At 39.4% G+C, this 72,089-nt stretch overlaps 1 protein-coding gene and 3 long non-coding RNA genes across 4 annotated transcripts in view; 3 read left to right on the top strand and 1 right to left on the bottom strand.

The window, feature by feature from the left end:
* The window catches only part of LOC124286217, an 11,761-nt gene extending 2,678 nt beyond the window's left edge, over positions 1 to 9,083 (top strand). The window contains exons 2-3 of the long non-coding RNA XR_006900983.1: positions 6,141 to 6,148; positions 8,826 to 9,083. This is a non-coding gene — a long non-coding RNA (uncharacterized LOC124286217). The remainder of the gene's footprint in view (positions 1 to 6,140; positions 6,149 to 8,825) is intronic.
* An 18,225-nt stretch (positions 9,084 to 27,308) lies between these two features.
* On the top strand, positions 27,309 to 29,181 carry LOC124286208. Its single transcript, XM_046722554.1, has 2 exons — positions 27,309 to 28,645; positions 28,718 to 29,181. Exons 1-2 carry the CDS (start codon positions 27,466 to 27,468, stop codon positions 29,179 to 29,181), a joined length of 1,644 nt encoding a protein of 547 aa, XP_046578510.1. The 5' UTR covers positions 27,309 to 27,465.
* A 210-nt stretch (positions 29,182 to 29,391) lies between these two features.
* Positions 29,392 to 29,723, bottom strand: LOC124286211. The gene is made up of 3 exons (XR_006900979.1): positions 29,671 to 29,723; positions 29,494 to 29,604; positions 29,392 to 29,416 (listed from the first exon to the last, which is right to left on the bottom strand). It is a non-coding gene; the product is annotated as an uncharacterized LOC124286211 (long non-coding RNA).
* On the top strand, positions 29,602 to 31,060 carry LOC124286210. Its single transcript, XR_006900978.1, has 2 exons — positions 29,602 to 30,080; positions 30,252 to 31,060. It is a non-coding gene; the product is annotated as an uncharacterized LOC124286210 (long non-coding RNA).
* Positions 31,061 to 72,089: the final 41,029 nt, after the last annotated feature.

Here is a 72,089-nt window from a genome sequence, read left to right as displayed (position 1 = left end):
TTCCTCTGAGTACTTAAGGTATGTGGAGGATAACCATTGGCCCACCTCACCATGTTGAACATTAACCACCAGGTGTCCTTAGACCCGAAAACATTGGACGCAGACGCACCTGGAGGTGGGAATGAAAAATCACACCATGTTTCACACATGGAAATGGCAAAATGCACGTGCCGCGCGTTCAAGGATGGCTAAAGATGTCGGTCTAGGGCCATGGCAATCTATCATGTCACCTTTTTTTTGTCCATAATGCAAAGATTACGAGAAGACAAAGTATTGAGAGCCACAGGGATGCTCCAGGCTGGAAGAATACAAGCCCACACAGCAACACAACTGGGTGTCTCGCAGTCTCTGGTCAGCGGGCTGTGGGCACGTTACACTGCCACTGGAAGAGACCTCGCATGACCGGCGGATCATCACTGGAGCCCTCCGTGATCGTCGACAAAATGCGACACAGCTGCAGCAAGTACACGGACACACCATTGGGAGCCGTATCTCCAAACAGACTATACGGAACAGTTTCCATTCTGAACACCTCCGAGCAAGGCGACCTTCCATCCCGATGCCCCTAACAAACCGTCACAGGCAGGCCCGGAATGACTGGTGCCATCATCACCAGCAGTGGAACAATGCCTGGTGGTCCCGTGTGATGTTAGTGGTTATCAATATGGAAGGGGGTCTGTTATGGTGTGGGATCGGATCACGTGGAGTGCAGTACCGACATCTGCCAAGGGAGAGTCTCTGGAGTCTGCTACCGTGACCACATCATCACGCCACACGTCCTGCCGTTTGCACGCCGCCACGGACAAGGTTTCATTTTCCAGGATGAGAACGCCAGGGCTCACCATGCTCGCATTGTCCTTGATCATCTCTGGCAGCACCATCCATGGCCAGCGATGTGCCCCCCGCCTCTCCCCCATAAAGCGTGTGTGGGATATGCTCGGACGACGAATGCAGGAGCGGCAACCCCGATCTTCCAAATCAAAGCAACTGGATATATAACGAACCATTGCATGCAGAAGAAAAGAAAAATATATCACCTCGCCTTGGAGGTGTGTTAGATTTGGATCAATACATTTTTTCTATTTTGTTTTTTTCGCCAGCTATACATACAGGTTGACATGTGTAATAGTGTACAGTTCAATACGTACGTGTAAGGTTGATAATACTTCAGTATAATTCTACAGAGTCAATATCATTTTTACATGTACAATGAGATAATTTACTTACTCAACGGTTCTGAATAGCATGTGTAAACTGGACAATACTTTTAGGAAGTGGGGTTCCTCGTCAAGATTAATGTATACATGTTTTGTGGTATTATAATAGTGTATGATTTGTCTCTTGATGTATGAAGTATTTGGAATGAAATCTTTCTTACTACAATTGTATACAATATTCTTCACTAAAATAATTATCGAATTTAATGCATAGTTATACTATTCTTTAATCCCAAACATTACCTGTGAGTTAGTAAGACTCAATTCTACGTCTACAGTTCTAAGCCGTATTTTCATTTTACGCCATATGCTTTCCACCGTGTCACACTCCCCGAAGATATGATAAATTGTTTCGTCATGATCGTTGCAAAAGGTACATTTAGGGCTATCCACATAGTTGATTTTGTAGAGGAAGTGTCTGGCTGGCAATATTCTGTGAATCATCCTGTACTGCAACCATATAAACTCCGTTATTTGCTATCGAGTTGAACTATTTCTAGTGAAGGTCCGGGTAGTGTGAACCAGTGACGTGTTCCTTCTTATCATAGCAGGGGAGTTTAACAAAGGGTAAATCAACTAACATATATAATATGTATCATGTGCTTTCTGATGTCCCAGGCGACTGTTTGTACATTTTATTATAAACGGATACACAGGATTATATAATATACGTCCGGATAGAGTAATGCCTATTGAATTTGCATAACATAAAACGGCTTTTGGATCAATACTGACAAAGGTGTTCGTGTGAGGTTCAGTCCAAAAGATACATTGACATTTTGAACCCAATCAATATATAGTGTCCCCTCGGACTTCGCTTTATGTCAGTTTTATAGCAGTATAGATCTAGGGACCTTTTACTGTATGACATCCCCACGTAACAGGTGTATCCTGGTCTCGGACGGTGACAATAGCTTCCAGAATCTCACAGTGTGAAATCCAGTGTCACAGATTTGAACTGAAACTAATTTGTATGTATAAAAGGATAGAATATCATTTAACAACACATTGTTCAAAAGAGCTAGAAATCAGCATTAACTAAGTTGAACCATCACACTAGGGAGAATATGGACTTGCGATACTTCTACGACATGTGTGGTTCCCCATCAGGATTTAAACCATCGTTTACGTTTCTGGCGATTGTACCCAGTTTTAGCCATCAACTGAAATTGTCAGTTACACTGCGATGGCACAAATTATATTTATATAAGTAAAGGCCTTACGGTACCCACCAAGGGCGACAATACTTTTACAGTATTTCAACCTCCGCCTGGGACACAAACAAACTACATGTGGTTTGATTTTGGTACGCAGCCGTTATATATGAAGCTACTGTACTATGAACAAATTCAATTTCCTTAACAAAATAATATTTATATGAGAATTGATTCCAGTAAAAAATGGAGAATCTTCCTCTCTTAAGAAGTATTTGGGAGTATATTGAAAATGGAAAATACGACAAAATGACGTCTTCATATCTGGAATGCCAACCCAAGTAAGAGAAACTGACAGTCGGTGCGTTAGTGAGTTTATCGTTACGCAATATTCCACCAAACCAAATTGAAATGGTTACTGTAACACATGTTACTCCGATATAAGCAAACACAAAACTAAAAATGACGTTTTGGTACCGACATTTTGCTTAACATCTTAGTAAAGTATAGATTCGATTACCTTTCTTGGGTTGAGTCCCACCTTGGATTCGAACCGACACCCTCAGAGTAAGGCACTTAATCGCCAGCATGCAAAGTCAGCCGCCTAACCCGCACAGCCACCGCAACTTCCACATGTTTCATGCAGTGTCTTTGCCAATTCCTGCAAATTTTAATCAGGACTATCTCTAGCTTAAATCTGGCTTGCAAGATAATCCCAAGGATGGCAGACATTGTTTCATATCGACCCTTCTTGTGGGCTATGGTAATGTTTCGATTCCCTACAAATGGGTGATGACAGCGCCAAAAGGAATATTAATCGACTGACAAGAGGTTATCAAAATCTGACACGACGGTTGTGTAAAGTACATAGTGTTGATAACGTTTTGACTTTTTAGTGCCCCGGAATCGGTAATGAGATTAAACGTGCTCTCATGCGAAACGCAACCCCACACTGTCACTGAACCACGACCAAAGCGTTCAGCTGCATGGATCATCTTCAGATGACATGTCTCGTTATGATGCCAATACTTAAAGAACCACTAAACTTTGTTTTTTGTTACTCTTTTAACCATTACATATGAAAGATTTGTGGTTAGTCTTATGCGGAACACCAAATTTATTCTTTAAAAACTTGTGGTTAATTAATACCGAGCGATTAAAAGTGGCCAAAAAGTCGCCTGTCTCCCTCTCGCCCGCCAACGAAACCACAGACAGGTTACGTAACTCTGTCGCCAGAGCACTGCAGTGACGTCATATGAGGAACGATTTTCAGTTAGTTGTATAGAAAATGTGTAGCACGCTCATCATTTTGATGATTTCTCGACATCAACGACGACATGCCGAATCGTTGCTTTCTCGTGAATTGCTCCTAGGGGTCGGGCGATGGTGTCCCCATGCACAGATTTCCACAGGACCCCACAGTTCGTGCTAAATGGGTTATGTTTGTGAGTGCGAAGCGAGCGTCGTGGAAGCCTGAAACGATATCTTACTTGTGTTCAGATCGCTTCACGGAAGTTAAAGAATCAAAACTACTTACTAATTCTAGTAAAATATGCATATGATTGATGACCATAAAGATTTTCTATGACACAACTTGTAACATAACGATTATATTCACACCCACCTCGCTGCCACGAGAGAAATTGTTATGTTATACGCTATGTCATGCAAAATCCTATTGGCCATCAATAAAATACATATTTTACTACCAGTAGAAAGTAGTTTTGATTTTGTAACTCGGTGAAAACAAACCTAAATACCATTCATCCTCAGACTGGCGGATGTTCCCGACAGGGCGCCGCCATTTTTAAAAATAAAAAAAATCTGTTAGAATTAATGAGATTATAGTTTGTTTTCATCAAGTTAGAAAATCAAAACTACTTTCTACTCGTAGTTAAATATGTATTGGAATCATAACCAAACGGATTTTGCATGACACAACTTATAACATAACGATTTCTTCCACGGAAGCGAGGTGGGGGTCGAAGTCACAATACTGCGCGACAAATTCCTTCTACATTCCCATGGTTAATGTCCATCACCAGTATGTAGATACTAGTTAATGTGCGTCTGTATATTTGGTCTTATAATCCTAATAAGTTTATTATCATACTTGTATGCATTTTGAAACTAAATAAAAAGCAGACGATCTGCTGATACTTATAGTGAATTTATAACAGAACTGTAATATCTAGACATTTGATAGTTTGCCAATGTGAATCATAATTCGCACACACACCCTAGTGCATGTTATCTGTCTCATTACACTTCACGGCGAAAACAATGATTCTGTTGAATGCTACGACAAATGAATAAAAACAAAATGCAAATATTAAAATTAAAACAGATTAAAGTTATAGGAACAATATCAGGCCATTACCTTGTTCGAGGAATGTATCCATCAATATCCACAAAACTGTTCCAAATGATGTGTCTGTTAACAGTTTAATATACGATAAAGTGATAAATCTTTTCAGGTATTGGTGTATAGTCTCATTGGTCACCCAAGATAGCACACCTGGCAACTAATTGCATAATGTCCGCCTTTCATTAAAAACAGTAATTTAGTTAGCCAATAATTCGCAATCAATCAATGTATTGCCGGTTAATCCTTTGAAAGAAGGACGTTGTTTTTACGCAGACACCGACACGACAGAGTGTATTCAGTATAGATTAGTAAATCTACATACATAAACACTACCTTTTGACAATTCCGCTGTGTAAGATAAAAGTAATTAATCAATCAGCATGTTATCGGTTAATCCTTTGATCGATGTTTATAATGTTGAATATTTACTCCAGACACAAGAAATGCCAAATGGGAACCTTTGTCGGGTAATCTAAGTGTGTTACCAATAATTATACCTGTTATTAATTCATTCACTGACCATCAAGTGAATGATGACAAATAACATGTGTAGGTTTATACCACCTAACACAGGTAACAACAAGGGAGTATTAATTGATGTATTGCATGTGAAAACTTATGGGCCGACACTGTTTTGAGAATACAAACAGATTTTTACATGACATGATTAATTATGGAGGTAAAATGGGATCAATTTGGATCAGTCATTATACAAATAGGGCCTAACGACACCAATCGATTTTGACAGAATCGTCTATGAAAACAAGTTGTAACTCGGAAACTAGGCAAAGCAGGAGACAAAATTAAATGACAGTAGATTGTGAGAACATATACCGTATACCGGGAAATTTTCGAGGTATCTAATTTTCGAGGTTTTCGAGGTTAGAAACGCAACCTCGAAAATATTATATCCATGAATTTTTCCGAACTTCGTACCTTTGGGCTAGATTTCCTATCGATAAGCATCTCAACTGCTGGCAAACAATGACTTCCTGACATGCGCATTAACTCTGTAATGCCTGTCTACAACCACGCTATTAGACTCATTTTGTCTCGTCAAAAAGTAACGACATCGACTGAAACAAACTTTTATTCGTGCGATGGCACGTTTGAGTCAAGCTACTTACATGTATAAACTATCGTAAACAACAATTGTCACGATTTCAGGTTTATACAAGCCTGTAAACAAGATAATTTACCCCCTAAAATGTAGATGAATTCTGCATCGGCCCCCAAAGCTATTCCTCATATGACGTCAGAGATGCGCGCCGCTCTGATTGGTTGAAATTTCGTTCGCGGGTTAGAATTGTGCACTGTTGTCAAAAAGGTCGATTTAAGTCAATTAAAGGTCGAAATGAGTAGTTTTAATGACGGGGTTTCATTTATAACGATGCCAGTTAGTGATTTATGTATTTGTACCCCCTAGGGTTTATGTGACCTTTAAAAAGCTCCCGAGTCACTGTTGACACAATGGCGAATTGTGGAAGCGATGGACGATAGTTGGGACGTCAGTGCCCTTAGTTTCTCGAATCTCCGGCACACGAAAAAGTGCTGTTTCTCTGCTGCAGGAACAAGCGATCGAGTTTGCAGTGAGCCCCGATGTAAGCAGTGATAGAAATGGGACCCACTGACAAAATTGCCTCATTTAGTTGAAAACACTAGACAATAGGTCCAAATCTGCTCCTACTGACAAAACAGAAAGCGAAATGCAACATATTCCATTCAAACCAGGCAAATGCAATCTGTAAACAAGAGGTGCTGTAAAAGGTGTGCCCCTAGGCGGCAAATATTGGGTTAAGCAAGAGGCACACTGTGCTCTAATGGTGTTACACAAAGTTTACAGATGAATCAAGGTCTTCACCCCAGTTCCAATTGTATGTGTCGATATCACACATGACAGGCAAACAGATTATGTCCTTGTCAACGGATATTAGACTGGCGTGCGATATTTTAGGTGATATTCACTGGAAGTTAACTGCAGAAATTTTGAACTGCAAAAAAATAGGCGTCGTTTGTTTTTGTTAATGTTGAGCATTTAAGTAGAATTTGGAATACCTACAATCCACGATTGCCAATATGCATCAAGGGGAGCTTTAACCAGGAGTGAGTGAGTGAGTTAATATTTAATTCTTTCCATTCGAAGGACGAGATATCACGTCTGGGGGGTCACAACCCTTCAATACGAGACTATTTTTAGCAACATGACACTTACATACGAGGGACGCGATATCACGTCTGTTATGGTTGCAACGGTTGACATGGACCATTCATGACTAACATAACATCAAAATCCATATGAACTGAAACGTTTTCCAAACATCTTTATTCACTTTCATTAAACTATTTCAGACCAAAAGAGAAAAAAAAGGTCGTCTTTAACACAGAAACATTGGAAATGAAGTTGTTTTTCTAAAAGGAATAACAAAATTGAACTTACAAATCAGTCTGGTAATTGTGACAATTTCTTTCAATCCAGTGACTACACTATGGTGGAAGAACAACCACAATTTAGTAGACTTATGTCATCATTTATAGGGTCATGACATCCCAATCCAAGGAAACGAGTGTTACCTGTGGTAACAACTATAAGAACAATCAAAGTCAAAGAACATTGCTAATAATCAAACGTCAAACGTCGTAACAGCTACTCTCATCATCACTAATGGCAGATAGAACTTGGCTTGCAGTCTGATACGATGTTCAACGACCAGCCACTTAACGCTATATTGTGACAAAATGTCAAGATCATATAGCACGTGGTTTTGACCAAGGGAGAAAATCAGGAAAATCCTAAACATCACACTGTCACAAAGTACACGAATTGTATTCGAAGGACGAGGATACACGGCTAGAAAACAGTGAAATATGTTTAGTAGGAGTAGACGGGTTATCACGTCCCTCGTATGGAAACATTGTAAAAACTTCGACGTCATATCTCGTCCATCGAATTCAGAGACTACAGCTGGAAAATCTGGTCGTATGCAAGGGTTGTAGATGACTGGACGTATTATCACGTCCTTAGGATATACGTGCAGCTGTGAAATGTTTTCGTCGTATTGAAAGAGTTAACATCAGCACATACACCAGCAATGTTTCACCATATCATAACGAGAACAATTTTGACGTTTATAAAGAATATCTACATATTACAAAACATGTCGTCAAAGGACAATAAAACAACTCGATCTGCACAGTTAGAATTAAAACCAGCATGTAATAGTGAGTGAGTGAGTGAGTGAGTTTACGTCACGTCGGCAATATTTAGGGTACGTAAGTTCCAAAACATTCAAAGTAAATTTAAAACTTACCAGGTTTTTAAACGTATTTTTTTGTGTTGTTTTAATTATGGCTAGATTTGACTACAATCTCCAGCGACTGAAGGGATGATGAAAATACAGCTAGTGTCCATGCAGGTAGCAACGGTACTGTAAGTCCCCATGGTTCCTGTATGGTGATCTACCTTCAGCTGTTGGCAAGCTGTAGCCTGTTTTTTATATTGTGTTTTCCTCTATAGTTAAAATGTTTTAAATTTGATTACTAGTTTTATATTTATGTTTGTGATATCCTAGTTGTTTAACTGTACTTTGTTGACAGTTTTTTTTATTATTTACCTTTAATTATTATTGATCTATAACTTGATTTAGTCACGATATGCCTGAAATATTGGCAAAGTGACATTTTAACTCACTCACTCACATGTGCAGAACATAGCACTTATGGTCAATATGGGGATGTCGGGGAGGGGAGAGAGATACAATCTCACATTGTACATGATTATTCTCACTATGATATAATGCAAAGAATCATTGAGACTATCCATCCCGGTATCTAAATGAAGAGCGTGTTAGAGGGGATCGGAACGGGCGACAATAACAACAACTACAAACATCTCGCTTTATCTAATTTCTTTGGAATACATGTGTGTCTGGTGTCATAAAGTGAAAGCATCGTTCTTTGAGACAACGTTCAGACCTCACTGACAGATAACCTGAATTTTACATGGCACAAAATCAGTCACACCATAATATAAATTTGTCATGACTAACAATTCCACAATGTGGTATAAAGCCAAAAAATCAAATCAAGATCCATGTACTGGCAAACAAGGATAAGTTGAGCACCGACCTGACAATTGACCCGCATTAGCATGTATCAGTGCCGCCCACTGGTGCCTGCCATTGTGAGCGAAAGGGCCCAAGGGTGACAGCGATCAAGTGTAGTGTGATGGGTGAAGCGCGTGGCCTGTCTCAGCAAACTCCGGTTGCTGGTACGCGCGGAATCAATTTCATCGTCATGCGCTGCACGTGCACTAGACCACATCTGCTCTATCTTTCACAAACCAAATGGGTTTCGCCGTTGCCGTGCATCGCCTACTTCTCGGAAACGCATTCTCTGTGCCGGTCCAACTTATCCTTGTTTGCCAGTAATTGTATCACCTATACAGGTGATGCAAGTGGGGATTTTATTTCAAATAAGAGTAACTTATCTTTTGGCGTGAGAGTTTGGACGGCGGAGTAAACTTTAAGATATATGCTAGTGTCCCAGTTAGGACTGTTTAGGTGTTGGTTTTAGCGATCGAGTCAGTTAGAAAATGTCTATGTTACTGGCTAAGCTTTAGCAGTGTTCGAGGAATTTTACGTTGGGAGGCCCCAAAAATAGTCTTGCACGTTGTACCCATGTTTGCAATCAAACCCGGGTCTCCCGCACCATGAGCAAAGGTTTTAACCACAAGACTATCTCACCGGCCCCTTCCGAGTTAGAACTGTTTAGATTGTCTCAGATTATCAGGAGTAAGGATTGATTAAATGTTTGTTTTAGTGTTCGAGTCAGACCATTTAGAGAAGTGTCGTATTTCGTCTGACAAGCGGTTGGAGTAAGGATGGTCCTATTGGTCGAGGGGCCGAAAATTGCTGTGCATGAGCATGTATTAACTACATAATCAGCAGCTGAGTAGCAACAAACCAAACTCGCACATTCGGACAGGCTACATGGCTTCGTTTCTGACATGTGTAGTTCAAGACTGTTGTAAACAATGGTTGAAAACAATGGTTATATTTCTTCCTTCTTATGGGGATTATTGTTTGGAGCTTTTGACCATTTACGTGCATGCTTTTGGTGGGAGTTAAACTGAGGGCACATATATGCGTAAGTGAGAGAGTTTTGGGCCTGGGGCGATATATTGGCCATAAATGCATAGTTTTGTCAACTTAGATATTATGTTCTTCATATAAAAGTATATACATAGTTATGAGTTGACAAATGGAACTCTTTCAGAAATATTACTTCCTAATACCTTCTGTATGAAGAACATTATATCAAAGTGGACAAAAACTATTCATTTACGGCATATATTTAATCATTTTAAATAAAATTGACCAAATAAGAATGAGTGACCAAATTTGCTGGGGCATTTTGTAGCTGGGGCAGTTCGACTGGTACCCATGAGATATATATCAAAATCGGTAAGAGATTTCACATGAGCTTGAAAATGTTTCGCTATAACGTTCTTTTCGGTTTTGAGCCCTAAATGCTGCAGTCTTCCCGAGACATTGCCGAATACAACGGCAAATCATGAAGTACTTGTTGCTCTCATTGTTTTCCATTTTGTCCAATTACACACGTCGGCTTCATACTCGCTATTTGTCAGTAGTGTGTGCCGTGAAAGTTGTTCTGTATTCTCATTGGCAGACAAGAAGTCATTCTAAGGGTATGACCGAGTACCATAACTATTTCCATAACCAAAAATTAGGGAAACGTACATTGTCCTGACTAGTATTATATAATTCACCAGTTTTGGGGAATAATTTATCTGCGCCGCGAATACTATCTCTGCTCGACTAGGCTGGGATCTTGTATGGAGACTTGATACGTTATTAATGACAACTAGGGTCCTTATTCCTTTCAATAAAATAATTCCAGTGTGATTTTTGTAGCAGATAATTTCTATTTTTCCCCGTCTGAAGCATAATTATTTTGTTTTTAAATCCCAGACATCCTACAGCCACCCATTTGACACGAAAGGAACTACAATCACATTTTTAAAACAATATATTTTTTAGGGACTGGTCATATATTTACAGTTGTGGGATCGCTGGTTGGAACTGTATCACATTTTGCTGACAAATAGTATTCTTATTAAATGGTATGGTCTATTTAAAATTGATGTTGACATCAAGCGGTGCCTCCGTTTCGCTTGATTCTTCATCTTCATGTTCACTGGAAGATTGTCTTGCAAGATGTAAAATCAGATCGTATTGATACGGTATAACATTTCAGAAATGACATCAGGAACATCTTTTACTGCTTCAGAGTCCATGAACACTGTTAAGTTGTGAGGTAAAATGAAAGAGGAAGCCATCAGCAACAGGCACATATGACGTCATGTCACGTGATATCCCCTCTGCTCATTAAAGGGCCACTAATCCAGAGCGATTATGTCTCCAGCCAACAGTCTAATTACGAGACCTAGCTGCAAACTGGTCAGCCCTTGCTCCCTCGACCGTGAGGGACACGGGAACTGGGCAACTAGCCACCTTGACAGATTTTCTTCAACCTAATCAGTGGGACATTAGGAAGGGTGGATGCCCATCAGATGCCGTTATTTGAAAAAATATCCGCCGTTATTCTTGTTTGATTGTAATTAAGTATCCCTGTAGTGTAGTTTTTTTCAGATTTTCAAATGTTTGGACGGTATTGTGACTGATCCAATTTGATCCTATTTCTGTGTTTTTTTACCTCGATATTTAATCATATAAAAATGTGATGTCTATTACGTATGCTATGATATCAAAAACACAAATTTGATATATTTGAATCCATAAACAAAACAACCACACTTTGCCATTGCAGAAAAAAATCTGAAACTTTACTTAGGTACATAGGTATATACAGTTTTTAACTAAGTACATAGCAAATGCCTATTTATATACTGAGTCAAAAAAGAAACTTCACAAAATGTATTTTTTAAAAATGATGAATTTTTTTTCTCTGATGATACATCTATGTATCCGAAATGGGATCCCTATCTTTCGACTCTAGAAAAACGTTAGCAAAACCCACTCAAACCCATCCATTTGTCGTGCAAATGTTGTTAGTGTCATATCAGGTTTTGCACGTGCAGTTGATCACGTGATCTTCGCATCGAAGTTTTCATCATATGCACGTGTTGCATTGGCCTCAAGAATTGAAAAAAACACTCTTAAACCACAGTTCTAACGGTACTTTAAATGCTACGATTGTCAAATGTGCAACGTAAACGTGCCGTTGGCATGTTGCAAGCGGGAAGATCAGTTATTGACGTCGCAACAGCAATGGGATGCATACTGTGTATGACTTGCGAGGTCGTCTACAACAAACTGGCACCAGTTCTGATCGCCCAAGGTCGGGTCGTCCACGTGTGACGTCACGAGCAGAAGACCGTCAAATCGTCCTACGTCACCTACGAGACAGATTTCTGCCGGCTACACGAACCAGGGCTGAGGTGTTTAGAGGTCGACTGTCCTCACAGACCATTCGAAATCGGTTGCGGGCTGCCAATCTCCATTCTCGACGTCCATATCGTGGGCCAATATTGACGCCGTTTCATCAACGTCAACGTCTGCTGTGGGCCACTGGAAAAAATCCACAGTTACAAGCTTGGAAATGTCTTGGAAAGATGATGTTTCAAGACATTTCCAATTTTGGAAAGATGAGATTTCCAATTTTGGAAATATCCGCAAGGGGAGATAACTGGTGGGTGATGGTAAATGATTGTTCTGCATGTGCTAATAGCGGCATGGGGGCGGCATGAGTGTTTCATGGGGGCGTTAAGGCGACTGGCGGTAGTCTTTGATGTTTGGTGTTGTTTTAGTAATGATTGTTTAAGGGATTAACGAAAGGATTATCGACTTGACTAGTCGAAATTGCAGCGGTGAACACATTTTAAATGTTCAATGTTTAACTGACCATCAAGTCAATTATGACATATAACATGTGTAGGTTTATACCACCATATACTGGTTACAGAAGAAGAAGACGAAGAAGAAAATTATTTTATTATAGTGTCACACACATAATTATGTGTCCGGCCAGACTGGCCTATGAGACACTTAGAGCATAAAATACATCATACATAAAATAATATTTTAAAATGTAACATGACATACTGTAGTAAAATAATGGCCCATTATGCTATGTATGTCTAAGGTTTTGTCTAAATAAAAACATTTTCGACACTGTTGCGGCTATGGATTTTATATGATGTTCATTTGACATTAGATATGCAGCTTTATCCACTTGTGATAAGTTACTAAAAGTGTTATCATGTATATATATCTTATCAAAGAGCTCAGTTCTGATCTCATTATAAATGCTGCACTCAACAAGAAAATGCACCTCATCTTCCACGGAGCTACTGCTGCACAGTTTGCATATGCGATCTTTCAGTGGTGTTACAGGTCGTGTGAAGCGTCCGACTTCTACTTCCAGTGGTAAGGAGCCACATCGTAGTTTGCTGAGAATACTTCGTTGTGAACGATTAAGAGTAGATTTGACATAGAGTTCAGGTGATAAGGTATACTTGAATAGCCCGTAAAATCGTAATTTGTTGCCATTTGGATTATTATGATCATTCCATAAGCCGTTGATCCAGTCATTGTGATCTTTCAATAAAAGCCATTCCTTAATGCACATAAATTCATTATCTGTAATAGTAAGTATGTCTCTTATATCAACTTGAAGGCTAAGTAGAAAGTCTTTTACTTTGCTATGCCATGATTTGCGAAATCTACTCGACCAGAGATTAATCGTACTTGGGATTCTGTCAGAGTCCATATTACACAGTTTTCGCCAAAGTTGTATCGTTTCAAGTTTATGCTTCATGGAGGGAGCTGTCCAACCCATTTCACCTCGGACTGATAGATTAGGAGTTTTACGTCCAACAGCAAGGAAGAAGCGGCAGGCCTTGTTCTGCACAGCGTTAATTGATGAATATTCTCTTGTCCCCCAAATAGCAGAACCGTAAGACAGTATAGACTGAACAAGATTATTATACAATGTATTAAAAACTTCATATGCCATTCCACCAGCTGATTTAAATTTACATATTATCACTATGAGTGCTCTATTTGCTGATTTTGCAATTTCTTTAGCTGTAAAGTTGAGGTCAAGATGTTCTTGAAACGAAATGCCCAGATACTTATAAGCACCACTGAAGCCGATATCATCTTCTCCAATGGAAAATTGATATGAAGATCGGGGTATGGATGGCGAACGGTAATGGACTACTCTCGTTTTCTTTATGTTGACTTGTAGTCGCCACCTTGAACACCAGTTCGCTGCACAGTCTAACATGCGTTGAAGGGATTCCTCGCTTGGAGCTAAGAGAGCAATATCATCTGCATATAGTAGGATACTCAGCATCTTATTATCAATTTTAATACCACAGTCTAAGTTATTGATTTCCGTTGCAAGGTCTGTGACATAAATTGAGAATAAAGACGGGGACAAAACACAGCCCTGTCGTACCCCAGATATTACAGGGAATGCCTCTGTTAAACAGTTGTTGACACGGACACTTGACCAAGTGTTGTCATACATTGCTTGTACTGCGTTCAAGAATTTTCCATTTATACCAAGTTGTTTGAGCTTAAACCACAGACATTCACGATCAACACTATCAAATGCCTTCTTGATATCAATAAAACACACATATGTTGACAACCTTGATATTTTTCTATTATTTATGACTGAATAAAGACTGTAAATGTGTTCTTGGGTTCCCCTCTTCGACCGAAAGCCATTCTGTTCATCATCAAGGATATTATTATCTTCTAGCCAATGACATAGGCGTTGATTGAGAATGTCAGCATAAATTTTGCACGGCACAGACAAGAGAGAGATACCTCTATACCCTAACGGGTCACGATGGTCCATGTCCGACTTCTTGATAGGGTTAATTATGCTTGATCGCCAAATATCAGGGCATGTGTTATTATTAAAACAGTGGGACATTAATGTAAACAGAATGTCAATACATTGTTGATTCTTAAGACATTCAGCCGGTATGTTGTCCGGGCCAGTTGACTTCCCTCGTTTAGCACGTGCAACAGCGGCTTCAACTTCACGCCTTGAAATCGGTGAATCTAGGTCAGTAGTGTCGTGGCCTCGATTGGTCCCGTGACTGTTTACATTCTTAAGAACGTTATTGTAATGAACTTGATCAAAACTTTGACAATTTTCATCTTTGAATAACGAGCTGTAGTCGGATCTCCATTTCTCTAGGACAACTTGTCTGTCGGAAGATACTTCATCGTCTATTAAAACTTCCCACGGAACACCCGGTTCTCTGTCATTATTTATCCCTATTTTACCAATAGCTTTCCAGAATGATCTTGAGTCTTTACCTTTATATTTATCAAGAAGGCGTTGCTGTTCAGTTAGCTGATACGAGCGTTTATACTTGCGCAGTAGCCTATCGAATGTTTTTCTCTCACCAATAAAAACTTGTCTTAAAACTTTAAGTATGTGTCATCGTAAGCTTATATCTAGTGAGTGAGAGTTAATTTCGTACAAGGGCCACCGACCCGTTATACAATTATGAAGATGACGATACAATCCAGCGCCATATATAATATTAAGCTGTATGCTAACATGTACAATGTCTCATTTAATCTTATAATCTATATTCGACAACTTCGCTCTTTTTGTCAATGCAAAAAATATAAACTTAGCAAGATTGTTATCAGTTGTAGAATTGCAAGACAATAATAAGTTGATAAATTTAGTTTCACATGGATTATTTATGTAGTATTGTTGTAGCAGGCTGTTTCTCAGATCACAGTAAAATGAACATTCAGTAAAGGATTGGTACTCTGATTCAATGGTAAGTACAATACACAGAGGGCAGAATCGCTCATGATGTTTTATATTTACTTTTCGCTCATATTAAACATTAAAGGATGGTCTGAACAACGAAACTTACTCGAGGCAAAATGAATCGTTGCGTTGCCATCAATCGTTGCGTTGCCCTCCTAGGGGGTCGAGTGATGGTGTCACCATGCACTAATTTCCACCGGACCCCGTAGTTCGTGCTAAATGGGTTATGTTTGTGTGCGCGAGGCGAGCGTTGTGGAAGCTTGGAACGATATCTTAAATGTGTTCAGATCGCTTCGCGGAAGTTAAAGAATCAAAACTACTTACTAGTTGTAGTACGATATATACATGATTGATGACCTAAAAGATTTTCCATGACACAACTTGAAGCATAACGATTTCTTTCTCGGAAGCGAGGTTGTGGTGGAAGTGACAATAATATTGTAAGTAGTGTTATATTGACACCCACCTCGCTTCCACGAGAGAAATTGTTATAATATAAGATATGTCATGCAAAATCCTATTTGACATGAATCAAATACAGATTTTACTACCAGTAGAAAGTAGTTTTGATTTTGTAACTCGGTGAAAACAAACCTAAATAGCATTTATTCTCAGACTGGCGGATGTTCCCGACAGGGCGCTGCCATTTTTAATAATCGTAACATCACGGGCTAGAGTCTGTTAAAGAATTAATGAGATTATGGTTTGTTTTCATCAAGTTAGAAAATCAAAACTACTTTCTACTCTTAGTTAAATATGTACTTGAATCATGGCCAACTGGATTTGGCATGACACAACTTGTAACATAACGATTTCTTCTTCGGAAGCGAGGTGGGGGTCGAAGTGACAATACTGCGCAACAACTTTCTTGCTACATTCACGTGGTAAACGTCCACTCACCAGTATGTAGATACTAGTCAACGTGCGTCTTTATATTTGGTCTTATTATCCTAATTAGTTTATTATCATACTTGTATGCATTTTGAAACTAAATAAAAATCAGGCGATCTGCCTATACTTATAACTGGAATATCTAGACATTTTATAGTTTGCCAATGTAAATCATAATTCGCACACACGCCCTAGTGTATGTTGTCTGTCTCATTACTTCACGACGAAAACAATGATTCTGTGGAATGCTACGAAAAATGAAAAAAACAACAAAATGCAATGATTAAAACAGATTAGAGTTATAAGAACAATGTCAGGCTGTTACTTTGTTCGAGGAATGTATCCATCAATATCCACAAAAATGAGTGATATACCATTCACCTGCAGCTGTTCCAAATGATGTGTCTTTTAACAGTCTAATACATGTTTACGAAAAGTGATATATCGTTTCAGGTATTTCACATTGGCATATAGTCTCATTGGTCACCCAAGATAGCACACCTGGCAACTAATTGCATAATGTCCGCCATTCTTTACAAAAAAGTAATTTAGTTAGCCAATAATGAGAATCAATGTCTTGGCGGTTAATCCTTTGAAAGAAGGAAGTTGTTTTACGCAGACACAGACACGACAGAGTGTATTCAGTATAGATTAGTAAATGTACATACATAAACACTACCTTTTGACAAATCCGCTGTGTAAGATAAAAGTATCGGTTAATCCTTTGATCGATGTTTATAATGTTGAGTATTTACTCCAGACACAAGAAATGCCAAATGGGAACCTTTGTCAGGTAATCTGAGTGGTGTTACCACTAATTATACCTGTTATAAATTCATTAACAGACCATCAAGTGAATGATGACAAATGACATGTGTAGGTTTATACCACCTAACACGGGTTACAAGGGAGTATTAATTGCTGTATTGCATGTGAAAACTTATGGGCCGACACTATTTTGAGAATACGGACAGAACTTCATTGTTGCATAAGAAATACATATAAGCATTTGCTTTGTGCTAAAACTGTATTTACCTATTTACCTAAGTAAATTTTCAGAGTCTTCTAGCAATAGCAAAGTGCAAGGATGTGTTAAAAGGAGAAACGCAGTCAAACAGTTGCTGTTCGAATTGCATGAAATATGCAAGAAGCATGACATATTCAAGAACAATGTTTCCAATTTTGGAAATATGAGATTTCCAAAAATGTACAATTTTGGAAATGTCCACAAGGGGAGATAACTGGTGGGTGATGGTAAATTATTGTTCTTTGCACGCCCCAGGACCTAATCCCTTGTTGATTGATGAGTGAGTCAAGGCAGTTAAGAGTCACCAATTAACAAGGCCTACTGCCTGGTTAATTAACACGTTTTTATGCCTCTTAAAGAAGCCTCTGGAAGTAAGTTAAATCTTTGATGGGCATTAAGAAGTGGAATGCATTACTGTAACCTGATTTTCACCTGATGAGGGAGCAAGCATTTGCTCCGAAACTTCGTGTTATTCACAATAAAGAAGTAGACATCCATAAATCTTGTTTTTCTTATTAAAAAGGTAAGTTATTAAAATCTGCTGAGCTGTAGGTTTGTTAATCATGTCGCGATGTGATTATCGCTCTAACACACCTGAGAGATTCGTCAAAAGTGTGGTATGCACAGGCGGTGAAAATTGTATTGTATTACATTGGGTTGGTTGCATATTGTTTTGTGTTATGCTGTCAGTTTGTATGTATGTGTGAATGAGGAACCTCACACATTATGACATTGAAAACAGACTAAACTTAACATTATTCCATGGTCAATATCGCAATGTTTGTGAAATGGTAGTATACGGAAGTTTGTTTCACATTTTTGATAATACCTTCTTTTATGCAGATAAAATTATTAAAAAATGAACGAATAATGCCATGCTTCTCTCAGAGTAAGGGAAGATAATTTATAGAGTGATTCTTATCAAATTAGATATTTCTTTATCGTCCGAACAGAATTCACAAATTACGGATGTTTTGTGTGGGTGTGTGTGCATGCACGCGTGTATAACATCTAACTTGATAGGTATTAATTAAAATCAGGCCGATTGTAACCATAATGACTATATAGGTTGGAACACTCCAAGAATAAAACTAATTTCACTCTTCAAAAGGAACTGGAACAGTAACATTTTTCATGTTTTCATATGAGCTTCAAAACATTGAATGAAATAAATGATGTATGATGAAATGGATCAGAGAACATTATAATGGCATACATGACGTGTGAATGACACATGTAATGGTCAAAAATATATAATCACTATGTTAGTTAACTCATGACCAGACACGTCAAACTGGTACCGATAGATTTATATCTAATATGTAAAAAATCAGTATTTCTTAGTACCTGAAATAGAAAACACGACTTTGGAATGAGATATTTTAATCTGAGATTAATCTGTTAGGTAGCAGTTTACTTAAGTAGAACTTAAATCAACTTCAAAAGATTGGTCATTCGCAAAGTGAAGTAGATCTCACTTATACTGCAATAAACAGTATGGGGATACACAACGAAACATACCATTTATGTGATAACAACACCCTGTTTATTGCATAGAGCGGCATTTCGATGTACAACGTTCAGGATAGACAAGCTGATTGAATGTTGATTGATTCCATCAATTGGACAATGGAGTGGATTTAGACTTGTTGATCTTACTCTCCTGTTGGCCCCAACGATGTGCTACTTGCTGAATTACCTGTTGTTAATTTGCTGCTAGTCACTATGCATATATACTCCTGTTCACATGGTTGTAGTAACTGTTATCTTGATAACGGCGTGAGAATATACATTTAAACTCCCCTATATCGACCTTTGGTCCAAACGGATGAGTTAAGAGAAATGTCGATGTCCCGTCCGTTAGCAAATTAACATTGGATTATAGAGACAATGAGGGGCCTACGTGTTGATAGAAGAGGATATTCCGGATTATGCGAATGAGAGCACACCTAATGAGAAAACGAGCCAAATATATGTATAAAGATATTGTTTCATTTCAGTCTCAGTTCACTTAGCATATAAACATTGAAATATAAAACACATAAAAAACATAGAAGGCGTAAGCCACGAGTGGTAACGGGAGACTATATGGACAGATTTTATTTAATCATGTTACAACATGCTACATCTTACAGGAATTACAAATAGTTATATTACATCATATTATGAAATGTTTCAAAATATTACATAATTATAAATATACATACACATTTATAAGTACACTATAAATATATTAAAGATGTGAAAGAAGAGACGCTGAATCAGCAAACTGTCTAACAGTTAACATTCCATTTTGAAACTGGTGTCTCAGTTCTTGAAGACGACGTTCCAGGTATCGGTATTTCTTCTTCGTGGGTTGTCTTTGGCCTTCGGCATATTGCACCAGCGAGGTGTAGGAATAAATTTATGTTCAAGTTGAGCATTAGCCATTTCGAGATCGAATGTACACTTTCATGCTTCTTCTCATTACATGTATATATCCCCATGCAATTAGAGGGGAACTGATCCAGAGCGATTAATGTTTCTCGCCAACAGTCTAATTACCAAACCAAACTGCAAGCTTGTCGGTATCTGCTCCCTCGACCGTGACGGACACAGGGACTGGGCTTCTGGCCACCTTGACAAAATTTCCTCAACCCAAACAGCGGGACATTAGGAAGGGTGGATGCTCATCAGATGCTGTTACATGTATTTGAGAATACCCCCAGTAGTTCCTGTCTGATTGCAATAAAGTATACCAGCAGTGTATATGCTTTTCGGATTTTTTAATGCATAGATGGCATAGTGACTGAACCAATTTTCCAATTTGATCTTATTTCTGTGTTTTATTTACCTCGATATTTAATCATGCCATGTAAACATATGATGTCTATAACATATTATATTTAAGACACATGAAAATTTACTTAGGTATATACAATTTTAACTTCAGTACACATCAAATGCTTATATGTATTTCTTATGCAACAATGAAATTCCGTTCGTATCCTCCAAACAGTGTCGGCCCATAACTGGGAATAAACATTGCCAGCAATTCAGCGATTACTACCCCCTTTGCTGTAACCAGCTGAGTGTTTGGTGGTATAAACCTACACATGTTATTTGTCATCATTCACTTGATGGTAAATTAATGAATTTATAACAGGTATGATGGTAATACCACTCAGGTTACCCGCCAAAGGTTCCCATTTCGCATTTCTTGTGTCTGGAGTAAATACATGTACTCAGCATTATGAATTAAGGTCTGATGTGACAAATGTATTACATGTTATGTAATATGCTCATGGAACTGCAGCAAGACGAATTATCAGCTGAGATACAAAACAAACATTGATCAAAGGATTAACCGATAACACGCTGATTGATTAATTACTTTTATCTTGCACAGCGGATTTGTCAAAAGGTAGTGTTTATGTATGTAGATTTACTAATCTATACTGATTACACCCTGTCCTGTACCCTGTACCTGTGTAAAAACAACATCTTTCCTTCAGTGTATTAACCGCCAGTAAGTGGATGGGGGTGTTCCTCTTTTACCAGTCGGGCAAGTTGTTTATTTAAGGCGTAAGAGGATCACCAGACCATGTTAATTAGCAAGACAATGGTACGGGTGGGTGGGGAGGGTGGGGGACGAGATGACCAAGCCAAGAAAAACACAAGTGGATTAAATGCTCATTATTGGCTAATTAAATTACCTTTTTAAAGAATGGCGGACAGCACACACATCCAGACCAAAGCTCTATTGGTTCCTATATCCTTACCAGTAATGTAAAAAAACGGACACGAGAAGAGCTGACAAGGGTACCAAAGTTCATAGTCAAAATTGGGATAACTGGCTAGATCAAATTTGAGGCTGTCAAAATCGGGACTAAACCTATGTGGATATTGATGGATACATTCCTCGAACAAGGTAATAACCTGACATTGTTGCAGACTTTAGTCGGTTTTATTTCTAATATTTGCATTTTGTTTTTATTCATTTGTGGTAGCATTCAACAGAATCATTTGTTTTCGCCGTAATGAGACAGACAACATACACTAGGTCATACCTAGGGTGTGTGTGAAATATGATTCATGTTGGCATTCTATAAAATGTCTAGATATTACAGTCATGTTAAAAATACGCTATAAGTATAAGCAGATCGTATGCTTTTTATTAACTTTCAAAATGCATGCAAATATGGCAATATAATAATTAGGATTATAAGACAAAATATATAGACATACATTGACTTCGTTATTTTTCAGTCCTGACATTTTTTACCACTGGCAGATGATTAAACTTCAAACTGTTTTCATTTGTTATAATCAAAATGATGGAAATATTATCGAGTAAAAAAGATTTTATTTTTGTTGATCAATCTACACCTATACGATCAATTGCGCATGTGGGTTGCGCAGCAAAGGTCACGAACCAATCGAAAATACTGGGATATCATCCGGGTACTCAGGGGAGAAAAGCAATAACAAAAGCAACAACCAGTGCGCGGAAATTGCTCTGGATCAGTGCCCTTTAAATGTGTTTACCATATGATTGTTTTGATCATGTTTTACACGGTCGGCTTCAGTGTGCGATGTGTTCACTTCCATCAACCACCAGCTTGTAATAACACGTCACATGAGATTAGCCATGTGCTAAAATAACACCCAAACTTTAAAGCGTACCCCTTGTCAATGTCCTGAGCCTTATAAGAATCGAAAGGTCGGCTTCCTGAGTCGACATCTCAAACTATGGTATGTAAGTGGTAATAATTCCTGAGCATTAGAGAACAGATTGGCTTGTTTGGAATTTAATGCTTTTCATAAACTAGAATCTGATAAACTATTTGTCTCTGGAATCATCTGTGATATGAACTTGTGTAGTGATTTCTCTAGAAATTATTTAACGGTTTCTAAAATTAAACATTTAGTCACCTTTTATTGTATATGACCAAATTAATTAGTTACACTATGAAGTTTTTAAGAAGGAATTCATTTGGGTTCTTTTTGCCCAAGTCAGCCTGTGTGTGGACAATATAACCAATTATCTATTATTAAGTTCATGATCTTTCGTGAATACACCAACTGCATAACACCGTCTCTGACCACAAACCCAAACGGGTTGCTCTCTATTCGCCTACAATCTTAGAACAACATTTCATGGTCTGTTGACTGTTGATTTCGCAATGATAAACCACCCAAACGGTCCATCCCTTGTGTCAGGTGTTAATTAGAGGGTACCATTAAAGAATGTATTCTACTACAATAAGCCTATTATTCCCTGGCAAGGGTTCACTTTTATGACAGGTAATAAACCCTGGCCAGTCAGTCAGTGGGTCCGGTAAACTTTTATTTAATCAATGATGTAACGTAGGTCTATGTAATTTGTGTTTATTCAAACCGTGATAGGTCAAAACCTATTTGCGCTTTTGTGGATAATAAGTAAACCATACACTTAAAACTGTATTTTGGAAAATGCTAGCCATATCAGGGCAAATATGACAGTCAATGTCAATTTTTTGATACCTAGAACAACAAGGATGCAGACGAGAGAAGTTATTCCAGGAATAATCTACAACGTCTTATAGTCTCCCTGGTTATAGTTGATCGCATAGGAGGACGAATACACTCCTAGGAGGACGAATACACAGTCTATACACTCACGGGGATCCTTGGGAAAAGGAGAAACTGAAAGAAGTAGTGGTAAAATCCTTCCTAAATTTCCAAAAATTTCCAAGCCTTGGAAATATCATGTTTCCAATTTGGAAATTTTTGGAAATATGATATTTCCAAATTGGAAATTTTTGGAAATCACCATTTTTTTTTTTCTTGTGTTGGGAGAAGGCTTCGTGGTCTTAGGAACCAGCCTCAGAATTTGCAGGAACTTGGCGCTGCCTTGCAAGAACAATGGCGCAGAATCCCCAACCACATGTTCACCAGCATCAGGCAGTCGATGAGGAGATGGTGTTTGGCAGTGGTGAATGCGCCTGGCGGCCATACACAATATTGAACTGAGAAATTTCGAATTTTTATTCTTGTGACTTGACATTCTGTATACCCATGTTTTGGAACGGCGGTGTAGCCTAATTGAACTGATTATGGCACTGTCAGTGTATCGAGTACATCACACAGATCTCAGCAATGAAATAATAACAAGTTAACCATCTTACCATCTCTTGTTCTTTTATAGTGCCCTGAAGAAAGAATGTGAAGTTTCTGTTTTGACTCAGTATATTTCTTATGTAACAATGAAGTTCCGCTCATATCCTCAAAACAGTGTCGGCCCATAATTGTTTTTTCAGGCAATCAAACTTGCATGCAATACAGCGATTACTACTCTCTTGCTGTAACACTTGTTTGGTCGTAAACCTACACATGTCATGTGTCATCATTCACTTGATGGTCAGTTTATGAATTTATAACTGGTATAATTAGTGATAAAACCACTCAGATTACCCGACAAAGGTCCCCATTTGGCATTTCTTGTGTCTGGAGTAAATACTCCTCATTATAAATTGAGGTCTGATTTGGCAAATATATTACATTTTATGTAATATACGAATGGAAGTGCAGTAAGAGGAATTATCAGCTGAGTAACAAAACAAGCATCGATCAATGATGTTTTGTTACTCAGCTGATGATTCCTCTTACTGCACTTCCATTCGTATATTACATAAAATGTAATATATCATGCAATACAGCGATTACTACTCTCTTGCTGTAACACTTGTTTGGTCGTAAACCTACACATGTCATGTGTCATCATTCACTTGATGGTCAGTTTATGAATTTATAACTGGTATAATTAGTGATAAAACCACTCAGATTACCCGACAAAGGTCCCCATTTGGCATTTCTTGTGTCTGGAGTAAATACTCCTCATTATAAATTGAGGTCTGATTTGGCAAATATATTACATTTTATGTAATATACGAATGGAAGTGCAGTAAGAGGAATTATCAGCTGAGTAACAAAACAAGCATCGATCAAAGGATTAACCGATAACACGCTGATTGATTAATTGCCTTTATTCTGCACAGTGGATTTGTCAAAAGGTAGTGTTTATGTATGTAGATTTACAAATCTATACTGAATACACCCTGTCGTAAAGTCCCTTTGTAAAAACAACGTCCTTCCTTCAAAGGATTAACCGCCAATACACCGATTGATTGCTCATTATTGGTTAACTAAATTACTTTTTTTTAAATAATAGCGGTCATCATGCAGTTAATTGCCAGGTGGGCTATCTTGGGTGATCAATGGGATACACAAATGTGAAAAACCTGAAACGCTAGATCACTTTTTCGCATATTAGACCGTTAAAAAACACATGACATGGATACTTTGTCAGCTGCAGATGAATGTCATATCATTCCTGTATGTGGATATTGATGGATACATTCCCCGAACAAGGTAATAGCCTGATATTGTTGCTTAACTTTGGTCTGTTTTAATTTTAATGTTTGCATTTGTTTTTGTTATTGCTTTCAACAGAATGATTCTTTTTGCTGTGAAGTGTAATGAGACACACAACATACACTAGGTCGCACTTCGGGCGTGTGTGTGAAATGTTATACACACTGACAATCTATAAGATGTCAGTCATGTTATAAATTCGCTAAAAGATCGTGTGCATTTTATTAAGTTTCAAAATGCATACAAATATGACAATAAACTAATTAGGATTATAAGACAAAATTAAAAGACGTACACTGACTTCGTTATTTCAGTCCTAACATTTATTACCACTGGCAGATAGTTAAAATCAAACGTTTCCGTTTGTTATCAAAATAATGCCAGTTAATTCAACATTCAGATGGTTGACTAGTAGTGAACCCAAGCTCACTACTCTCCCCAAGACTTAGTTAGCTTTACTTTCAAAACAATGCTATTACATCAGGCTTCTCACCAAATTCAAGGTTAACCTATTTCTTCAATCAAATTCTACATCATTTACGTTAACATTTTTATAAAGTCAACATTACTATGAAATCAAAATTTCACATCAAAATCAGCATTTTTAGCAAAGTTAATATTTTCTATAAGAAACCAAATTATTCATCAAGTTCTACATAATTTTACAACAAAGTCCACATAAGATTATCGAGTAAAAAAGATTTCATCTTTGTTGATCAGTCTATATCAATTGCGCGTGAGGGTGGCGCAGCAGAGGTAACGAACCAGTCATGTATTCTGGGATATCATCCGGGTACTCGCTGAAGAAAAACAATAACAGAAGCAACTAACCAGTCCACGGAAATTGCCCTGGATCAGTGGCCCTTTAACTGTCTGGTGTTTCCGTAACAGGCGGAAATACGACTACGTACGGAATGTGACTTTTAGAATGTTCTTTACAATATATCAAAAGTTTTGTTTTCGTTCGTATTCTCCTTTAAGTGCGAGTATTTCAGAAAGTGGCGAGGTTTAATACGGCTAAATAAATATGTTGAATTAATAACAAATAGCGATATTTGGGACCTTACGAGACCAAGCTTACAGTACAGACTTAAGCACAGCCTCGTCACTGCGCCAGAATAAGCAAAAGGAGCCGTCGGCCGACTGGAACCCCTGACGTCAGAACAGGCGATGATGACGTCCTGACCTTTGAACTTGAACCTTGGTCCGGTTGCCGCTCACTTAACCCCCTGGATACCGAGGGTTATTTTTCAGGCGCACATTTTCACTGGGTTTGAAAAGTGAACGTTGTGCGAGCATTGCGCTCACGTGGTCCTGGATCTGCGTACGGCTATTAATGTAGCCTGTTAAATTTCTTATCCGTTGATATAGATATAAGTGGAACTACCCTGGTGGTTTGTGAAGGAGTCACTACTAAGTGTTGGCAAAATTGTTTAGTGATTCGTTAAGAACAGTAAATGCATACTATTGAGAATAGGGAGGGTGCACATTTCATTATCACCCGAATTTCAATGTTCATTTAATAAACTTTCAGGACGCACACCCTGCACACACCACAGACACACGTTCTCACCCCCACCCTTCTGGATCCGCCTATGTGTTATTACATAGCAGATATGGTCGATATGGATATGTCGGGGAGGATACTATGTGGCTGAGTCTGGAATTAGAGACTGATATAAAATACGAAACCTAGTTATATGTATTTGAACATGGATGTATCAATCTATAGGGAACATCGCAAAGATGACATGTGTATTATAATAAGAAGCAATTGCCCATACGTGGCAAATTGAAAGAATGCTCCTTTGAGAGTCGTTAAAGTAACTGTGTCTACAGCCTCGATTTAAATTGTTTTCATCATGGTGATTTTGCAACTTAGTTCTCCGTTGCTGTCAGTTGCAGATTATCATTTTATCGCCAAAAACTGACTTACCTAAGAATCCGAGAATATATATTTGGAATCTGTGCCACTAAGGATGCCATGTGCTCTTTGCAGTGAGTGAGTGAATCCAATCTAATACAGGATATTCGCCACACAAAGCCACTGCCCATAATATGAATCGCCAGTCAAGTTAAAATTACTAGTTTCCTCAACGACAATTCATTGTCATTTGAAAAATCCTATCCATTAACTCAAAATCCAAAATACATTTTATCAAAGATTGCAAGCTACTATCTCCGAAATATTAGGATAAAAATCCTTATATAAAATAGAAGCATGTCTTATTTGATATCAGTGTATCAAATCATAGGTACTTTGTCATTTTCTGACGTATTGTACCAAATAAACATAATAGTATTAATATCTTATTTAGTCAGCATATAACTGTTTTGGAGGAAAACGGGGCACATTTTTGAAGCAAAACTAAAAGAAAATTTGAAGCAAAGTAATTTTCTTTCGTTTCTCTTCAGCTGCTACGTCTAGTAGAGGAGTGTCAACGAGGTGGAAAATTCATCAAAAGTCTAGCAGACAAAATCAAGGCTGAAATACAGAAACTCCTGGAGGACACTGGCTCAGACCCACAAATAAGACAGACAACTAATTTGGTCCAGAACATGAGTGGGGAGATTTTGGAACACAACGACAGACTTTTTTGCAATGAGTCGTCAGTGAAAGACACACGTAGAGAAGGGAAGACAAATCTGCAAGAAATCATTGACTTAGCTGAGGACAAGTGGCAGTCACTGAGTGAGGAGGCAAAACTGAAACTTGACTCCTTGATCAAGAACCTCTGGAACATGACAGCCAGTGTAGGGAAACTTCTCTTCTATGTTCTCCTGCTGTTGGAACTGAGATATGTGTTTGATATACTGAATCCTGAATCCTGTTACATCTCCCTCAACAGAGGTAGACTCAAGTATGCATTTAAGATGGCGTCGATGTTGGCCTTATGGTTGTCTCACGACGTTGAGACAAATCCTGGGCCACAGTTCAATGAGAGAACATGCGTAGAGATGTATGTTCGTCGGTTATCACTGGCTCTCAGAGACGACCTTGACACTGCTGGTTCCATCTGGTCCAAGAAAATTGCCCAAGCGGCTTACAACGCTGGATTTTCAAGGAATTTGAGATGGAACAATCCCTCGTCGGGGAAGAACAAAGACAGCTTGCCCAAGCTGAAAGAGAGGGCAAAGGAACTAATCAGAGTGTTGTCCGATAGGAACTGTCTCCCATCAGATTTGCCAGCTTTCACTGATCTCGACCTACAAGAAACATTAGACGGACTAAGGAAGTACCTTGAGGTAAAGCACTTCGAGACTGCTGCAGACGTTCTGCTCAATGAGCCAGGCTTCACAACCTCACTCAAAGAAAAAATTCGTCACTTGACAGGATTAGCGCAGGAGGAAATTTCATATTCTAAACAAATGATACATAATCCTCCTGGAAGACCACTAACAGTTCCCGATATCAACGAGTTTCAACAATTAGCAGACCCACAGTGTCTGAACGACAGTGAAGGTGATGGAACCACATTACGACAAAATGAGTCCAGCACCGACTGTCCTGTCAGTCCGAGACCACTATCAACCAGCATGGACACACAGAGGCACGAAGGGGACAACCGGGGCCTGACAAACAGAGTATGTACACAGTCTGCCACCACAGACACACTGCAGGACGAAGCCAGAAGGGTAGCGGGGACTACAGGGAGTGACTTTGCATGTAGGACGTCGGATGATAATCAAGAAAACATCATGACAGCCACGCCGTGTACGCCAGAAACTGATGTTTCACATACTTTCCAAGCTGATTGTTATATCCCGCGAGAAAATAATGCCGTTGGTGAAACTAGCATTCAGTTTAATTCGAGTCATGAAGAACAAAGGGATGTCAACATCCCATCTGACATCTGTGTCGCCATCCCATCTGTGTCGCCATCTGACGGTGATTCATTTGACAGAGCTGATAGTGCTGAAGCCTCTCATCCAAATACAGATGCATCTGTAAATGTACATACACCACTCATAAACACCCGTGACATCACTGTCCCTGCAGATACATCTGATGAGGCTTTACTGGCAGATATTAAACAATTTCTTCTCATAAACACCCGTGACATCACTGTCCCTGCAGATACACCTGATGAGGTTATACTGTCAGACTTGACATCTGGACCATCCCGTGTCTTGAACAGTAATGATGTAAATACTTCACACAGACACACACCAAATGCTGATCGCTCCCCTTATGGTGAGACACAGAGCGCTGTTCCTGCAGCATATGATGGTGGCTGTGAAGACGATGCTAGAAATGCATCTGAACCTCTATAGAATGTATCCCCTGACATGTGGATACAGTATGTGAACCAGGTATGATACAGTATGTGAAGGTGTGCAGCATATGATGTGGCTGAAACACCTGAACAGGCATGTAACACACTGGTTGTCAGGAAACACATTACCTGAACGGAGGCTTGAGGCAACACCTGAACAGGCATGTAACACACATGGTTGTCAGGAAACATATGGAACAGAGGCTTCAACACCTGAACAGGCATGTAACACACTGTTCCTGCATGCATAACACATGGTTGTCCAGAAACGGAACGGAGGCTAGAAAGGCATCACCTGAACCATCTACACAATGTTGTCCCCTGACATATGGAACAGAGGCTTGTGAGGCAACACCTGAACAGGCATGTAACACACATGGTTGTCAGGAAACATATGGAACGGAAGCTTGTGAGGCAACACCTGAACAGGCATGTAACACACATGGTTGTCAGGAAACATATGGAACGGAAGCTTGTGAGGCAACACCTGAGACAGACACACAAACATCTGGAACAACAACTGAAACCGACACACAAGCTTGTGTGACAACTGCTGAAACTGACACTCAGGCTTGTGTGACAACGAGAGAAACCGACACACAGGTTTGTGTGACAACTGCTGAAACTGACACACAGACCTGTGTGACAACGAGAGAAACCGACACACAAGCTTGTGTGACAACGACAACCGCTGAAACACAGACGTGTGTAACAACAGCTGAGATCGGCACACAGACGTATCTGGAAACAACCGAAACCAATACACAGACATGTGTGGTAACAGCAGAGGGAGACACACAGACTCATTTCGTAACAGCTGATATAGACACGCAGACGAATGTGACAACAGCTGGAACAGGACAAACACCGAGGTCCCCCGGAAACAGCCTCAACCAGGTGAGTCTGGAAGGAAATACGATGTGAAATATTAATAATAACAGCCATATATAATTGTTCACTAAAACAGATCACATCGGTGACACAACACCAAAGTTAGCAAAATGTCTGTATTCCGGACTGAATTTTGCCTCAGAAAGTTAAATTATGTATTATTTTCTCCGGCCTCAGGTTGATAGTGACGAGTCTGAGATGTCGCCTGGGAGAAGCTGTGGCACATGCAGGAAACGGAAACACCAGCTGCAACAACTCCCTAGCAAGAAAAGACGGATTTAGAAGGCCTGGTGTCTGATCTGGACTGAATACGTTTCTACAACAACGAGATATCTAGTGACTGTGTGTGCTCTGAATTGTTAGGTTCAGAAGGATATTTGACATTTACATCCAAATTTACATCAACAGAAACAAGAAAACTGATTTCAGGACAAGGATTGTTCTTCTGATCCTTCATTATCTGTAGTCATGGTGATATTCAGTTATACTTTCCAAAACATATACTGACAAAATACTAGTTCATGACAGATGACAACTGTGCCATATTTTCGTGCTTCACGTTTCTTATGATTATTATTAGGTAGATGAGGTGATCATATGAATGTGATCATGCTGATATAGAACAGTGTATCTCCTATACTCAACACAGCTGTAAGTCTGACACACCTTTCTACACTGTTTGCTCCCCTAAGCTGATGGCAATACGTATTTCATTGTTCACTGTGTATATAACCATCACGTCTGGTTTTTCTGTTGCTGATTTTTAGCTATTGTTTGTAAGTGGAAATGTATGTTGAACACTTGACCGTATTTTATCACGTAACTTTCCACGTTAAATTAAGATATTTATTTAGACTAAAAATGTGTAAATAGATGTAATAATGTCTGTTTAAATTTGAAAGACGCAGCCACGCCCCCTAAGTTTATGTTAGTCCAAAGCCTGTACTTATGTTCAAGGCGATAGGCTGGTGAATGTTCTGTGTGAAGAATGTATGACTTACAGTGAGTAGGTGAGTTTAGTTTTACACCACACTCTGCAATATTCCAGCTTTATGGCGGCGGTCTGGAAATAATCGAGTCTGGACCAGACAATCCAGTGATCAACAGCATGAGCATCGATCTATGCAATTGGGAACCGATGACATGTGTCAACCAAGTCAGCGAGCCTGACCACCCGATCCCATTAGTCCCCTCTTACGACAAGCATGGGTTACTAAAGATCAATAATCTAACCCGGTTTTTTCACGGGTCGTACGACTCACAAATGAAAGTACCTCTCGCCCTATGACACTGCACATCCATCTCCATCCATCTGAAATCCACACAGATAATACAAATCGATGATGATCGTCAAAGTATATGTGTTCATAGCAAACGGCTACAAATTAGCAAATACCGGAAACGTTTCCTCATGAATGAATTGCCCTATACGGTCAGAGGTTAACAGACAGACATATAATATATTGCATGAGGTGGAACAAGAAATAGCCCTGTTTGAGTAGTGAGGATGTATGGTTTTACACCGCTCTTAGCAATGTTCCAGCAATATCATTGGCTTCACACACTCATCCATGTAGGGATTCGAACTCAGGTGTTCGGGTAATGTTTTAACCACTGGGCTACCCCACCGCCCAATATAATGAGAAGAGCCATGTGGTTTTATCTAAAATTTCAAGAGGGCTGAATGATATCAACGTCCACATAGGCTTTATAAATACATTTCACAAGTAATTAACAATTTATTTCGAACGGGGCGTTCTTTTGCGATATGCAGTCAAACACTGTTGTGGCGAACTTAATGTTATCTCGAAGTAAAAGTTTGTTCCCCTTCTTACGTTTTGTTTCTCGTCATTTTTGGTTGCGTTTACCCACGGATACATCGAAATATCTAGCTAGCTCCCGTTAACTTCGACACAGCAGTGTTTACTGTATACGGCTATAGATTGATCATATTTCACTTCAAATATTTGTTTCCCATCATTGCAGCTCTCAGAATATACGTCAGATACTCGCTTTAATCTATCTCCAAATGAAACATAATGTAGTTAAGTGCCATGTTTTATCGTTCTTCTTAATTTTTATTTGTAGATATAATATTATTGTGAAATAAATATTTTAACCATAGTTTTTGCTTTTTTGATTTACGAAAATGTAAATTTCATGTAGATTTACGCCGCACTCAGCAATATTCCAGCTATATGGCAGCGGTCTGTTAATAATCGAGTCTGGACCAGACAATCCCGTGATCAACAGCATGAGCATCGATCTATGCTATTGGGGTAGATGACATGAGTCAACCAAGTCAGCGAGCCTGACCACCCGATCCCGTTAGACGCCTCTTACGTCAAGCATAGTCGCCTTTTGTGGCAAGCATGGGTTGCTGAAGATCTATTCTATCCCAGATCTTCACGGGTCAATTGCAGATTAGAGTGAATGGGGTTGAATATAGAATATATTAACTTAAAGACTGGAGTATTTTGTCAGAAACCAAGACATTTATTTCAGCTTTCTCAGCAAATTATTTTGGGCAGTGATGAAGTATTTGCGAATTACAATTTAACAGTTGACTAAGCCGAATTAGTGGTGATATTGTGAGTGAAGTGTGGGTGACTAGGTATTGTTTTACGCCGCGTGGGACAATATTCTAGCAATATCACTGAAGGACATCAGAGATGCTTCAAGCATTGTACCCATGTATAAAATCAACTGACGTGCGAAAGCTTTAACTGCTAACCTAACCTGACTTGGTTGACACATGTCATCGGGTCCCCATTGCGCATATCGATGCTCATGTTGTTGATCACTGGCTTGTCTGGTCCAGGCTCGATTATTTACAGACAGCCGCCATATAGCTGGCAAATTGCTGAGTGCGGTGTAAAACTAACTCACTCACTCACTTTCAAGCATTCTGATTGGTTTGTCGTACTTTCGCATGTAACTAACATTCATCGCCTGGGGGCTGAATCTTATTGGAGAATATGGAAAGTGGTGACCAATGGTCTGGCGAAGGTTATCTTCATAACATATTCGTCCCTTTCCGGAATAAGCCGAAAAATTACATTGGTGACGTTTAACAGAATGGCGTTCGTGAGTGAGTGAGTATTATTTTACGCTGCTTTCAGCAATATTCCAGCAACATCACTAGGGGACACCAGAGACAGTCTTCAAACGTTGTACCCACGAACGGAATCAACTGACGAACGAACGCAATACCCACTAAGCTATCAAAACGCCCGTGACATTTGTGTGGGTGGTTATTTTGTTCCAGCTATGTTCTAGCTATATGACGGTGGAGTGAATGTGTGTGAGTGAGTGTGTGTGAGTGAGAGGTTGTTTTGTTGCTTAACGCCACACTCGAGCTATATTCTGGCTATATGACGGTGGAGTGAGTGTGTGTGAGTGAGTGGGTGAGTGAGTGGTTGTTTTTTTGTTTACCGCCACGCCCAAGCTATATTCTGGCTATATGACGGTGGTGTGAGTGTGAGTGAGTGTGTGTGAGTGGGTGAGTGAGTGGTTGTTTTGTTGTTTAACGCCACACCAAAGCTATATTCTGGCTATATGACGGTGGAGTAGTGTGGTGAGTGGTTGTTTTGTTGATTAACGCCACACTCCAGCTATAGGTCTTCTGGCTATGTGGCGGTGGGTGAGTGTGAGTGAGTGGTTGTTTTGTTGATTAACGCCACACTCCAGCTATATTCTGGCTATATGACGGTGGAGTGAGTGTGCGTGAGTGAGTGAGAGCGTGTGTGAGTGGTTATTACGTTGTTTAACGCCACACCAAAGCTATATTCTGGCTATATGACGGTGGAGTGAGTGTGAGTGAGTGGTTGTTTTGTTGTTTAACGCCACACCCAAGCTATATTCTGGCTATATGACGGTGGAGTGAGTGTGTGAGTGATCGGTTGTTTTGTTGATTAACGCCACACTCCAGCTATATTCTGGCTATATGACGATGGAGTGTGTGTGAGTGAGTGGGTGAGAGTGAGTGAGTGGGTAAGTGAGTGGGTGAGTGGTTGTTTTGTTAATTAACGCCACACTCCAGCTATATTCTGGCTATATGACGATGGAGTGTGTGTGAGTGAGTGGGTGAGAGTGTGAGTGAGTGGTTGCTTTGTTGTTTATCGCCACACCCCAGCTATATTCTGGCTATATGAGGATGGAGTGAGTGAGTGTGTGTGTGAGTCGGTGATTATTTTGTTGTTTAACGTCACACCCCAGATATAGAATACAGCACCACAAACTTACGTCATAATACCCTTTTACGTAATGTAATGTGATTTTGTTCGAAAGCACTTTCTCGAAACAATGCCCTATGACGCCTGCATGGCAACACGGTTGTCTGGCTCAGTGAGTGCGTATAAGCTCCGCTCACTGGAATTCATCTCTACGAGCTATGTCATTGCATAAGCCCAGCGATGTTGAGAGTTTCCAGTAGTTGTGTGGGCGGCGGATGCGCAATATTTTGCAAGCACCAGTTTGAAATATTTTTCTTTTTTCACTAATACTCTCATATTTATTTGTATTACGGGCTGCTGAGGTGTTATGTTTTGTGTATTTTGTATTTTTAAAAAATTACATATATATTTTTGTCATTCAGTAATTTGCACCATTACATAGAAAAGTGTTTTATTAGTATTTTATTTTTCGAAACGGTAATAATGCATTACATTAGACACGTCAGTCGTGTTTGTGCCGGTTCGGTCAATGCATTCTATTTATTAGGCTTAATTCAAGGGATTCGGGCTAGGGCTAGGGCTAGGGTTAGGGTTAGGGTTAGGGTTAGGGACCTAATGCAATGTAGTAGGTACATGTCAGGTGGTTCGGCCAATGCATTCTATTTATTAGGATTATTTCAAGGGGGTAGGGTTAGGGCTGAGGGCTGAGGGCTGAGGGTTTAGGGTTTAGGGTTAGGGTTAGGGTTAGGGTTAGGGACCTAATCCAATAGGGTTAGGGACCTAATCAAATATAATAGGTACATGTCCGGTGTAATACGTGAGTACCATTTGTTGTTTTTCCTTTTTGTATTATAATACTTTTTTTCACACAAAAACGGGAAACCAAAAACGTCGAAAGTACATTAAGAAATGGGTTAATGTAGAAATTTTGGGCTAATGGAAAATGGTCTGGAATTTGCACTCAAGCCTCTTTCACACGCAACATAAATTTTGTAAAGTAATGATTCGAAGGCTAACTCTCGTGCCGTCACTTCACATGCTCATGTCTCCCTCGTTCCTTAGTGAGATCCACATTATCCTTACAGTGTTCCCTACATCACTTTTCTGTCACAAAATCACGGATTTATATAAAAGCGCCTCATTCCTGCATGCACCGTGAAATCTACGTCTGACGCCTGACGTCAACAACCCTTTTCAGTGTGAGGCATATCGGCTCATTCCACGCCACACGTTAATTTGTAGATTACGGAATGGGACGAGTGTGCCAAATGGCATCGGATCCATTCGGCAATTGTCCGTATAATATAATCACGAGACACCAAGTCTACCTGTAGCATTCGTAATTGTCCGTGACCTATTCGACTCTTTCCGTTCATTTCCGTGACGTCACAGGTATGACTCGATAAATTTGCACATTGTGCAACAGTGTGGACGTAGCTCAGTCGGTTAGCTGTCGAGCTAACAATCCGAAGGTCGCGCGTTCGCGTCCGACGGGTTCTCACAAACTGGTTGCTTGTCTTAATGACACGTGACCTACGGCAGAGATCGTCCTCACGAGAAGTTGTGGCGCTGTATTCTAAAGGTGCTCCTAGTCTGGCTATATGACGGTGGAGTGAGTAAGTGAGTGAGTGATGAGTGTTGAGCTCATGTGTTTCACGAAAATAACGACAGGATTGATTATACACCCAGGACCTACGCATCTGGTGTAACTATCCGTTGTTCTGTCCCGACAAGACTGGATTATGATTGTTATTATAGCACGAGAATAATAAACCATTAGGGACTTTGGAATCGTGACAAATCTGGAGTCATTGGTCCAAAAAACCGAAGTTGCTGAGGTGATGAAGCAGTGGGATATTTCACATACTGACAACAGTACTACCTCGCCATACCCACAATACCTCGCAAGTACGCAGCAAGAAGGCTGTTAATCTCAACAATTAACTTTCTGTCATCTCAAGGATCTTCTTACTTCACCTGCTGTCCTTGGATATGCTGATTACGGCACGTCACTCGAGGTGCACACTGATGCCAGCACCTGTGGCCTCGATGCAGTCCTGTACCAAGAACAGGAAGGGGTTAAAAGAGTCTTCAGCTATGGACGTAGACGACTACACAAGTCTGAGGGAAACCATTCGGCTCATCGCCTTGGGTTTCTAGCACTCAAGTAGGCAGTGACTGAAAAGTTACATGATCGTCTATATTCTAGCAGCTTAACTGTCTACACAGACAACAACCTTCTACCTTATGTACAAACCTGACGCCACAGGACACCGATGGCTGGCAGCCTTTGGTGCATACGTTTTTTATATTGGCTACAGGTGACCAACTCGTGTTATTCCGGGACAAGCCCCTCTGGGAGGATTTCATATTGGCGTAGAAACATAACTCTATTCCTCTTTGATTCCAATGGTACTTAATGTCATCAAAGTACTCATACATTGTATTGCTGTTTTTGTTTTTGCTTATTTATTTTAAAGAATCAACCCTCCTTGATACAACTAAAAGAAGGAGAAAAACATATTTGCTAAAGACATATTCTGATGTGATTATTACCTGATTTTCACCTTATATTTCCAATTATATTTCTGAAAGGGGTTTAATAATCACAAATTGGATTTTTTTATGGAATATGAAAATAAGATTTATAAAAAAAAAACAGCTACATTAAATCCCAAAGCAGAAAACTCAAACATGACTTTAAAATATTTCACACACAGAACATACGTGTAACCTCTCTGTCATACCCAAGTGGAATTTTAAATGAATTCGCTGAAAAATATCTGAATGACCAATAAAAAGTTAGACTAAAATTTTCCCAAAGATGTGAAATATATGCCCAGTGTTAAATATTAAAGTTGATTATTTACATACAGATATGAAATAATTCTTTTGAAACTCGTATCGATCGATAAATTACATTTCCTAAAACTGTTGGAAGCCTACGTACAATCACCACAACAAACCCGCAAGATCGTCAGAAATACATTCAGTTGGACCAGTGAGAGCCCTTATGTCAACAAACGCACGTTCGTGTATTTGAATCTATCACCGTCAGTCGCTTGATTCTTATCAAAAACTACATAATAGGCAGGAAAATCCTGTAAGCTACGTTCTTAGTACTTTCAATATGACGATATATATTTTTCATGATTTTTTAAACAATAACATAATGCCATGAACGATTTAAGTAGTCGGGATTATTTTTATCAAAGCACCGCAACCAGTACGCGCGTTCTGATTGGTTTGTCGCACATAACAAGCATCAACACGGGTACGAGTCTTCTTGGAGGTTACGGAAAGGGGCGAGTAGTGACGAATGGCACTCAAGTTGACAGTGCAGGAAGGAGTGACAAGAGTCATCAGCTATGCAGGTAGAGGACTAAACATGTCTGATGGAAACCATTCGGCTCATCGCTTTGGGTTTCCAGCACTCAAGTAGGCAGTGACTGAAAAGTTACATGATCATCTGGCCTATCGATCATCTGATGGCTGGCAGTCCTTGGTGCATACTTTTTTATATTGGCTACAGGTCTCTATATTGCAGATGAAGATGGACTCTCCAGATTATCAGGAACAGAGAAATTAAAACAGTATGCAATGCTCTGCAAGATCACCCAGAGTCATTGTGATCTTCCATATCACCAGAGGTCAAAAATCTGGATCCACCTGGACAGCATCTTACAGCAATGACACAGCGAGACTGGACAATGGCTCAGTCTTCTGATGACATTCTGAGATCATAGAGAGCACTGGTGAAAGCAAGGAAGAAACCACGACGCATGATTATCAACCATGTCAAGCTTATACCATGCCTTGTATCGGCACTTTGACAGTCTGACATTTCAGAGCGGAGTTCTGTACAGAAAGGTTATTCTGGATGGACAAGGGAGACAACAGCTGGTATTGCCTTATACATGCATTGTGATGTTTACATGATGACGTTGGGCATCTTCGTAAAGACTGTACATTACCACTCCTATGTGACCGTTTCATTCTGTCAGGATGTGAAAGATTACGTCCAAAGATCTAACTGATGTTTAAACCACAGGCCGTCGAGTTTTTGCGAGGATTAAAGATTTTTAAAAAAAGATCAGATGACCCCTGACTCGAAATACTTCACAGTACAATAAATCGTGACAAGGCTGGATGCTTCGGTGTACCCCGCCTGCTTTGCCGATAGCTACGATATCATCGCTTTCAGTCGATTAAAACAAAATGTAAACATAATCATGAATGATTGGCCTATCGATCACCACTCATAAAACCTATCAGTTGTTATTGTTATTTCTGCAAGTCGACTGAAAGCCGATTTTGACCCTCAACTTAACGGTCTAGTCACAAATGGATGAGGATAGGTCCGCACAAAACGGGTGTGTGGTCGAAGCAAACCTTCTGATTGGTTGACGCTTGTAAATCTGCACATTCTTTATAAATTCGTGAGAATAGTAGTAGTAGTAAAGAAACCATCAGCTGTAAATGTCTCGTCGACCAACCAGAGGGCTTGCTTCGACCACACCCACATAAGATTTAATACCTCATGGTTTCAGAGGTGTGGAATAAAGCCAGGCCCACACACGTGGTTAATATGTCGAATAGATAACATTTATAGGATGTCTTTGTATTGAATGTGTTTACTCATGTACAGCAAATGAAAGACATTTAGGATGTACTAATTACTAACTGCATCTGCTGTTTTGTATGGTATCCGTATGTGTACGAATTGTATGAATATATCTGTGATTATGATCATTATCTGTATGTTGCTTTATGAGGGGGTATCAAAAATTTCTAATTATCATCAAAAGTGAGTGAGTTTAGATTTACGCCGCACTCAGCAATATTCCAGTTATATAGCGGCGGTCTGTAAATAATCAAGTCTGGACCAAACAATCCGGTGATCAACAGCATGACCATCGATTCTGCGCATATTGGAACCGATGACATTTGTCAACCAGGTCAGTGACTATGACCACCCGATCCCGTTAGTTGCCTCTTACGACAAGCATGGGTTTTTGAAGATCATTTCGAACCCAGATCTTCACGGGTAATTATCACCAAGACGTATTCAGGGTAGAAACAGGTTTTTTTCTATTTCTTCACTATTTCACACCACCCTTCTCCAAAAATAAATAATGGATTTCTCTCAATAATACTAACTAACAGTCCCCAGGGAAGCTACCATATAATTTAATTGCCTGCAACCCGTGAAGATACGGGGTAGATTTGATCTTCAGTAATCGCTGATTTGGTTGACACATGTTGACACTCAGTGATCAAGAACATGAGCACCCTTGGGATACGATGACATGTTACAAGACCAATTATAACCCAGATCTTCACGTGTCCTACCGGGGATAAGAAATATCAACACACAAGGAATTATTTGTCTAAAAGTGTGTGGGTAATAACTTTGTCGGCACTTGCGCACGTATTTCTCGTACACCTGGCTGTTCCTCTCCTTGCATTCCTCCCTTGTAACAAATAGTGAACTGTGACAAAACTTTAATGATAGTTTGTTGAACAACTTTTGTTTAGTTTTAGGACATGAATTCAGCACACACAAAAGAACCCCACAGAGTTGGTCTGATGTTTTGATTATGATCAGTGTTTCATTGAGTATTATATGTTTAGTAGTTTTCGAGTTAGATTCCAATTCATCGGTTCGGTGTTGAGTCAAACGGACTATAACTGTCTAGTTGAGTGGCTTGGGAATTGAGAGAGAGCTTTGAATATGTCCGCCCATTTATTTTGACAATATCTTACAAGAGTTGTCTCCCTTACACTGCGAATGGTATCATTTCAGTCAGTTTAAGTAAAACGTGATTGAACACGCATCTGCACAATCCTGTTTGAATCCCCTATCGGGTTGATTATGTAGTAAACAATAATTTCTGGAATTGCCTGTTAAGCAGGATATTCATCAGTTTAATGGCGGTTGCTTGTGTCACCCATTCTGTTGAAGGTATATTTTACAGCCGCTTCAAGAAATGCGTAACTCTTGAAGACAATTCACTCTCATCCATCGCGGTCAGCTAGAACATTTAAGCATTCATTGAAAGTGGTGGTGACAGTTGCAGTATTAGTAGTAGCAGCACAAGTAGTCGTAGAAGTAGTAGTAATGGTAGTAGTAGTAATAGTACCAGTAGTAGTAGTACCAGTAGCGGCAGCAGAAGTAGTACTAGTAGTAGTAGTAGAAGTAGCAGTAGTAGTAGTGGTAGCAGTAGTAGTAGTTGTAGTAGTAGTAGTGGCAGTAGTAGTGGTAGTAGTAGTAGTAGTAGTGGTAGCAGTATTAGCAGTTGTAGTAGTAGTAAGCGAAGTAGTAGTAGAAGTAGTAGTAGTAGTAGTAGTAGTAGCAGTAGTAGTAGTAGAGGTAGTAGTAGAAGTAAAAGTAGCAGTAGTAGTAGTAGTAGCAGAAGAAGTAACAGTAGTAGCAGTAGAGGCAGTAGCAGTGTTGCTACTTTCTGAAAACCGGCAACTAATATACTATTCAAAAGAAGTTAAGGACAACTTGTACATTTTTACCATAGTCGCTGATGTCAGATTAACTGCAGTAATGTTGAATGAATCAGTGGGTCCTTGCTGTTCGGTACCTTATTGTTTACAGCCAGTTTGTCTCAAAACAAGAGACGTAAATGCTTTCTCAAAGTGTGGTTTCTTATGCTTCGCGTTGTAAGAAATAATACCCATTAAAAAAACAAAACAAAACTAATAAACAACCGATATCGTGGGTACAGGGTACTGATTGCCGTGTACCGTATTAGTGGACAATTCCTGGTTTTGTGGGGACAAACTGACTGCAGACGTATAACCCTTTATGTGAAACCAGCGAGAGAAGAAAGAAAGTTGACAATACTAGATCGAAACACATTCATGGCGAAGATTCGAACTCAGTGGTTGACGTCTATATCACGAGCACGGGACGCAACTATACATAGGGAATGGGGTACTTTGAAAGGACGGTGAGTGAATGAGTGAGTGAGTGAGTGGTGTTTTACGTCGCTTTAGCAATATTCCAGCAATATAACTGCGGGGAACAGATGTTGTACCCATGTGGGCAATCGAACCTGACCTTCGGCGTGAACCACTCGGCTACCCCAACGACCCCCGGGCGCTTTGAAACAAAATGATGAAACAATTAGTTTTTTGTGAGAAAGTTGAGAAGACACCTGTTGAAGTTGTTTGCAGTATAACACTTTCTCTCGCTGCCCTGTCGGGTTTGGTTTCCATTATTTTCAGATTATTGATTGTGAAACATGCAAGTATTGATCAGTTTCCAGCAATGTCACTGCGGGGAACACCAGAAACGGGCTTCACACACTGTACCCATGTGGGGAATACGAAACATTTGAACTAACAGTGTTTTTGTCAATCTAATTTTGCAGTCAACACTTCACAGCCAACGTTTCTGGCTCTTTGACGTCCGTCCGTGAATAAACGAGTCCGGACCAGACAATCCAGTGATTACCATCATTCTATCACAAATAAATATGAAATAACGGTTTCTATTTGCCGTGAAACAACATTCATTTCACCCGAAACAAGTCCATTCACCAGGTCGCCTAGTTTCATTGTGACGCACAATCGCCACACAAGATGTGGAAAGCATCCGTTACGTTTCACATTCTATCACATGCAATTATGCAATAACAGTTTCTATTCATGCCTATAATATCCTCGTCCAGGCATTGTTAATTTCTCGACAGCTACCCAAACAATTTACACGTCGTGTAACGAAACACAATAGCGGCCCACTCAAAAATCGGCCTTTGTTCAATCCCCCATTTCAATACAATGGAGTTGAGGCTACTATAAAGGGAGACAATCCGTGCATGTTTTGCCGAAACACGTGGTAGTCAGACTTACGTGTGTTTAGTTTGTGTGTAGGTGGCTGACTAGAGAAGTTAAGTAAACAGATTAGAAAGATGAAAGGATTAAATATCTCGCAGGTGTTAGTCGGGAGAAACCAGTTTGGATGACGGATAATCTGACCGGTGCAATTCAAAACCGACTGACTCTTGATTGTGACATTTTGACAATTATTTTCACATTTCAGCGTACGAAAAAGTTACTGTTTTGGCGACATATGTTTGCAAGCGGGCAGACATCACAACGGATTAAGCTTTTAATCTGTAAAACGTGCGTCGTGATCACGTTATGTATCAGGTATCGGTTTCTCTTAAATTGTCACGAAAACATTTTCTAATTTGTACGACGAGGAGTAGGTTCGTGTTGTGGAAACAGTCACGATTATGATTGGGGTAAATCATTAGTATAATTAGTGGTAAAACAAGCTGTCTCCGCCATATTGACGGGCATCCCAGGGTCTCCGCCATCTTGACGGGCATCCCAGGGAGAGTGAGTGAGTGTGTTAAAATTTATCGTCACATCGGCAATATTTCAGCCATATCGTGACGAGAACAATTAATTGGTATACATAGTAAGTAATAGTAAATTATAAAAACCTGTCTACGATGGACAGTAAAATAGTTAGATTATCACAGAGACGAAATAAAAACTAGTAATTAAATCTAAAACAGTTTAACTATAGATGACAATACATTATATAAACGGGCTATAGATTGCCAACAACTGAAGGTAGATCACCATACTAAGGAGCATGGGGACTTACAGTACATTTGCTTCCTGCATGGACCCTAGCTGGATTTACACCATACCTTCAGCTATTAGCAATTTTGAATATTCAAGCCACAAATTAAAAGAACATACGTTCTACGATTAAAAATAATAGTACATTTCAATTTACATTGAATGCTTTGGGACTTACGTACACACTCAGGAGGACAATAATTTTACAATACTTCAACCCCCTTTGAGGGTACAGCCACTAACAATCGCAGTAATTAATCTAAACTACCAATAATAAAATACTTATCTATTTACAGACCATTTATTAAAATTTATCTAGTTATTCTATTTCCTTTAAAAATTCAATGACTAAATGATAATTAACATTAAAAAGATCCTTAACTGTTTTGACATTGAAATACTTATCCCTTGTAATGGAAAAATCAATACAGTCAAGCAGGACATGCTTGACCGTGATTCCCTCATCACAAGGGATACAAAACGGAGGATCCTCACCTTTCAATAGGTACTCATGAGTATATCTTGTGTGGCCAATACGACATCGTCGTATGATGACCTCTTCAAATCTGGACTGACAACCCAAGTAAGTGTAACCGATATAGGGTTTTATTTCATGTAAATTATTGATACCTACTTGGGTGTCCCACTTCTTCTGCATCAGATCACGGATGTAAGTTCTAATGCTAGCTTTGCAATCGGAGTAAGGAATAAGAAGTGGTGTCACAGATATGTTAAGTGCTGACTTGGCATCAAAATCGGCCATTGTACACCCAGAAATGCCAACGTGGCTGGGTAACCAACAGAGGACGATGCCGTATTGGCCAGTTGCAAGATCATTATATAATTATATAATTTCTATTAAAAGTGGATGTTTACAAGAAATATATTTAATCGCCTGAGGACAAAAAAGAGAGTCAGAAAAGATTATGTATTGTTTGTATTTAGGGTGTCTATTTATATATTTAAGAGCTGTTAGTATTGCGTTTGCTTCTGCTGTGAAAATTGAACTGTCATTGTGTAATCTGGAAGAAATTGTTTTGGACCCAATGGCAGTGGCACAAGCCACTGCTCCACCATCCTTGGACCCATCTGTAAATAAGGATTTATATGTATTATATTTACTTTTTAATTGATTATATTCTTGTTTATATTGTAAGTCATTAGTTTCTGATTTTTTAAATATAGTGAATGTTAGGTCAACTTCAGGCTGAACCAATTGCCAAGGAGGAGAAGAAAGAAGTCGGGAAGGAGCTATATTTTCCAGCTCAATGCCGGCAGCAGCAATAAATGGCTTAATTCTGAGCCCAAGAGGCGGAACAAGAGAAGTTTTTTTTATTCAAATCGGCCATCCTCATAAAGATGATTAAAGACACAGTGAAGTGCAGGATTAGACTCGTTAGAATATAATTTTGTAATATATTGCAAAGATAATTTTATATTGCGTTGGTTAAGAGAACGTTCATCTGCCCCGACGTAAAGACTGTCAACAGGAGAAGTTCTGAAGGACCTAAGACAAAGTCTCAGACCTTGATGGTGGACTGAATCTAAGAGTTTTAGGTTGCTCTTACAGGCTCCACCATATACAATGGAGCCATAATCAAGCTTCGAGCGGACAAGTGATCTGTAAAGATGTAGGGGAGCTTGATCCCATCTCACCTTGAATTAGACACGACTTTCAATAAATCGAGTGCCTTCAGGCATTAAGTTTTCAGAGATTTGATATGCGGAAGAAAAGTTAACTGGGAGTCGAAAATGAGACCCAAGAACTTGGCCTCCTTGACAACCTTGATGGGAGTGCCATTTAAAAACAGTTCTGGGTCTTTATGAGGCTTATATTTTCTACAAAAGTGTAGACAATTAGTTTTTGATTTAGAAAATTTAAAGCCGTTTTCAAGACACCATTTATTTATTTTATTTAAACACAACTGCAGTTGCCGTTCAATAGTATGCATATTCTTACCGCGACAAGAAATGTTAAAATTATCCACAAAAAGTGATCCATCAATTGAATCGTTTAAAACCTTGGATAAACTGTTGATCTTAATGCTAAATAAAGTGACAGACAAAATACTTCCTTGTGGGACACCCTGATCCTGATTGTAATGGTCAGACAGGGTTGAACCCACTCCGACTTAAAATTTCCTGTCTGATAAAAACTGTGATATAAAAAGAGGTAAACGACCCCTTAAACCAAAATCATGTAAATCCTTTAAAATGCCATGCTTCCAGGTGGTATCGTATGCTTTCTCGAGATCAAAGAATATCGATACTGCATGTTGTTTATTTACTATTGCATTTTTTAACAAAGGATTCTAAACCTACCAAATGATCAATGGTACCACGATTTTTTTCTGAAACCACATTGAATATTTGTTATAAGGTGGTTGGTTTCAAGACACCAGGTTAATCTATTGTTTACCATTCGTTCCATGGTTTTACAGACACAACTCGTTAAAGAGATTGGTCTGTAATTTGATGGATCAGTATGATCCCGACCAGGCTTTGGAATAGGGACAACAATGGCATTACGCCACGAAGGTGGGAAATTCCCTTAAGTCCATATTGTGTCAAAAATATTAAGAAGCGTTTCCAAACATGATTCAGGTAAATGCTTCAAGAGCTGATAGTGTATATTATCAGCTCCTGTTGCTGTATCATGAGCTTGCTCAAGGGAGGTATGCAGCTCATGTAGTGAAAACAATTCGTTATACACTTAGGGGCAAAAGAAACGATACCAAGTAAATTTCACAACGTGAGAAAAAACAAGACGTCATAAGCATAAGGTGACAATTTATATTGTCAGAACAATCAAACAACTACAACATATCGTAAATTCATACAGTCATAACCAAAGAAGGTACAGATATTCAACAATTAAAGAGGGTGGGGTCGATTGTCCAGTATTCGATCACGTACAAGTTTACACAGTCCCACTGAAACAGTCATTTGAGCACATTTTACCACAAGTTAGAGTCAGTATCGAGTGTGTGCTCCTCCAGCATCGATACAGGCTCGAACTCGACGTCGGGCAGATGACGTCAGACGTCTGATCACCGGACGTTGGATCCTGTTCCACTCGTCTTGCAGTGCTCTGGCAAGAGCTCTCCTGTTGGCAGGCGGATGTGGTCTGGCGCGAATTTGCCTCCCAAGATGGTCCCAAAGGTGCTCAATGGGGGAGAGGTCAGGGGAACGTGCTGGCCATGGTAAGACGTGAACGTTGTTAGCGTTAAGGAAACCCCTAACGCGCTGTGCTGTATGGCATGGAGCATTGTCGTGTTGGAAGACAGTTCGGGGGTTCTGCTGCAGGAATGGCAAGACGACTGGTCGGAGAACCTGGTCGATGTACCTTTGACCATTCAAGTTACCGTCTACGATCACCAAGTCTGTCTTTCTGTCTCCAATTATGCCTCCCCAAACCATGACGCTTCCACCGCCGTAGGGCTCCACTTCTTGTACGCAGCAACGTGCAGTACGTTCACCTCTGCGTCGATGTACCCGTATCCTGCCGTCTGGTCTGTTAAGGTGGAACCTGCTCTCATCTGTAAAGAGTACTCGAGCCTATTGCCTGTTCTGCCAGCCTGCAACTTGGCGTGCCCATCTCAGACGTTCACGTCGATGTTGACGGCTCAGTGCTATGCCACAGAAGGGTCGGTAGGCGCGAAGGTCGTGCAAACGTAGCCTCCTAGACACCGTTCGTCTGCTGACACGATGGCCGAGCGCTGTCACTGCCGATGACGTCACCGTGAGGAACCTGTTACGTAAGTGTAACAAACGTAGGTAGCGGTCTTCAGCGGCGGTCGTGACGGGCGGCCTACCACTCCTGGGTCTGTCCGACGTTCTGCCTGTTTGCCTGTAACGTGCCATAAGCCTGGTAATCGTCGCTCTGCTGTTAATCTTGGCATGGTCGATGATGTTAACGTTGCAATCTGATACTGGCGAACATTTCCATGTGCTTTTATACTCAATACGACCCATGCACGTCATTTTGCACGTGCATGAAAAATTGCCAGTCAAATGCATTTTTCATGACTTTCCATTTCCAAATGCATGTATTTTGGCGCAGGTCCGTTTAAGTTGCGTTCGTGCGAAGGTTTTCTGTTCCAAACCACCTAAAAAGTCTGAGTTCAAATCCAATTTGTCCCCCATTAAAGTTTGGTATCGTTTCTTTTGCCCCTCAGTGTAGTCTTCACCATTGTCTGATTTAAAGTTAATTCTTTTCTTCTCCTGTTGTTTCTGGTGTTTCTGAAATTCAGGAACATAATTGGATGAAGATGAATGTTTGGCGAGAGTTTCGCCATGTTTGTTCACAATGTCGGATTTATTAGTTAATATATTGTCACCATCCTTCAGATAGTGAACAGTAGATTTGGAATCTTTGCCCTTAATTCTTTGGATCATGTTCCACAACTTTAAAATCGGTGTGAAACATTTCCTCCAAGACTGACGCTTATCTTGTTTAAATGTACGTCGAGCCTTGGCATTTAAAATGTTTAACTTTATTTACATTATGGACAGTAGGATGTCGCTGAAAATATATTTCAGCTTTCTTCCTGCTCTTTCTGGCCTGTTTACATTCATTATCAAACCATGGCTTACGAATATGTGGAACTGCAGAGGACTTGGGTATAGTTTGGTCATCAATGTCATTGAGCATATCTGAAAACAACTGTATGGGATCTTCACTGTTCGCAAATGCATCATGTTTTAAGTTGTCAGTACATAGTGTCTCATATAATGACCAATCAGCCCTGGCAAAGTTCCTTCTTGATAAAGGTGGATCATCACCAGGGTTCATTGTTTTGAGAATGGTGGGGAAGTGATCACTCCCACATAGGTCATCATGGACCATCCATTCAAATTCATTATATAAGTTGGAATCGGTGAGTGACAGATCCAGGGAAGAATATGTTCCCGTAGCTGGATGTAAATAAGTGGCTGAATCATCATTAAATATACATAACTTATTATCGGTAATGAAGTCCTCAAGGATTTTACCTTTAGTATTGATATCAACACTTACCCAAAGTGGGTTGTGTCCGTTAAGATCGCCCATGATAACACATGGCTTAGGAAGTTGATCGAACAGATTTTGAAGATCCGCCTCACGGATATTAGAAGAGGGGGAAATATACAAGCTTCACAATGCCAGGGCAATGTGCAGAGTCAGGCGAACAGCAACTGTTTGAAGAGTCGTATTTAGAGGGATAGGGCTATGTATGACGCTCTGAGTAACTAAAATAGAAGCGCCTCCAGATGCTCGATCTCCCGGAGGAGAAAAAGAATGATAATCACTATAGTGTCTCAGATTAAAGCTATCTGTATTTTTAAGATATGTCTCTTGGAGACAGAATGCTGACGGATGGTGATCTTGTATGAGTAATTGTAATTGTATCTCATTAAAGTTAGTTTTCAATCCTCTGCAATTCCACTGCAATAAAGTCGACAACTGAGTCATGGTGGCTCAAGTGGCGACCGTTCACGTGAATGGGAGGAGGAAAAGCTCCTCTGCCTGTCCTAAGATGACAGAGTGACCTCCATATCAAGAGGTCCAAATGATTTTTGGAGAGGAACCTCCGGAGGTGATGGGGTAGAATGTTGGTTTCTATTTAATTTTTCTCCTTTCTTTTCCTTCTTTTTAAATAGATCAGCTGATTGGGAATTTGCTGGTTGTGAAGCAGACGTTTGTGAAATCTCAGGCTGAAGTTCAGTCTGAGACCCTGACGTAGATTAACTGACTGGGGAAGTAGATTTTGAAAAAGTAGTTTTTGTGGCTGAAGAGACAGTTTTTTCTGACTTGACCCATGTCAAGTCAGTTTGACAAGCAGTGGGGGACAACGCAACAGAGCGGGTGACTGCGGCAGAATAAGTGATATTTGATGGAAGTGATGACTGAATTGTGAAAAGGTTCTTGGCCTCAAGGTAAGACATATTCTTTTCACATTTAATTGTCATTATTTTTTTCCCCGTTGAAACACAGGGCAGGACCTGGATGAGGCTAGATGTGAACCAGCACAAACAGCACATTTGTAGTCCTTTTCGCTACCTGTATTTTCATGGTGGTCACCACAACGATGACACACCACAGAATTACGACAAGAGTGAGACCCATGTCCGAAGCGTTGACAGTTGTAACACCAGAGTAGACTGGGGATATACACATCCACCCCGATGTTTAAATAACCTGCTTTGATCGACTGTGGAAGGGATGATCTAGCAACGGTCAGGAAATAGGTATTTGCGTTTGTGGTTTTGCCATCTTTTTTAATAGTAAAACGTTTCACCGCCGTAACGGCCTGGTCTTGAAGTTCTGCAGCTATGTCCTCCTCTGACATGTCAGAGAGACAACGTCTCGTATCCACGACATGAATCTCACGTACAGAACCTACCATAGCGAAAGTTTTGATAGACAAGAGATTAAGAATTGCTGTCTCCGTGTGCACTCCACCAGAAGTGAACCACTACGAACACGGGTAACATTTTTAACTTCCCCGCATATCCCATGGATAGCACGGAAATGGATTTACTAATAGCAACCGATCAAATCTAGGCCAGGAATACGCAAACGATCTAGTTCGCCCAGGCGTAGACATAGCGAGATGAACCAGCTTAAGGGGAGCCATAATGCTCCCTACTCTCAACGTGTGCATCTCCACCACCAAGGATAGTGTTATACTCCAACCACAATACGTCAGGGTGGTACATGACAAGGGTACATACATTTGGAGGTCAACTTCACCAGCCGATGGTGGTTGTGTTCGAAGAGCGCTTAGCCCCATGGCTCCTCATATCCCAGGAGAGCTGGTGGCTGCGAAAGGCATACAGTTAACTAAGCTTAAGACGAACACGTTTATAACAAACAGACTTTGTAACGAACTGGGTTTTGATCGTTGTTACTGGCAGTCTATTCTAGTCAAAATACGTATAACTAACTACAGCTCAAAGTGGTCCCATGGAGTACATAGAAATGCGTCAACTTCTTCTTTATTGCATACACGGGTTATAGCTGAAACGGCCCCTCGGCAGAACGGCCCCATCATACACGCCGGCGCAGATCGAAACGGAATATTGCCCCACTCACTCACAAATGGATTGGCTAAAACGGCCCCAAATGTTTTGGCTGAAATGTATATACAACGTTTCTGGGCTATTCCTTGCCCCAAGAATAATACAAAATTTAAAAAATTATTTCTTTAGCTTCGTCAGGTAAATGCAAAAGGTAAATGTTTTGGCTGATAGGTGATAGGTGAATGTGAGGTGAATGTACAGGTAACAGTTAATTTAATATATTACCCTCAAGACCCTCCATAGATGTTTTTCTAGTATCGTGATACTTTCACAGGGGAGTCTGCAAAAAGATAGCTTTATGGGGTTTTTTATGAAAAAGGTCGACAAAAAGTAATTCATTCATGTACTTTGTATCTCGATATTTATGATTCCAGTCTTGTTGAAATGTCGTACAGTGAACACGTCATACAGTGTACATGTCAGTGGATGCCGAGCAGCCACGGAACAGTGAGTGAGTGTCTGGACCAGACAATCCAGTGATCAACAGAATGAGCATCGATCTGCGTAATTGGGAACCGATGACATATGTCAACCAAGCCGGCGAGCATGACCACTCGATCCCGATAGTCGCCTGTGACGACAGGCATGGGTTTATGAAGATCATTCTAACCCGGACCTTCACGGGTAGCCACGGAACAGAAGCACGAGAACAACAAAATAACACATGCAAATGACGGTATCTCCCTAAGATATAAAAATGTTAATTTGAATGAAAAAATAACCTTCAATGCAAATACAAGTTCTTTTCCTTAGAATTGCTTTTGTAATGATATATTTCGGATTCTCTGTTGGTGTCATTTTCAGTTCAATACCAACATTTCGAATTCCTAATGGAATCATTTTGATGCATGCTCCTACATGTTTTATGCCAAACTATAGGATTGTATTGACACACTCAGGCACCCCTGAACCCGTGAAGAAGCGGGTTAGAATTGGTCTTCAGCAACCCATGTTGTCGTAAAAGGCGACTAACGGGATCTGGTGGTCAGGATCGCTGACTCGGTTGACACATGTCATCGTATCCCAACTGCGTAGATCGATGCTCATGCTGTTGATCACTGGAGTGTCTGGTCCAGACTCGATTATTTACAGACAGCCGCCATATAGCTGGAATATTGCTGAGTGCGGCGTTGAACAACAAACCAAACATCAGACACCCCTGCTAAGAAATAAACTCTGCCAAGCACTGGAAAATAATGCGCCAGATACTAAACATATCTGTGACATAACTCCGTAGCTTCTACTGAGATAGTACTGGCATCACCCGTGACGATAGAACTGGACTTCACCAGCCCGCGCTTGTTGTCAAATGCGGCTAATTACAACGGGATCGTCAGTCTCGCTGAGTAGGCTGATACATTGTAAGAGCAATAATGGATGTTCATGGCGCCAATCACTGTATTATCCGGTCCAAGGTGATTACGCAGACCGCAGTCATATTGTTGGAATATTTGCGACCGTAAACAAATGAACAGACAAACAACGTAGCATTGGATGAGTGGCATATATATTTTAATCAATTGTCACGATCAATGTTTAACCATATGCATATTAATGTACAGATCGGTAGATAGCAATAGAACGGGGATATCGGCATTAAACAATCAAACAATCAAACAATCATTTAAAACAAATATAATCTTATATCATTTTTCCAGAATAAAATTTGATGGGATTAAATAACTGTATCATGCGTGTAGGAATCTCTAACTGACGCAAGAGTAAAATCGCAACGACAAATCAAAACACAAAGTCAACACCTGCACCAGCAAGGTGATAAAAAACACAAACGTAAATGTAAATGAACAAAAAATTAAAAAACATTGATTTTCTGAAGCAAATTATCGAATCCATATTCTCATTTCCTATAAGAGAACTACCGTTTATCGAGATGAGATAAGGCGTTCCGGGCAACAGAATATCAAATAGTAATGACTTGAACCCATTTTCGATATAATCCGCATTATAATGAGGTAGTTCAATTATTCATGGGCGAGTGAACGGAAAGTTGATAGCCTACGGGATTCTGGCGACACTAAAGAAGTCTGTTTGGTTGAAAGACGAGCCGTATCACTGCACAGATACATTGTCTCGATTAGTGAAAAAGAAGTCGAACAATCGTATCAAGTAACGCCCTAGAATCTAATTTCCTTTACACAAAATACATGTTATTATCTCATATTATCAAGTTCCAACCGCAATCAAGACACAATAATGTATTATTAATGTAAAAATTATTCTTGAAAAGAGCATTCATAACTTGTGAGAATTTTTACGAAATCGGGTCTTAGTGGTCTGTCTCCCAGTCCCCGAACCACATTATTTTCATTATAGCCTAGCCCTCCCTGCAATGCTAAAGCCCCAAAAGAAACAAGTCTAATGGGTTTGTTTGTTACAATAAAAGTTATATATTCAGAGACTAAGCTTTAGTTTAAGGTCTTAGCCTCATTACTAGTCTGTGATACAGACCCTGAAGCAAATATATCCAAGAAAGCCCACGCAAGTCTAGAAAATGTGGCAAGTCTCAAATGAAGGAAGTCTTAGGGCTCCCTTTCATTATATTTTATTTTTTTCACTATGAGCATTTTTTCTGTAAAATATGTTCATTTCAGAGACTAGTTGTTTGTCTACCTCATTACTACATACGGAGACCATTCAGTGTTTTGACGCGAATGTTTGTCTTCCTGTGGCGGCCTCGCTTTCACCCATTGCCTAAAACGAGGCCAAAACTCAGACGAGGGTCTGCCTCTCTCTCGCTCTCTCGACTTGGGTGGTCCAGATTTCAACGTTGGTGGTCGGCAGTGTGTGTACAAGGATGCGTTTTGGTACCACGACAGAATCTCTGTTCCGTGATGACGGATGGTGTATGCTTGAAAAGAAATGGGTTTATTGCTTTGAATTCTTATTCAGTAAAGGTTCTTATGTACGTAGTACACTCATCTTGGCGATACAACATGCATATAATTATATGTTTGTTATATTTGGTCGAGATTGTGTATGTAATTCGTTTCACATCTGTTTTCTGTGTGTTTTCGACTCCTAATATAAAAACAAAACTGCTGTTTGTTTTGATGTGAAGATGTGTTCTAAGCGAATCTGTCATATATAAATCCCACACGCACATTACTATAAAACAGTGTCAATTGTGCTGTTTACAATGTGGGTTATGAACAATAAGATTTGGTCATGCGCACCACAACGCAGCTGGTTCGTTATATTTCGTACCACCAAGGATAACGGGCGGGTCAATATTTGTCAGGGGGTGAAGAGTCCATCGACATGTGATGTAAAGTTTGAAAGGAACAAAGTGCGCCTAATTTTTTTCGTTAAAAACATTGATAATGACACGAATACCTATTTCATTGCCTGTTGTTATTTGATTATATTTGTGGAAAAAGCACGGAGGGTATTCTTCTTTCCGTAAAACCAGTCTCCCCTCGACAGATAGATTCGTCCTTGTCAGCCGGAAGAGTCACCTCACTTGTGTCCGAGAGGAAAATGTAGTTATGGATTACGGATGTGTGTGTAAGATATTCCTGCAGACATTACTCTCTTTCAGATTGGACATAAAACAGTAAATATTATCACGGTGAGTATAGGGGAGCTTGTGTTGTTATTCGAGTTTTGGACTCCTGATAACTCGCATAGTTCATCCTCTGTCGAATTAAATTACAGAAAACAGAGATATTTCGATCCAGCTAAGATTAATTACATCTATCAATATATATTCAGTACGTGTATTTGAGGAATTTATTTTTAATCTGCAGATGAAATCATAGTTTCGTAAAAAAAAGAGAATAATCTCGCCATTTTTGAACAATGTCAGGGTGACTTCCATATGTACTAGGTTAATATTGGTTTAAATAATGAACAGGAATGGCAAACAACCCAAAGGCTTATCTTAATGCCGCTCCAATAGAAACACATTGGTTATAGATACATATATGTGACATATCAACAGTAACACACAGAAATAATTAAGTGACATTGGATTTGATCAAATGAAATAAATTCGTTTACTGTAGGTTTACAGTTATATATTACATTGCATTTCTGTGCATTACTTCTTAAATTTTAAGTCGACAAGATTTTTAAATAAAACAATGAACAGTTTTAACAATTTTTAAATTTTCCATTTCTGTTGTTTCAATATTTCCATATAGGACTGATTTGAGGTTGTATCCATGTCTATAGAAAGGCATAACATTTCTTATATTATAATTTGGACACGGAAAGAAATAATGTAAATTATCTTCACAAATAGCACCACATAAACAAGGTGGGTCATTAGATATGAAACGATTAACTTTGTGCGAATTCAGGTCATTACATCCTAATCTAAGTCCAAGGTGCATCGTTTAACAGAATATGGTTCCCAAATCAATATCATGTGCAAATGTAATACTTGGGTTATGTGAGAATTTATCTGTGAACGATTTGGTTAATATTAAACCGCATTTATCAATATTTGTCGCGGTTTGCCAGTTATTTCCTTCGGGGACAAATTAAATGTATTGATACTCTAACACAAACACACACAGCATGTAATGTAGACTTATTCTGAATACTAATAAGTAGTGATAATACAGTGTCATTGATTTATTAATTTGTGTCATGTGTTAAGTTGTAAATTGTCTTGTATATATTTACACGTACATAATCACGGTAACCCATAAATATGACATACGTTAAATACATATCTTGTGCCAGTGTCGCAAGATCACATTTAGCTGGGCCCGATCTCTTTGATTCACCGCGTGGAGATTGTAGCCATGGAGTTTGGTATGAAATAGTGTAGAGATATGTTTTGTCAAATATGCAATAGTATTCAAGATTACTTTACTTATGTAGCGAGCGCGTGTATATGTTTTCGGGTGTTTATTGTTTGGAAACTGAAAATACCGAACATTTAATATTTACAGTTTGACGATTATACCTAATTTATGCCTAATAAAATAACTTTCTGTGTAAATTACATTCTTACCAAGGTTTAATCTCAAAGAAATGGTGACACGGTTTGATTTAATTTCACAAAAATTGATTCAATGTTGTGTGGTGTGATTAAAGAGTGCAATATCTGTGTTGTTAAACAACGATGCAATATTTTGTGACGTGATTAAAGACTGCAATATTTGCGTCGTTATTAAATTATGCAATATTGTGTGATGTGACTCAAGAGTGCAATAAGGGGCGATGGGTAGCCTAGTGGATAAAGCGTTCGCTCATTACGCTGAAGACCTGGGTTCGACTCCCTGCATGGCCACAGTGTGTGAAGCCGATTTCTGGTTTTTCCCTTCGTGATATTGCTGGAATATTGCTAAAAGCGGCGTAAAACTAAACTCACTCACTAAAGAGTGCAACATGTATGTCAATGAATTATTCAATATTGTGTGGTGTGATTACAGAGTGCAAAATCTGTGTTGTTGTAACACGATTCAATTTTGTGTGGTGTGATTACAGAGTGCAATATCTGTGTTATTGTAACACGATTCAATTTTGTGTGGTGTGATTACAGAGTGCAATATCTGTGTTATTGAACAATTCAATATTGTGATGTGACTAAACGATGCAATATAGATTTTAAAATGATTTAATATTGTGTGATGAAATTACAGACAGCAATATCTATAATTAGATGATATAATGTTGTGTGATGTGATTAAAGTGTGCAGTGTCTGTGTAAGTAAAATATTCAGTATTGTGTGCTGTGATTAAAGTGAGCACTATTGTTTTCTATGGTGAATGGCTGTTGCATTGACTGCTTTAGTTAAAGGATGTCCTGTTGGTTTAAGGGGGAACAGTTGTGTGTTGCAACTTACAGGTGCACTATTGTGCTCTGATTAAATATTTGTGATTAGAGAATGGGGTATTATGTGCTGTTTGATATGTGTGTGCAATATTGTGTGCTATGATTAACGGATGCACTGCTTGTGTTGCGGTGAAATGATGCAGTATTCAGTGATCTGGTTAACGGGTACAATGCTGTGTGATCTGGTTAATGGGTACAATGCTGTGTGATCTGGTTAATGGGTACAATACTGTGTGATCTGGTTAATGGGTACAATACTGTGTGATCTGGTTAATGGATACAATGCTGTGTGATCTGGTTAATGGGTACAATACTGTGTGATCTGGTTAATGGGTACAATGCTGTGTGATCTGGTTAATGGGTACAATACTGTGTGATCTGGTTAATGGATACAATGCTGTGTGATCTGGTTAATGGATACAATACTGTGTGATCTGGTTAATGGGTACAATACTGTGTGATCTGGTTAATGGGTACAATACTGTGTGATCTGGTTAATGGGTACAATACTGTGTGATCTGGTTAATGGATACAATACAATGTTAATGGATACAATGCTGTGTGATCTGTTTAATGGGTACAATGCCGTGTGTCTGGTAATGGATACAATACTGTAAGATCTGGTTAATGGATACAATGTGTGATCTGGTTAATGGGTACAATACTGTGTGATCTGGTTAATGGGTACAATACTGTGTGATCTGGTTAATGGGTACAATACTGTGTGATCTGGTTAATGGATACAATACTGTGTGATCTGGTTAATGGGTACAATACTGTGTGATCTGGTTAATGGATACAATACTGTGATCTGGTTAATGGGTACAATACTGTGTGATCTGGTTAATGGGTACAATACTGTGTGATCTGTTTAATGGGTACAATGCTGTGTGATCTGGTTAATGGATACAATACTGTATGATCTGGTTAATGGATACAATACTGTGTGATCTGGTTAATGGGTACAATACTGTGCCATCTGGTTAATGGGTACAATACTGTGTGATGTAGTTAATTGACACAATGCTGTGTGATCTGTTTAATTGATACAATACTGTGTGATCTGTTTAATGGGTACAATACTGTGTGATCTGGTTAATGGATACAATGTTTCGTGATCTGGTCAATGGCTACAATGGCTACAATACTCTGTGATCTAATGGGTACAATGCTGTGTGATCTGGTTAATGGGTACAATACTGTGTGATCTGGTTAATGGGTACAATGCTGTGTGATCTGGTTAATGGGTACAATGCTGTGTGATCTGGTTAATGGGTACAATACTGTGTGATCTGGTTAATGGGTACAATACTGTGTGATCTGGTTAATGGGTACAATGCTGTGTGATCTGGTTAATGGATACAATGCTGTGTGATCTGGTTAATGGGTACAATACTGTGTGATCTGGTTAATGGATCTAATGGATACAATACTGTGTGATCTGGTTAATGGGTACAATGCTGTGTGATCTGGTTAATGGATACAATGCTGTGTGATCTGGTTAATGGATACAATGCTGTGTGATCTGGTTAATGGATACAATACTGTGTGATCTGGTTAATGGGTACAATGCTGTGTGATCTGGTTAATGGATACAATGCTGTGTGATCTGGTTAATGGGTACAATACTGTGTGATCTGGTTAATGGGTACAATACTGTGTGATCTGATTAATGGGTACAATACTGTGTGATCTGGTTAATGGGTACAATACTGTGTGATCTGGTTAATGGGTACAATGCTGTGTGATCTGGTTAATGGGTACAATACTGTGTGATCTGATCTGTTAATGGCTGTGTGACAATACTGTGTGATCTGGTTAATGGGTACAATACTGTGTGATCTGGTTAATGGGTACAATACTGTGTGATCTGGTTAATGGATACAATACTGTGTGATCTGGTTAATGGATACAATACTGTGTGATCTGGTTAATGGGTACAATACTGTGTGATCTGGTTAATGGATACAATACTGTGTGATCTGTTTAATGGATACAATACTGTGTGATCTGGTTAATGGATACAATACTGTGTGATCTGGTTAATGGGTACAATACTGTGTGATCTGGTTAATGGGTACAATACTGTGTGATCTGATCTGGTTAATGGATACAATACTGTGTGATCTGGTTAATGGGTACAATACTGTGTGATCTGTTAATGGGTACAATACTGTGTGATCTGGTTAATGGATACAATACTGTGTGATCTGGTTAATGGATACAATACTGTGTGATCTGGTTAATGGGTACAATATACAATGCTGTGTGATCTGGTTAATGGATACAATACTGTGTGATCTGGTTAATGGATACAATACTGTGTGATCTGGTTAATGGGTACAATACTGTGTGATCTGGTTGGGTAAATGGATACAATGGGTACAATACTGTGTGATCTGGTTAATGGGTACAATACTGTGATCTGGTTAATAATGGTGTGATCTGGTTAATGGATACAATGTGTGATCTGGTTAATGGATACAATACTTAATGGATACAATGATCTGGTTAATGGATACAATACTGTGTGATCTGGTTAATGGGTACAATACTGTGTGATCTGGTTAATGGGTACAATACTGTGTGATCTGTAGATCTGGTTAATGGATACAATACTGTGTGATCTGTTCAATGGGTACAATACTGTGTGATCTGGTTAATGGATACAATACTGTGTGATCTGGTTAATGGGTACAATACTGTGTGATCTTAATGTACAATAATGTGTGATCTGGTTAATGGGTACAATACTGTGTGATCTGGTTAAATGGATACAATACTGTGTGATCTGGTTAATGGATACAATACTGTGTGATCTGGTTAATGGATACAATACTGTGTGATCTGGTTAATGGATACAATACTGTGATCTGGTTAATGGATACAATACTGTGTGTTAATGATCTGGTTAATGGGTACAATACTGTGTGATCTGGTTAATGGGTCAATACTGTGTGATCTGGTTAATACAATGCTACAATACTGTGTGATCTGGTTAATGGATACAATGCTGTGTGATCTGGTTAATGGGCACAATACTGTGTGATCTGGTTAATGGATACAATGCTGTGTGATCTGGTTAATGGGTACAATACTGTGTGATCTGTGATTGGTTAATGGATACAATACTGTGTGATCTGGTTAATGGGTACAATACTGTGTGATCTGGTTAATGGGTACAATGCTGTGTGATCTGGTTAATGGGTACAATACTGTGTGATCTGGTTAATGGGTACAATACTGTGTGATCTGGTTAATGGGTACATACAATGCTGTGTGATCTGGTTAATGGGTACAATACTGTGTGATCTGGTTAATGGATACAATACTGTGTGATCTGGTTAATGGATACAATGCTGTGTGATCTGGTTAATGGGTACAATGCTGTGTGATCTGGTTAATGGGTACAATGCTGTGTGATCTGGTTAATGGATACAATGCTGTGTGATCTGGTTAATGGATACAATACTGTGTGATCTGGTTAATGGGTACAATGCTGTGTGATCTGGTTAATGGGTACAATACTGTGTGATCTGGTTAATGGGTACAATACTGTGTGATCTGGTTAATGGGTACAATGCTGTGTGATCTGATTAATGGGTACAATACTGTGTGATCTGGTTAATGGATACAATACTGTGTGATCTGGTTAATGGATACAATACTGTGTGATCTGGTTAATGGGTACAATGCTGTGTGATCTGGTTAATGGATACAATACTGTGTGATCTGGTTAATGGGTACAATACTGTGTGATCTGGTCAATGGATACAATACTGTCTGATCTGTTCAATGGATAAAATACTGTGTGATCTGGTTAATGGATACAATAATGTATCATCTGGTTCATCCATACAATACTGTGTGATCTGGTTAATGGGTACAATACTGTGCCATCTGGTTAATGGGTACAATACTGTGTGATGTAGTTAATTGACACAATGCTGTGTGATCTGTTTAATTGATACAATACTGTGTGATCTGTTTAATGGGTACAATACTGTGTGATCTGGTTAATGGATACAATGTTTCGTGATCTGGTCAATGGCTACAATACTCTGTGATCTAGTTAATTGATACAATGCTGTGTCATCTGGTTAATGGATACAATACTGTAAGGTCTGTTTAATGGATACAATACTCTGTGATGTGGTTAATGGGTACAATGTTGTGTGATCTCGTTAATGGATACAATACTGTGTGATCTAGTTAATTGACACAATTCTGTGTGATACGGTTAATGGATACAATACTGTGTGATATGGTTAATGGGTACAATGCTGTGTGATCCGGTTAATGGGTACAATACTGTGTGATCTAGTTAATTGATACAATGCTGTGTGATCTGTTCAATGCATAAAATACTGTGTGATCTGGTTAATGGATACAATACTGTGTGATCTGGTTAATGGATACAGTGCTGTGTGATCTGGTTAATGGGTACAATACTGTGTGATCTAGTAAATGGATACCATACTGTGTGATCTGTTCAATGGATAAAATACTGTGTGATCTGGTTAATGGATACAATAGCGTTTGATCTGGTTAATGGATACAATACTGTGTGATATGGTTAATGAGTACAATACTCTGTGATGTGGTTAATGGATACAATACTGTGTGATCTGGTTAATGGATACAATACAGTGTGATCTGGTTAATGGGAACATTACTGTGTGATCTGGTTAATGGATACAATACTGTGTGATCTGGTTAATGGGTACAATAGTGTGTCTTCTCGTTAAGTGGTACAATGTTGTGTGATCTGTTTAAAAGGTACAACGCTGTGTGATCTGTTTAATTCATACAATACAGTGTAATATGGTTAATGGGTACAATACTGTTTGATCTGGTTAATGGATTCAATTCTGTGTGATCTTATTAATGGGTACAGTGCTATGTGATCTGGTTAATGGATACAATGCTGTGTGATCTGTTTAATGGATACAATACTGTGTGATCTTGTTAATGGGTACAATGATCTGTGATCTGGTTAATGAAGAAAATAGTGTGTCATCTGGTTAATGGATACAATGCTGTGTGATAGGCTTAATAGGTACAATAGCGGGCGATCTGACTAGTGGGTACAATACTGTGTGATCTGGTTAATGGGTACAATACTGTGTGATCTGGTTAATGGGTACAATACTGTGTCATCTGGTTAATGGATACAATACTGTGTGATCTGGTTGATGGGTACAATACTGTGTGATCTGGTTAATGGGTACACTAGTGTGTGATCTGGTTAATAGGTACAATAGTGTGTGATCTGGTTAATGGGTACAATACTGTGTGATCTGATTAATGGATACAATGCTGTGTGATCTGGTTAATGGATACAATACTGTGTGATCTGGTTAATGGATACAATACTGTGTGATATGGTTAATGTTTACAATACGGTTAATGGGTACAATACTGTGATCTTAATGGATACAATACTGTGTGATCTGGTTAATGGATACAATGCTGTGTGATCTGGTTAATGGATACAGTATCTGTGTGATCTGGTTAATGGATACAATATTGTGTGATCTGGTTAATGGATACAATATCTGTGATCTGGTTAATGGATACAATACCGTGTGATCTGGTTAATGGATACAATACTGTGTGATCTGGTTAATGGATACAATGCTGTTTGATCTGGTTAATGGATACAGTATCTGTGTGATCTGGTTAATGGATACAATACTGTGTGATCTGGTTAATGGATACAGTATCGTGTGATCTGGTTAATGGATACAATACTGTGTGATCTGGTTAATGGGTACAATACTGTGTGATCTGGTTATTGGGTACAATACTGTGTGATCTGGTTATTGGGTACAATACTGTGTGATCTGGTTAATAGGTACAATAGTGTGTGATTTGGTTAATGGGTACAATACTGTGTGATCTGGTTAATGGGTACAATGTTGTGTGATCTCGTTAATGGATACAATACTGTGTGATCTAGTTAATTGACACAATTCTGTGTGATACGGTTAATGGATACAATACTGTGTGATATGGTTAATGGGTACAATGCTGTGTGATCTGGTTAATGGGTACAATACTGTGTGATCTAGTTAATTGATACAATGCTGTGTGATCTGTTCAATGGATAAAATACTGTGTGATCTGGTTAATGGATACAATACTGTCAGGTCTGGTTAATGGATACAATACTGTGTGATCTGGTTAATGGATACAATGCTGTGTGATCTGGTTAATGGATACAATACTGTGTGATCTGGTTAATGGATACAATACTGTGTGATCTGTTCAATGGATAAAATACTGTGTGATCTGGTTAATGGATACAATACTGTGTGATCTGGTTAATGGATACAATACTGTGTGATCTGGTTAATGGATACAATACTGTGTGATATGGTTAATGGATACAATACTGTGTGATCTGGTTAATGGATACAATACAGTGTGATCTGGTTAATGGGAACATTACTGTGTGATCTGGTTAATGGATACAATACTGTGTGATCTGGTTAATGGGTACAATAGTGTGTCTTCTCGTTAAGTGGTACAATGTTGTGTGATCTGTTTAAAAGGTACAATGCTGTGTGATCTGTTTAATTCATACAATACAGTGTGATATGGTTAATGGGTACAATACTGTTTGATCTGGTTAATGGATCCAATTCTGTGTGATCTTATTAATGGGTACAGTGCTATGTGATCTGGTTAATGGATACAATGCTGTGTGATCTGTTTAATGGATACAATACTGTGTGATCTTGTTAATGGGTACAATGCTCTGTGATCTGGTTAATGAAGAAAATAGTGTGTCATCTGGTTAATGGATACAATGACTAGTGTGATAGGCTTAATGGGTAAAATACTGTACAATAGCGGGCGATCTGATTAGTGGGTACAATACTGTGTGATCTGGTTAATGGGTACAATACTGTGTGATCTGGTTAATGGGTACAATACTGTGTGATCTGGTTAATGGATACAATACTGTGTGATCTGGTTGATGGGTACAATACTGTGTGATCTGGTTAATGGGTACAATACTGTGTGATCTGGTTAATGGGTACAATACTGTGTGATCTGGTTAATGGATACAATGCTGTGTGATCTGGTTAATGGATACAATACTGTGTGATCTGGTTAATACTGTGTGATCTGGAATAATACAATAATGGATACAATAGTGTGTGGATACATCTGGTTAATGGATACAACAATACTGTGTGATCTGGTTAATGGGTACAATACTGTGTGATCTGGTTAATGGGTACAATACTGTGTGATCTGGTTAATGGGTACAATACTGTGTGATCTGGTTAATGGGTACAATACTGTGTCTGAATGGGTACACTAGTGTGTGATCTGGTTAATGGGTACAATACTGTGTCTGATCTAATGGGTAATACTGTGATCTGGTTAATGGATACAATGCTGTGTGATCTGGTTGATGGGTACAATACTGTGTGATCTGGTTAATGGGTACACTAGTGTGTGATCTGGTTAATAGGTACAATAGTGTGTGATCTGGTTAATGGGTACAATACTGTGTGATCTGGTTAATGGATACAATGCTGTGTGATCTGGTTAATGGATACAATACTGTGTGATCTGGTTAATGGATACAATACTGTGTGATCTGGTTAATGGGTACAATACTGTGTGATCTGGTTAATGGGTACAATACTGTGTGATCTGGTTAATGGTACAATACTGTGATCTGGTTAATGGGTACAATACTGTGTGATCTGGTTAATGGATATGGATACAATACTGTGTGATCTGGTTAATGGGTACAATGTGTGATCTGTGTGATCTGGTTAATGGATACAATACTGTGTGATCTGGTTAATGGATACAATACTGTGTGATCTGGTTAATGGATACAATACTGTGTGATCTGGTTAATGGATACAATGCTGTGTGATCTGGTTAATGGATACAATGCAAATGGATGCAATGTGTGATCTGGTTAATGGATACAATACTGTGTGATCTGTTTAATGGATACAATATCGTGTGATCTTTAATGGATACAATGGGTACAACGCTGTGTGATCTGGTTAATGGATACAATACTGTGTGATCTTATTGGGTACAATGGATGATCAATACTGTGTGATCTGGTCAATAGTGTGTAATGGATACAATACTGTGTGATCTGGTTAATGGATACAATGCTGTGTGATCTGTTTAATGGATACAATACTGTGTGATCTGGTTAATGGATACAATACTGTGTGAAATGGTTAATGGATACAATACTGTGTGATCTGGTTAATGGATACAATACTGTGTGATCTGGTTATTGGGTACAATAGTGTGTGAAATTGTTAATGGATACAATACTGAGTGATCTGTTTAATGGATACAATGCTGTGTGATCTGGTGAATGGATACAATTCTGTGTGATCTGTTTAATGGATACAAATGCTGTGTGATCTGTTTAATGGATACAATGCTGTGTGATCTGGTTAATGGATACAATACTGTGTGATCTGGTTAATGGATACAATACTGTGTGATCTGTTTAATGGGTGCAATACTGTGTGATCTGGTTAATGGATACAATACTGTGTGATCTGGTTAATGGTTACAATACTCTGTGATCTGATTAATGGCTACAATACTGTGTGATTTGGTTAATGGGTTCAATGCTGTGTGGTCGGTTAAATTCGGTCTTACCTTACATTATGCTGTCAACATTTGTGTAAATTGTGATTATATTTAACGGAATTATCTATGCAAATAGCCGCAACGAACCCAGAAGGAGCAATTGTTTAACGGCCAATATTTAATCACAGACGTGTATAATCACCTGTCAGTGATTTAGAAAATCAAGGTGTTTGTGATATTTTAAAGAAAAAACAACAATTACATTAAAATGTGATTTTGTATTAGGTTATTTAAATTTCTGCCCCTTCCCCTTTCGAAAGATTCAGGAAAAGCATGATAAATATCTGGATCCTGCTTTTGAAATGCCTGGCTTACATCCCGCGTGTACTGTCGTCGAGGTCCGTATTGTTCTCGGCGCCTTGATGTGGTACCTCCTGATCAGGAGAGTGCTCGGGTTCTTCACCGGGAGCACAGCCCTTCTGGCACTCAAGGTAAGGCGGAATGTTGCGATGTTGGGGCGCCCGATTCTGCAGAAAGTTCTGGTGGGTTCGACAAGGCAGTGATTCCTTGGAGAAGTCCCATTCGCTGTCTGGGCTGCGTGTAGAGGGGGCAAGGGCCCTGAGCTGATGATGAGCCTTACCAGCCCGACTGTACCATAATCACCCGAACCCTCCTTATGTATTTATTTCCCTGAACTTGTAAACAATAACAATACTTAATCTATATAGAACCAGTTTTTCACATATGATATTGAATTTTTTCACCCCTTTCACACTTGGCGTGTAGTGTTTATGGTGTGAATGTCATTAAAAATAAATCCGCGAGCTGACAATCTACCTACTGATGCGTTACATGAAACCATCGACCAGACAGGTGTCCAGCTGTGAATATGTCACCGAGAGATTGACGGTTCATGTCTATTTCACCACTGACACTCATGACGAAAGCTATTGCACGTGGAAACCAAGCGATGAATCGACACGCTCGGAGAACGACACGGTGGATTTTTAACCCATCCTTTGTTGGGTTAATTGTTTTGATAATTGTTCAATATTGAAACATCCAAAAACCTAAATGACCCAAATATTGCATTGAGGCCACCTCAAATATTAGACAAAGTGTGGTTAAAACGGTCAAGGATATTGCCACTTAATGTTTCGTGTTTGCGCGCTTCTACCCTGTAAATAATTCATATAATCAATGAAAGCTTTTTAGACCACACAACATAATTTGTTGAGAAAATGAACAATTTCCTTTTAAACAGAACAGATGCTGTTATAACGTTATAATGTTATTCAAACAGAATGGACATCCGTCTCGCCTGCGCTCTGTGCGTAAAAACAGGATATTCGGTTGCAATGCGCAAAATCAGTAATCCAACATGACAGCGAGTTTTGACATGTATCTGTAAACACATCTAATTTGATCGACATGAGGGTGTGAAATCGATATCAGAATCAACTCTATTTCGGAATGTTGCGCGTTTTGGATTGACGAGGCGCCTGGCCATTCAGCCTCTTGTGGAACAAAATGTTTTCGGAAAGTTTTAACGTATATTTGAAAAGACATGACATTGAAAGTATGAAAACTTGTATTTTAATATTGCATCAGTCAACCGTCACTGTTGAGGTGGGGAGACAGGATCGGGTAGGTAGATACGTCGGTTGGAAGGTAGGTGGAATCATTAAGATAGGTAGGATAGGTAGGGACCATTTAGGTAGGTGGGCAGGTAGATATGCAGCAATATAGGTAGGTGGGATCAGGTAGGTAGGTGAGATCATTTAGGTAGGAGGGGTCAGGTAGGTAGGTGGGATCAGGTAGGTAGGTAGGTAAGTGGGTGGGATCATTTAGGTAGGAGGGATCAGGTAGGTAGGTAGGTTGGTGGGTAGGTGGGATCAGCTAGGTAGGTGAGATCAGGTAGATAGTGAGGTAAGTGGGTGGGTGGGGATCATCAGGTAGGTGAGGCAGGTGGGATCAGCTAGGTAGGTGAGATCAGGTAGATAGTGAGGTAAGTGGGTGGGATCATTTAGGTAGGTTGGATGGGATCAGGTAGGTGAGAGGTGGGTGGATGGGATCAGATAGGTAGGTTGGATCATAGTAGGTAGGTGAGTGGGTGGTCATTTAGGTAGGTGGGTCTCAGGTAGATAGGTGAGGTAAGTGGGTGGGATCATTTAGGTAGGTGGGATCAGCTAGGTAGGTGAGATCAGGTAGATAGTGAGGTAAGTGGGTGGGATCATTTAGGTAGGTGGGATCAGCTAGGTAGGTGAGATCAGGTAGATAGTGAGGTGGGTGTGAGGTATGATAGGTGAGGTAGGTGGGATCAGCTAGGTAGGTGAGATCAGGTAGATAGTGAGGTAAGTGGGTGGGATCATTTAGGTAGGTGGGATAGATAGATAGGTAGGTGAGATCAGGTAGATAGTGAGGTAAGTGGGTGGGATCATTTAGGTAGGTGAGATCAGGTAGATAGTGAGGTAAGTGGGTGGGATCATTTAGATAGGAGTGAGATCAGGTAGGTAGATGGTGAGGTAGATAGGTGAGATAGGTAGATAGGAGGTAAGGTAGGTGGGATCAGATAGGTAGGTGAGATCAGGTAGATAGGTGAGATCAGGTAGATAGGTCAGGTAGATAGAATGGGTCAGGTAGGTAGGTGGGATCAGATAGGTAGGTGAGATCAGGTAGATAGTGAGGTAAGTGGGTGGGATCATTTAGGTAGGTGGGATCAGGTGGGGGTAGAAATGAGGTGAGATAGTGAGTAGGGTGGTCATTTAGTGGTGGGTGGGGTGGGATCAGATAGGTAGGTGAGATCAGGTAGATAGTGAGGTAAGTGGGTGGGATCATTTAGGTAGGTGGGATCAGATAGGTAGGTGAGATCAGGTAGATAGTGAGGTAAAGTGGGTGGGATCATTTAGGTAGGTGGGATCAGCTAGGTAGGTGAGATCAGGTAGATAGTGAGGTAAGTGGGTGGGATCATTTAGATAGAATGGGTCAGGTAGGTAGGTTGGATCAGCTAGGTAGGTGAGATCAGGTAGATAGTGAGGTAAGTGGGTGGGATCATTTAGATAGAATGGGATCAGGTAGGTAAGCTGAGATCAGCTAGGGTGAGATGGGGTAGATAGTGAGGTAGGTAAGGTAGGGTCATTTAGATAGAATGGAGTGGGATCATGGTAGGTAGGTGGGATCAGCTAGGTAGGTGAGATCAGGTAGATAGTGAGGATAGGTAGGTAGAATGGGTGTGATCATTTAGGTAGGTTGGGTCAGATAGGTAGGTGAGATCACGTAGATAGGGAGGTAGGATCAGTTTGCGAGGCAGGTGAGATCAGGTAGATAGGGAGGTAGGACCAGTTAGCGAGGCAGACATTATTAAATGCGAAAGTACCTTTAACCTCATTAACGCATTGCTAAGTATAGATAACAGTTGAGACAGTATGGACGTGGCGGCTAAAAAAGCTAAAGATATTAATAGACATAGTGACGAATGGTCTCGAGGGGAGACCACAGGTCACAGACCAGGTCAAGCTAATCGGTACCCTTATTATACGACTCAGTGAAAACAATGTGAAAAGATTGAACGTCCGTTACAGATTACCGCATGGATGCTTGTGATGGGCCGCGCTAATGTCGGCTTATATTGCTAGTCCCAGGCAACGCCTGACTAGGACTGCACGGTATTACCGATATACCGGTACATCGCAATACGCTTTCCAAACGATACGTATTGCAATATTTTTCTGACAACCGGTATAATGGGTACAGAACGTATATGTTGTTTTGTTTCATTATCGTTACGGTTTATATTAAGAACTACACATTCTTTCATTCACAACAAATGACTTCCTTCTTATTCAATGACAAAACGGCTTACTGTAATGCTGTAAATTTTATATAAAGAAAATAGAACCAATGACTATGCAACCTAATGTTGAGATTGTTGTTATCAAAGTCATAAGATATATGTTTCTATAATGTTGACAGTAGGATTGACATGTTATGTCACTCATTGCCAATATATCATATATATCGTTTAGACTAAAGGACCTGAATATATATAATTTGATAGTAACAGTCAGGATTGAAATGGAAAATTAGGGCAGACCAGAGATCACCTCATTGAAATCAAGACACTTTATGTTGTAGCCAATACGTATCGCAAATAACGTGGTTCGTAGACTACCTGAATCGCAATATATTGCAATGCAATTTATTTGCCAATACAGCTTAAGCACTGACATATAACAGTCGTGACCAAAGTTAAACATACATAATTGTGTTGGTTAGTTGGTTTGATGTGAAAGGTCGTACTCAACAATATTCCAGTTATATGGCGGCGATCTGTACATAATCGTGTCTGGACCAGACAATCCAGTGATCAGCATCATAAGCATCGACCTTCGCAATTGGAATACGATGACATGTGCCTCTTACGACAAGCATGGGTTACAGAAGATCAATTCTAACCCGGATCTTCACGGCTATCTTAATTTTGTACATGAACCAGTCTTCATGAGATCTCTCGCTGTTTTTGGTATGACACGGACGGGGCTTCGAACCCTGATCAAACCCCCCTCATGCCAGACGTTCTGAGTGAGTATGGTTTTACGGTTGCATCAGAAATGGGCTCCACATATTGTGTCCATGTGGGGAATCGAACCTTGGATCTTCAGGGTGACGAGCGAACGTTTTAACCACAAGGCTAACCCACCGCCAATACGTGACATGAAACAAAACAGTTTCAGTCATAACCGAAAAGTATAATTATGCTTTATAAAGATTTCCATTAAATAATGTTACATATTTACATCATTATCCATAATGAATTATTTATAAATAGATATAATAACAGAATAAATATGCAAAACAAGGTATCATGACTATCACCATTATTATTGTGATTATTATTACTATTACACCTGTCAAACTAGCGTCTCGGCATTTCATCAGAAAGTACCCAGACATCCATTTATCGTTGTGAATAATGCCTCGTTTTACCGTAACAAAAGCCAGTCTTAACGAGGTAATCTATCAATGCCGCAAAGCATGACCAGTTTCTACCTGTACAGGTGCCATGCCCGCCCGTCGTACCGATCTCGCTGCATGGTGCTGGTCAAGAAATCAATCGCTTCCTGCAAACCGATATCGATCTCTCGGTGCCTGGTATGGGAAACGGCAGTTGGAGATAGCGTCGGTCGCAATGCAAACCGGTTTGACAGGTGGAAATGACATGAGTTGTACATTTCACTGGTCGGTGTTCTTTGAAGTATTTCCTTGTTACAAAGCAGTGGTGTGAATTCTAGAGGTTTTGTTTTACACAACGCTGAGTCATTTGTTTTCACTGTCCTTTGTAGTCGTCTTAATATTGAACTTTTTGTCGCAATCCCATTGTGACCGCAGCACGTGCACTTGAACAGCTATCGATGCTTGATCACAGTGAGTGAGTTTAGTTTTACGCCGCTTTAGCAATTATTCCAGCAATATCACGGCGAGTGGCACCAGAAATGGGCTTCACACATTGTACCCAATTGGAATCGAACCCGGCTTTTCGGCGTGACGAGAAGACATTTTAGCCATTACACTACCCCATCGCCCCGATGTTAATCCTGTCTGTTCCTTACACATCACTACAGTACCTATGACTGCGGTCAGAGGTCAATTATGGCTTGGGTTAACCGTTCGCTCGTCACCGGGTTCGACCCGGGTTCGATTCCACACATAGGGTCAAGGTGTGAAGCCCATTTCTGGTGTCCGCCGCCGTGATATTGCTGGAATATTGTTAAAGAGGGCGTAAAACCCAACTCACTCACTCATGTGGGGTCAGATGCAGTGTGCGAAATAGTGTCAAAATTATGCTAGCCAGTCGGGTTAGGTATGACTGAAAAGCCCACAAAATAATTCACTACCCCGAAATTTGAATGTAGAAGCTAAATCAAACATTACAAAAATAGATGAGAATAAGACATTGTCGGTGTGACACGGGTTTCATTTGAATGTATGCTAAATTTCAAACATTTTTACAATAATAGATAAGAATAAGACACATTTTACAGTCCTGCTATAGCAGAAACATGTTATACATCAGGTTTCAGACAATGTAATATGTATAATAAGATATTACACAGTCAATGACATGAGTCGCATCTCATTATATAGCTGATACATAACAGGAGACGCTGTACATTGCTTGTATTAATTTGCATACATTTCCATATACATGCACGTACCTCATATATATATATATATATACAAATACACGTACATACACATACATACACACTTCCACACATACATATATATACACACACACACACACACACACACACACTTACGTATATATGTATACGATTGTTTATATAGATACATCCTGGGTAATGATATTCGAAAAGAGTGTATGGAAGGGAAGACCAAAAAGTATAAAATTACGTTTGCCTCGCATTTGAAAAGGCAATATATTTGGTGGCTTTATGATAATTTAGCATTTCCCGCTGAAAATATTGAAAGTTTGGCCTAATATTTTTCAAACTCATCTTATATAATGTATACTTCACAATAAGAAAAACCACATTTAGTGGATTGTTGTTTTTGCCTTTCAAGCCGAATAAAATATTTTCATGAGAGAGTTTTATGTTTCCTTCGGATAATATATCAAGCCAACTGGACACTTCCCTCCATACTTTCACAGTACATGTATATGGACATTCACATAATAGATGTATAATTGATTCAGGAGTGGATTCACAGAAAGAACACAAGGGAGAATCAGTATATTTCATTAAATGTAATCTGTACTTAGTCATTAAAATATTATGAGTAATCTTAAAGTGAAACCATCTTAACTGTACGCTCTCTGTGCATCTGTTTGCCATTAAATAAATATTAGTCTACTCTTCTTTGTTATAATGTTGTTTCAGAGCATCCTCCTATTTATTTTGGCCACTAGGTCTGACGTGACTTTGTGGCAAGAGAGTATTATAGAAGGCTTTACTCCTTTGGTGTTTTTCCACTTATACAAGATATATTAAACGGTAATATTGGGTTTTGAAATTCTTAACCGGTTTTTCCTCTATCAGTTATATGTTTAGATCTGCAATAAGCCAACACAGCACATTTTATACCTTCAAAATGCAGAAAGTTTACCTTGGGTATTCCATATTTTTTTCTATCTCAGCTTTTTGTAGAAAATTACCATTATGGTCAAAAATATCTTTAACAAAATGTATTCCCCTTTTGGCCATGTATTTATTATAAACAAACGTTCCCTCTATCTGTATATGGTTGTTGAACCACAAAGATTTCAGAGAATATCTGAGATTTCTTCCACCTCTGAATAGCAATTCTTAAGGTAATAGCACCATGCCAATAATATATCTTTCCAAAAAGGATTTGTGACATTTGGCATGATATAGTTGCGTACATAATCTGTATCAGCATAACATAATTTAATCCTATCAGGTATACAGACATTGGCAATAGAAATACATTTTAAATTTTCAATGATAAGCCTTTTGATCCACATTAGTTTTTGTGCATTTATGGTATTTTTTATATCTGGTACACTAATGCCTCCATCCTTGGGGTTTTGAAACATGATTTCCCGTTTTACCTCATCCTTATTTCCTTGCCACACATAATTGAAACATTTTTTCTGAAAGTTTTGTATTATATCATCCGGTGGGCTAGGGATTGAAGAAAATACACGATTTAGTTTTGGTTATAGGAATGATTTTAAGATAGTATTTCTGCCCATTGGCGTCATATATCTCAAGGACC

This window comes from Haliotis rubra, unplaced genomic scaffold (genome assembly GCF_003918875.1).
Source record: "Haliotis rubra isolate DU_JTF1 unplaced genomic scaffold, ASM391887v1 Scf379, whole genome shotgun sequence".
NCBI classification, from domain to species: domain Eukaryota; kingdom Metazoa; phylum Mollusca; class Gastropoda; order Lepetellida; family Haliotidae; genus Haliotis; species Haliotis rubra.
Note: the sequence above shows the minus strand (reverse complement) of the source record. Positions and strands in the feature narration are given on the sequence as shown.

Coding starts and splice junctions, on each gene's coding strand:
- LOC124286208 (XM_046722554.1), top strand. CDS start 27,466: ATGAGTGGGGAGATTTTGGAACACAACGACAGACTTTTTTGCAATGAG. Junction 28,646..28,717: donor GCCAGAAACTGATGTTTCAC/ATACTTTCCAAG, acceptor TTCAGTTTAATT/CGAGTCATGAAGAACAAAGG.